The following is a 72,089-nucleotide window of genomic DNA, read 5'->3' on the forward strand; positions in this document are numbered from 1 at the left end:
AGCATCACTGAGTTGATTAGCAACTATCACTACATTACTGTTAACATCATTTTGAGTTCATTAGCAATTCTTCCGACATCACTGTCGCAATGTTTTGAGGTTCGTAGCAACTCTTACTACATTATTGTTGCATTATTTTAACGTTCGTAGCAACTCTTACTACATTACTGTCAGTTTCACTTTGAGTTTATTAGCAACTATCACTACATTACTGTTAGCATCATTTTGAGTTTTTGAGCAATTCTCACGACATCACTGTAGCATGAAATTGAGTTCATTAGCAACTCTTCCTAAATGACCTTCAGCATCACTTTGAGGTTGTTCGAAACTCTTTCTACATTACTTTAAGCATCACTGAGTTTCTTAGCAATTATCACTACATTATTTTTAGCATCATCTTGAGTTCATTAGCAATACTTCCGACATCACTGTCGCAATATTTTGATGTGCGTCGCAACTTTTACTACATTACTGTCGCATTATTTTCAGGTTCGTAGCAACTCTTAGTCCATGACTGTCAGCATCACTTTGAGGTTATTCGAAACGTTCACTCCATTACTGTTAGCATCATTTTGAGTTCATTAGCAATTCTTACTAAATCACTGTCGCATCATCTTGAGTTCATTAGCAATTCTTCTGACATCACTGTCACATTATTTTGAGGTTCGTCGCAACTCTTACGACATTATTGTTGCATTATTTTAAGGTTCGTAGCAACTCTTACTACATTACTGTCAGCATCACTTTGAATTTATTAGCAACTATCACTACATTACTGTTAGCATCATTTTGAGTTGTTGAGCAATTCTCACGACATCACTGTAGCATTGAATTGAGTTCATTAGCAACTCTTTCTTAATTACTGTCAGCATCACTTTGAGGTTGTTCGAAAGTTTCACTCCATTACTGTTAGCATCATTTTAAGTTCATTAGCAAGTCTCCCGACATCACTGTCGCAATATTTTGAGGTTCGTTGCAGCTCTTCCTACATTATTGTTGCATTATTTTAAGGTTCGTAGCAACTCTTACTACATTACTGTCAGCATCACTTTGAATTTATTAGCAACTATCACTACATTACTGTTAGCATCATTTTGAGTTGTTGAGCAATTCTCACGACATCACTGTAGCATTGAATTGAGTTCATTAGCAACTCTTTCTTAATTACTGTCAGCATCACTTTGAGGTTGTTCGAAACTCTTACATTACTGTAAGCATCACAGAGTTTCTTACCAAGTATCACTACATTACTGTTAGCATCATCTTGAGTTCATTAGCAATTCTTCCGACATCACTGTCGCAATATTTTGAGGTACGTAGCAACTTTTACTACATTACTGTCGCATTATTTTGAGATTCTTAGCAACTCTTAGGACATGACTGTCAGCATCACTTTGAGGTTGTTCGAAACACTGACTACATTACTGTAAGCATCACTGACTTGATTAGCAACTACCACTACATTACTGTTAGCATCATTTTACGTTCATTAGCAATTCTTCTGACATCACTGTCGCAATATTTTGAGGTTCGTAGCAACTTTTACTACATTACTGTCGCATTATTTTTAGGGTCGTAGCAACACTTACTGCATGACTGTCAGCTTCACTTTGAGGTTATTCGAAAGTTTCACTCCATTACTGTTAGCATCATTTTGAGTTCATTAGCAATTCTTACTACATCACTGTAGCATCATTTTGAGATCATGAGCAATTCTTCCGACATCACTGTCGCAATATTTTGAGGTTCGTAGCAACTCTTACTACATTATTGCTGCATTATTTTAAGGTTCGTAGCAACTCTTACTACATTACTGTCAGCATCACTTTGAGTTTATTAGCAACTATCACGACATTACTGTTAGCATCATTTGGAGTTGTTGAGCAATTCTCACGACATCACTGTAGCATTAAATTGAGTTCATTAGCAACTCTTCCTAAATGACTGTCAGCATCACCTTGAGGTTGTTCGAAACTCCTTCTACATTACTTTAAGCATCACTGAGTTTCTTAGCAACTATCACTACATTACTGTTAGCATCATCTTGAGTTCATTAGCAATACTTCCGACATCACTGTCGCAATATTTTGAGGTTCGTAGCAACTTTTACTACATTACTGTCGCATTATTTTGAGGTTCGTAGCAACTCTTAGTACATGACTGTCAGCATCACTTTGAGGTTATTCGAAACACTTACTACATTACTGGAAGCATCACTGAATTGATGAGGAACTATCACTCCATTACTGTTAGCATCATTTTGAGTTCATTAGCAATTCTTCCTAAATCACTGTCGCATCTTTTTTAGATCATTAGCAATTCTTCTGACATCACTGTCACATTATTTTGAGGTTCGTAGCAACTCTTACTACATTATTGTTGCATTATTTTAAGGTTCGTAGCAACTCTTAGTACATGACTGTCAGCATCACTTTGAGGTTATTCGAAACACTTACTACATTACTGTAAGCATAACTGAGTTGATTAGCAACTATCACTACATTACTGTAAGCATCATTTTGAGTTTATTAGCAATTCTTCCGACATCACTGTCGCAATATTTTGAGGTTCGTAGCAATTTTTGCTACATTACTGTCGCATTATTTTGAAGGTCGTAGCAACATTTACTACATGACTGTAAGCATCACTTTGAGGTTATTCGAAAGTTTCACTCCATTACTGTTAGCATCATTTTAAGTTCATTAGCAAGTCTTCCGACATCACTGTCGCAATATTTTGAGGTTCGTTGCAGCTCTTCCTACATTATTGTTGCATTATTTTAAGGTTCGTAGCAACTCTTACTACATTACTGTTAGCATCACTTTGAATTTATTAGCAACTATCACTACATTACTGTTAGCATCATTTTGAGTTTTTGAGCAATTCTCACGACATCACTGTAGCATTAAATTGAGTTCATTAGCAACTCTTACTAAATGACCGTCAGCATCACTTTGAGGTTGTTCGAAACTCTTACATTACTGTAAGCATCACAGAGTTTCTTACCAAGTATCACTACATTACTGTTAGCATCATCTTGAGTTCATTAGCAATTCTTCCGACATCACTGTCGCAATATTTTGAGGTACGTAGAAACTTTTACTACATTACTGTCGCATTATTTTGAGATTCTTAGCAACTCTTAGTACATGACTGTCAACATCACTTTGAGGTTGTTCGAAACACTTACTACATTACTGTAAGCATCACTGACTTGATTAGCAACTACCACTACATTACTGTTAGCATGATTTTAAGTTCATTAGCAATTCTTCCGACATCACTGTCGCAATATTTTGATGTTCGTAGCAACTTTTACTACATTACTGTCGCATTATTTTGAGGTTCGTAGCAACACTTACTACATGACTGTAAGCATCACTTTGAGGTTATTCGAAAGTTTCACTCCATTACTGTTAGCATCATTTTGAGTTCATTAGCAATTCTTACTACATCACTGTCGCATCATTATGAGATCATTAGCAATTCTTCTGACATCACTGTCACATTATTTTGAGGTTCGAAGCAACTCTTACTACATTATTTTTGCATTATTTTAAGGTTCGTAGCAACTCTTACTACATTACTGTCAGCATCACTTTGAGGTTATTCGAAAGTTTCACTCCATTACTGTTAGCATCATTTTGAGTTCATCAGCAATTCTTACTACATCACTGTCGCATCATTTTTAGATCATTAGCAATTCTTCCGACATCACTGTCGCAATATTTTGAGGTTCGTAGCAACTCTTACTACATTATTGTTGCATTACTTTAAGGTTCGTAGCAACTCTTACTACATTACTGTCAGCATCACTTCGAGTTTATTAGCAGCTGTCACTACATTACTGTTAGCATCATTTTGAGTTGTTGAGCAATTCTCACGACATCACTGTAGCACTAAATTGAGTTCATTAGCAACTCTTACTACATGACTGTCAGCATCACTTTGAGGTTGTTCGAAACTCTTACGACATTACTGTAAGCATCACTGAGTTTCTTAGCAACTATCACTACATTACTGTAAGCATTACTGAGTTTCTTAGCAACTATCACTACATTTCTGTTAGCATCATCTTGAGTTCATTAGCAATTCTTCCGACATCACTGTCGCAATATTTTGAGGTTCGTAGCAACTCGTACTACATTACTGTCAGCATCACTTTGAGTTTATTAGCAACTATCACTACATTACTCTTTGCATTATTTTGAGTTTATGAGCAATTCTCACGACATCACTGTAGCATTGAATTGAGTTCATTAGCAACTCTTACTAAATGACTGTCAGCATCACTTTTAGGTTGTTCGAAACTCTTACAACATTACTGTAAGCATCACTGAGTTTCTTAGCAACTCTTCCTACATGACTGTCACCATCACTTTTGAGGTTGTTCGAAACTCTTACTACATTACTGTAAGCATCACTGAGTTGATTAGCAACTATCACGACATTACTGTTAGCATCATTTTAAGTTCATTCGCAATTCTTCCGACATCACTGTCGCAATATTTTGAGGTTCGTAGCAACTTTTACTACATTACTGTCGCATTATTTTGAGGTTCGTAGCAACACTTACTACATGACTGTAAGCATCACTTTGAGGTTATTCGAAAGTTTCACTCCATTACTGTTAGCATCATTTTGAGTTCATTAGCAATTCTTACTACATCACTGTCGCATCATTTTGAGATCATTAGCAATTCTTCTGACATCACTGTCGCATTATTTTGAGGTTCATAGCAACTCTTAGTACATGACTGTCAGCATCACTTTGAGGTTATTCGAAACACTTACTACATTACTGTAAGCATGACTGAGTTGATTAGCAACTATCACTACATTACTGTTAGCATCATTTTGAGTTCATTAGCAATTCTTCCGACATCACTGTCGCAATGTTTTGAGGTTCGTAGCAACTCTTACTACATTATTGTTGCATTATTTTAACGTTCGTAGCAACTCTTACTACATTACTGTCAGTTTCACTTTGAGTTTATTAGCAACTATCACTACATTACTGTTAGCATCATTTTGAGTTTTTGAGCAATTCTCACGACATCACTGTAGCATGAAATTGAGTTCATTAGCAACTCTTCCTAAATGACCTTCAGCATCACTTTGAGGTTTTTCGAAACTCTTTCTACATTACTTTAAGCATCACTGAGTTTCTTAGCAATTATCACTACATTATTTTTTGCATCATCTTGAGTTCATTAGCAATACTTCCGACATCACTGTCGCAATATTTTGATGTTCGTCGCAACTTTTACTACATTACTGTCGCATTATTTTAAGGTTCGTAGCAACTCTTAGTCCATGACTGTCAGCATCACTTTGAGGTTATTCGAAACGTTCACTCCATTACTGTTAGCATCATTTTGAGTTCATTAGCAATTCTTACTAAATCACTGTCGCATCATCTTGAGTTCATTAGCAATTCTTCTGACATCACTGTCACATTATTTTGAGGTTCGTCGCAACTCTTACTACATTATTGTTGCATTATTTTAAGGTTCGTAGCAACTCTTACTACATTGCTGTCAGCATCACTTTGAGTTTATTAGCAACTATCACTACATTACTGTTAGCATCATTTTGAGTTGTTGAGCAATTCTCACGACATCACTGTAGCATTGAATTGAGTTCATTAGCAACTCTTTCTTAATTACTGTCAGCATCACTTTGAGGTTGTTCGAAACTCTTACATTACTGTAAGCATCACAGAGTTTCTTAACAAGTATCACTACATTACTGTTAGCATCATCTTGAGTTCATTAGCAATTCTTCCGACATCACTGTCGCAATATTTTGAGGTACGTAGCAACTTTTACTACATTACTGTCGCATTATTTTGAGATTCTTAGCAACTCTTAGTACATGACTGTCAGCATCACTTTGAGGTTGTTCGAAACACTTACTACATTACTGTAAGCATCACTGACTTGATTAGCAACTACCACTACATTACTGTTAGCATCATTTTAAGTTCATTAGCAATTCTTCCGACATCACTGTCGCAATATTTTGAGGTTCGTAGCAACTTTTACTACATTACTGTCGCATTATTTTTAGGGTCGTAGCAACACTTACTGCATGACTGTCAGCTTCACTTTGAGGTTATTCGAAAGTTTCACTCCATTACTGTTAGCATCATTTTGAGTTCATTAGCAATTCTTACTACATCACTGTAGCATCATTTTGAGATCATGAGCAATTCTTCCGACATCACTGTCGCAATATTTTGAGGTTCGTAGCAACTCTTACGACATTATTGCTGCATTATTTTAAGGTACGTAGCAACTCTTACTACATTACTGTCAGCATCACTTTGAGTTTATTAGCAACTATCACTACATTACTGTTAGCATCATCTTGAGTTCATTAGCAATACTTCCGACATCACTGTCGCAATATTTTGAGGTTCGTAGCAACTTTTACTACATTACTGTCGCATTATTTTGAGGTTCGTCGCAACTCTTAGTACATGACTGTCAGCATCACTTTGAGGTTATTCGAAACGTTCACTCCATTACTGTGAGCATCATTTTGAGATCATTATCAATTCTTCTGACATCACTGTCGCATTATATTGAGGTTCGTAGCAACTCTTCCTACATGACTGTCAGCATCACTTTGAGGTTATTCGAAACACTTACTACATTACTGTAAGCATCACTGAGTTGATTAGCAACTATCACTACATTACTGTTAGCATCATTTTAAGTTCATTAGCAATTCTTCTGACATCACTGTCGCAATATTTTGAGGTTCGTAGCGACTTTTACTACATTACTGTTGCATTATATTGAGGTCCGTAGCAACTATTACTCCATGACTGTCAGCATCACTTTGAGGTTATTCGAAACACTTACTACATTACTGGAAGCATCACTGAATTGATGAGGAACTATCACTCCATTACTGTTAGCATCATTTTGAGTTCATTAGCAATTCTTCCTAAATCACTGTCGCATCATTTTGAGATCATTAGCAATTCTTCTGACATCACTGTCACATTATTTTGAGGTTCGTAGCAACTCTTACTACATTATTGTTGCATTATTTTAAGGTTCGGAGCAACTCTTACTACATTACTGTAAGCATCACTGAGTTTCTTAGCAACTATCACTACATTACTGTTAGCATCATCTTGAGTTCATTTGCAATCCTTCCGACATCACTGTCGCAATATTTTGAGGTTCGTAGCAACTCTTACTACATTACTGTCAGCTTCACTTTGAGGTTATTCGAAAGTTTCACTCCATTACTGTTAGCATCATTTTGAGTTCATTAGCAATTCTTACTACATCACTGTCGCATCATTTTTAGATCATTAGCAATTCTTCCGACATCACTGTCACAATATTTTGAGGTTCGTAGCAACTCTTACTACATTATTGTTGCATTACTTTAAGGTTCGTAGCAACTCTTACTACATTACTGTCAGCATCACTTTGAGTTTATTAGCAACTACCACTACATTACTGTTAGCATGATTTTAAGTTCATTAGCAATTCTTCCGACATCACTGTCGCAATATTTTGAGGTTCGTAGCAACTTTTACTACATTACTGTCGCATTATTTTGAGGTTCGTAGCAACACTTACTACATGACTGTAAGCATCACTTTGAGGTTATTCGAAAGTTTCACTCCATTACTGTTAGCATCATTTTGAGTTCATTAGCAATTCTTACTACATCACTGTCGCATCATTTTGAGATCATTAGCAATTCTTCTGACATCACTGTCACATTATTTTGAGGTTCGAAGCAACTCTTGCTACATTATTTTTGCATTATTTTAAGGTTCGTAGCAACTCTTACTACATTACTGTCAGCATCACTTTGAGGTTATTCGAAAGTTTCACTCCATTACTGTTAGCATCATTTTGAGTTCATTAGCAATTCTTACTACATCACTGTCGCATCATTTTTAGATCATTAGCAATTCTTCCGACATCACTGTCACAATATTTTGAGGTTCGTAGCAACTCTTACTACATTATTGTTGCATTACTTTAAGGTTCGTAGCAACTCTTACTACATTACTGTCAGCATCACTTTGAGTTTATTAGCAGCTATCACTACATTACTGTTAGCATCATTTTGAGTTGTTGAGCAATTCTCACGACATCACTGTAGCATTGAACTGAGTTTATTCGCAACTCTTTCTTAATTACTGTCAGCATCACTTTGAGGTTGTTCGAAACTCTTACTCCATTACTGTAAGCATCACTGAGTTTCTTAGCAACTTTCACTACATTACTGTTGGCATCATCTTGAGTTCATTAGCGATTCTTCCGACATCACTGTCACAATATTTTGAGGTTCGTCGCAACTTTTACGACATTACTTTCGCATTATTTTGAGGTTTGTAGCAACACTTACTACATGACTGTCAGCATCACTTTGAGGTTATTCGAAAGTTTCACTCCATTACTGTTAGCATCATTTTGAGTTCATTAGCAATTCTTCCGAAATCACTGTCGCAATATTTTGAGGTTCGTAGCAACTTTTACTACATTACTGTCGCATTATTTTGAGGTTCGTAGCAAGTCTTACTACATGACTGTAAGCATCATTTTGAGGTTATTGGAAACTTTCACTCCATTACTGTTAGCATCATTTTGAGTTCATTAGCCATTCTTACTACATCACTGTCGCATCATTTTGAGATCATTAGCAATTCTTCTGACATCACTGTCACATTATTTTGAGGTTCGTAGTAATTCTTACTACATTATTGTTGCATTATTTTAAGGTTCCTAGCAACTCTTACTACATTACTGTCAGCATCACTTTGAGTTTATTAGCAACTATCACTACATTACTATAAGCATGACTGACTTGATTAGCAACTATCACTCCATTACTGTTAGCATCATTTTGAGTTCATTAGCAATTCATCCGACATCACTGTCGCATTATTTTGAGGTTCGTAGCAACTCTTACTACATGACTTTCAGCATCATTTTGAGGTTATTCGAAAGTTTCACTCCATTACTGTTAGCATCATCTTGAGTTCATTAGCAATTCTTCCGACATCACTGTCGGAATATTTTGAGGTTCGTAGCAACTCTTACTACATTATTGTTGCATTATTTTAAGGTTCGTAGCAACTCTTACTACATTACTGTCAGCATCACTTTGAGTTTTTTAGCAACTATCACTACATTACTGTTAGCATCATTTTGAGTTGTTGAGCAATTCTCACGACATCACTGTAGCATTAAATTGAGTTCATTAGCAACTCTTACTAAATGACTGTCAGCATCACTTTGAGGTTGTTCGAAACTCTTACTACATTACTTTAAGCATCACTGAGTTTCTTAGCAACTATCACTACATTACTGTTAGCATCATCTTGAGTTCATTAGCAATTCTTCCGACATCACTGTCGCAATATTTTGAGGTTCGTAGCAACTTTTACTACATTACTGTCGCATAATTTAAGGTTCGTAGCAACACTTACTACATGACTGTAAGCATCACTTTGAGGTTATTCGAAAGTTTCACTCCATTACTGTTAGCATCATTTTGAGTTCATTAGCAATTCTTACTACATCACTGTCGCATCATTTTGAGATCATTAGCAATTCTTCTGACATCACTGTCACATTATTTTGAGGTTCGTAGTAACTCTTACTACATTATTGTTACATTATTTTAAGGTTCCTAGCAACTCTTACTACATTACTGTCAGCATCACTTTGAGTTTATTAGCAACTATCACTACATTACTGTTAGCATCATTTTGAGTTGTTGAGCAATTCTCACGACATCACTGTAGCATTGAACTGAGTTTATTAGCAACTCTTACTAAATGACTGTCAGCATCACTTTGAGGTTGTTCGAAACTCTTACTACATTACTGTAAGCATCACTGAGTTGATTAGCAACTATCACTACATTACTGTTAGCATCATTTTGAGTTCATTTGCATTTCTTCCGACATCACTGTCGCAATATTTTGAGGTTCGTAGCAACTTTTACTACATTACTGTCGCATTATTTTGAGGTTCGTAGCAACTCTTACTAAATTACTGTAAGCATCACTGACTTGATTAGCAACTATCACTACATTACTGTTAGCATCATTTTGAGTTCATTAGAAATTCTTCCGACATCACTGTCGCAATGTTTTGTGGTTCGTAGCAACTCTTACTACATTACTGTCAGCATCACTTTGAGTTTATTAGCAACTATCACTACATTACTGTTAGCATCATTTTGAGTTTATGAGCAATTCTCACGACATCACTGTAGCATTAAATTGAGTTCATTCGCAACTCTTACTAAATGACTGTCAGCATCATTTTGAGGTTATTCGAAACATTCACTCCATTACTGTTAGCATCATTTTGAGTTCATGAGCAATTCTTACTAAATCACTGTCGCATCATTTTAAGATCTTTAGCAATTCTTCTGACATCACTGTCGCATTATTTTGAGGTTCGTAGCAATTCTTACTACATGACTGTCAGCATCACTTTGAGGTTATTCGAAACACTTCCTACATTACTTTAAGCATCACTGACTTGATTAGCAACTATCACTACATTACTGTTAGCATCATTTTGAGTTCATTTGCAATTCTTCTGACATCACTGTCGCAATATTTTGAGGTTCGTCGCAACTTTTACTACATTTCTGTCGCATTATTTTGAGGTTCGTAGCAACTCTTACTACATGACTGTCAGCATCACTTTGAGGTTATTCGAAACACTTTCTACATTACTGTAAGCATCACTGACTTGATTAGCAACTATCACTACATTACTGTTAGCATCATTTTGAGTTCATTAGCAATTCTTCCGACATCACTGTCGCATTATTTTGAGGTTCGTAGCAACTCTTAGTACATGACTGTCAGCATCACTTTGAGGTTATTCGAAAGTTTCACTCCATTACTGTTAGCATCATCTTGAGTTCATTAGCAATTCTTCCGACATCACTGTCACATTATTTTGAGGTTCGTAGCAACTCTTACTACATTATTGTTGCATTATTTTAAGGTTCGTAGCAACTCTTACTACATTATTGTTGCATTATTTTAAGGTTCGTAGCAACTCTTACTACATTACCGTCAGCATGACTTTGATTTTTATAGCAACTATCACTACATTACTGTTAGCATCATTTTGAGTTCATCAGCAATTCTCACGACATCACTGTAGCATTGAATTGAGTTCATTAGCAACTCTTCCTACATGACTGTCAGCATCACTTTGAGGTTATTCGAAACACTTACTACATTACTGTAAGCATTACTGAGTTGATTAGCAACTATCACTACATTACTGTTAGCATCATTTTAAGTTCATTAGCAATTCTTCCGACATCACTGTCGCAATATTTTGAGGTTCGTAGCGACTTTTACTACATTGCTGTTGCATTATTTTGAGGTCCGTAGCAACTATTACTCCATGACTGTCAGCATCACTTTGAGGTTATTCGAAACACTTACTACATTACTGGAAGCATCACTGAATTGATGAGGAACTATCACTCCATTACTGTTAGCATCATTTTGAGTTCATTAGCAATTCTTCTGACATCACTGTCACATTATTTTGAGGTTCGTAGCAACTCTTACTTCATTATTGTTGCATTATTTTAAGGTTCGTAGCAACTCTTACTACATGACTGTAAGCATCACTGAGTTTCTTAGCAACTATCACTACATTACTGTTAGCATCATCTTGAGTTCATTTGCAATCCTTCCGACATCACTGTCGCAATATTTTGAGGTTCGTAGCAACTTTTACTACATTACTGTCGCATTATTTTGAGGTTCGTAGCAACTGTTAGTACATGACTTTCAGCATCACTTTGAGGTTATTCGAAACACTTACTACATTACTGTAAGCATAACTGAGTTGATTAGCAACTATCACTACATTACTGTAAGCATCATTTTGAGTTCATTAGCAATTCTTCCGACATCACTGTCGCAATATTTTGAGGTTCGTAGCAATTTTTGCTACATTACTGTCGCATTATTTTGAAGGTCGTAGCAACATTTACTACATGACTGTAAGCATCACTTTGAGGTTATTCGAAAGTTTCACTCCATTACTGTTAGCATCATTTTAAGTTCATTAGCAAGTCTCCCGACATCACTGTCGCAATATTTTGAGGTTCGTTGCAGCTCTTCCTACATTATTGTTGCATTATTTTAAGGTTCGTAGCAACTCTTACTACATTACTGTCAGCATCACTTTGAATTTATTAGCAACTATCACTACATTACTGTTAGCATCATTTTGAGTTTTTGAGCAATTCTCACGACATCACTGTAGCATTAAATTGAGTTCATTAGCAACTCTTACTAAATGAACGTCAGCATCACTTTGAGGTTGTTCGAAACTCTTACATTACTGTAAGCATCACAGAGTTTCTTACCAAGTATCACTACATTACTGTTAGCATCATCTTGAGTTCATTAGCAATTCTTCCGACATCACTGTCGCAATATTTTGAGGTACGTAGAAACTTTTACTACATTACTGTCGCATTATTTTGAGATTCTTAGTAACTCTTAGTACATGACTGTCAACATCACTTTGAGGTTGTTCGAAACACTTACTACATTACTGTAATCATCACTGAGTTGATTAGCAACTACCACTACATTACTGTTAGCATGATTTTAAGTTCATTAGCAATTCTTCCGACATCACTGTCGCAATATTTTGAGGTTCGTAGCAACTTTTACTACATTACTGTCGCATTATTTTGAGGTTCGTAGCAACACTTACTACATGACTGTAAGCATCACTTTGAGGTTATTCGAAAGTTTCACTCCATTACTGTTAGCATCATTTTGAGTTCATTAGCAATTCTTACTACATCACTGTCGCATCATTTTGAGATCATTAGCAATTCTTCTGACATCACTGTCACATTATTTTGAGGTTCGAAGCAACTCTTGCTACATTATTTTTGCATTATTTTAAGGTTCGTAGCAACTCTTACTACATTACTGTCAGCATCACTTTGAGGTTATTCGAAAGTTTCACTCCATTACTGTTAGCATCATTTTGAGTTCATTAGCAATTCTTACTACATCACTGTCGCATCATTTTTAGATCATTAGCAATTCTTCCGACATCACTGTCGCAGTTTGAGGTTCGTAGCAACTCTTACTACATTATTGTTGCATTACTTTAAGGTTCGTAGCAACTCTTACTACAGTACTGTCAGCATCACTTTGAGTTTATTAGCAGCTATCACTACATTCCTGTTAGCATCATTTTGAGTTGTTGAGCAATTCTCACGACATCACTGTAGCACTAAATTGAGTTCATTAGCAACTCTTACTACATGACTGTCAGCATCACTTTGAGGTTGTTCGAAACTCTTACTACATTACTGTAAGCATTACTGAGTTTCTTAGCAACTATCACTACATTACTGTTAGCATCATCTTGAGTTCATTAGCAATTCTTCCGACATCACTGTCGCAATATTTTGAGGTTCGTAGCAACTCTTACTACATTATTGTTGCATTATTTTAAGGTTCGTAGCAACTCTTACTACATTACTGTAAGCATCACTGAGTTTCTTAGCAACTATCACTACATTACTGTTAGCATCATCTTGAGTTCATTTGCAATCCTTCCGACATCACTGTCGCAATATTTTGAGGTTCGTAGCAACTTTTACTACATTACTGTCGCATTATTTTGAGGTTCGTAGCAACTGTTAGTACATGACTTTCAGCATCACTTTGAGGTTATTCGAAACACTTACTACATTACTGTAAGCATAACTGAGTTGATTAGCAACTATCACTACATTACTGTAAGCATCATTTTGAGTTCATTAGCAATTCTTCCGACATCACTGTCGCAATATTTTGAGGTTCGTAGCAATTTTTGCTACATTACTGTCGCATTATTTTGAAGGTCGTAGCAACATTTACTACATGACTGTAAGCATCACTTTGAGGTTATTCGAAAGTTTCACTCCATTACTGTTAGCATTATTTTAAGTTCATTAGCAAGTCTCCCGACATCACTGTCGCAATATTTTGAGGTTCGTTGCAGCTCTTCCTACATTATTGTTGCATTATTTTAAGGTTCGTAGCAACTCTTACTACATTACTGTCAGCATCACTTTGAATTTATTAGCAACTATCACTACATTACTGTTAGCATCATTTTGAGTTTTTGAGCAATTCTCACGACATCACTGTAGCATTAAATTGAGTTCATTAGCAACTCTTACTAAATGAACGTCAGCATCACTTTGAGGTTGTTCGAAACTCTTACATTACTGTAAGCATCACAGAGTTTCTTACCAAGTATCACTACATTACTGTTAGCATCATCTTGAGTTCATTAGCAATTCTTCCGACATCACTGTCGCAATATTTTGAGGTACGTAGAAACTTTTACTACATTACTGTCGCATTATTTTGAGATTCTTAGCAACTCTTAGTACATGACTGTCAACATCACTTTGAGGTTGTTCGAAACACTTACTACATTACTGTAATCATCACTGAGTTGATTAGCAACTACCACTACATTACTGTTAGCATGATTTTAAGTTCATTAGCAATTCTTCCGACATCACTGTCGCAATATTTTGAGGTTCGTAGCAACTTTTACTACATTACTGTCGCATTATTTTGAGGTTCGTAGCAACACTTACTACATGACTGTAAGCATCACTTTGAGGTTATTCGAAAGTTTCACTCCATTACTGTTAGCATCATTTTGAGTTCATTAGCAATTCTTACTACATCACTGTCGCATCATTTTGAGATCATTAGCAATTCTTCTGACATCACTGTCACATTATTTTGAGGTTCGAAGCAACTCTTGCTACATTATTTTTGCATTATTTTAAGGTTCGTAGCAACTCTTACTACATTACTGTCAGCATCACTTTGAGGTTATTCGAAAGTTTCACTCCATTACTGTTAGCATCATTTTGAGTTCATTAGCAATTCTTACTACATCACTGTCGCATCATTTTTAGATCATTAGCAATTCTTCCGACATCACTGTCGCAATATTTTGAGGTTCGTAGCAACTCTTACTACATTATTGTTGCATTACTTTAAGGTTCGTAGCAACTCTTACTACATTACTGTCAGCATCACTTTGAGTTTATTAGCAGCTATCACTACATTACTGTTAGCATCATTTTGAGTTGTTGAGCAATTCTCACGACATCACTGTAGCACTAAATTGAGTTCATTAGCAACTCTTACTACATGACTGTCAGCATCACTTTGAGGTTGTTCGAAACTCTTACTACATTACTGTAAGCATTACTGAGTTTCTTAGCAACTATCACTACATTACTGTTAGCATCATCTTGAGTTCATTAGCAATTCTTCCGACATCACTGTCGCAATATTTTGAGGTTCGTAGCAACTCTTACTACATTATTGTTGCATTATTTTAAGGTTCGTAGCAACTCTTACTACATTACTGTCAGCATCACTTTGAGTTTATTAGCAACTATCACTACATTACTGTTAGCATCATTTTGAGTTGTTGAGCAATTCTCACGACATCACTGTAGCATTAAATTGAGTTCATGAGCAACTCTTACTAAATTACTGTCAGCATCACTTTGAGGTTGTTCGAAACTCTTACTACATTACTGTAAGCATCACTGAGTTTCTTAGCAACTTTCACTACATTACTGTTAGCATCATCTTGAGTTCATTAGCGATTCTTCCGACATCACTGTCACAATATTTTGAGGTTCGTAGCAACTTTTACGACATTACTTTCGCATTATTTTGAGGTTTGTAGCAACACTTACTACATGACTGTCAGCATCACTTTGAGGTTATTCGAAAGTTTCACTCCATTACTGTTAGCATCATTTTGAGTTCATTAGCAATTCTTCCGAAATCACTGTCGCAATATTTTGAGGTTCGTAGCAACTTTTACTACATTACTGTCGCATTATTTTGAGGTTCGTAGCAACTCTTACTACATGACTTTAAGCATCATTTTGAGGTTATTGGAAACTTTCACTCCATTACTGTTAGCATCATTTTGAGTTCATTAGCCATTCTTACTACATCACTGTCGCATCATTTTGAGATCATTAGCAATTCTTCTGACATCACTGTCACATTATTTTGAGGTTCATAGTAATTCTTACTACATTATTGTTGCATTATTTTAAGGTTCCTAGCAACTCTTACTACATTACTGTCAGCATCACTTTGAGTTTATTAGCAACTATCACTACATTACTGTAAGCATGACTGACTTGATTAGCAACTATCACTCCATTACTTTTAGCATCATTTTGAGTTCATTAGCAATTCATCCGACATCACTGTCGCATTATTTTGAGGTTCGTAGCAACTCTTACTACATGACTTTCAGCATCATTTTGAGGTTATTCGAAAGTTTCACTCCATTACTGTTAGCATCATCTTGAGTTCATTAGCAATTCTTCCGACATCACTGTCGGAATATTTTGAGGTTCGTAGCAACTCTTACTACATTATTGTTGCATTATTTTAAGGTTCGTAGCAACTCTTACTACATTACTGTCAGCATCACTTTGAGTTTTTTAGCAACTATCACTACATTACTGTTAGCATCATTTTGAGTTGTTGAGCAATTCTCACGACATCACTGTAGCATTAAATTGAGTTCATTAGCAACTCTTACTAAATGACTGTCAGCATCACTTTGAGGTTGTTCGAAACTCTTACTACATTACTTTAAGCATCACTGAGTTTCTTAGCAACTATCACTACATTACTGTTAGCATCATCTTGAGTTCATTAGCAATTCTTCCGACATCACTGTCGCAATATTTTGAGGTTCGTAGCAACTTTTACTACATTACTGTCGCATTATTTTGAGGTTCGTAGCAACACTTACTACATGACTGTAAGCATCACTTTGAGGTTATTCGAAAGTTTCACTCCATTACTGTTAGCATCATTTTGAGTTCATTAGCAATTCTTACCACATCACTGTCGCATCATTTTGAGATCATTAGCAATTCTTCTGACATCACTGTCACATTATTTTGAGGTTCGTAGTAACTCTTACTACATTATTGTTACATTATTTTAAGGTTCCTAGCAACTCTTACTACATTACTGTCAGCATCACTTTGAGTTTATTAGCAACTATCACTACATTACTGTTAGCATCATTTTGAGTTGTTGAGCAATTCTCACGACATCACTGTAGCATTGAACTGAGTTTATTAGCAACTCTTACTAAATGACTGTCAGCATCACTTTGAGGTTGTTCGAAACTCTTACTACATTACTGTAAGCATCACTGAGTTGATTAGCAACTATCACTACATTACTGTTAGCATCATTTTGAGTTCATTTGCATTTCTTCCGACATCACTGTCGCAATATTTTGAGGTTCGTAGCAACTTTTACTACATTACTGTCGCATTATTTTGAGGTTCGTAGCAACTCTTACTAAATTACTGTAAGCATCACTGACTTGATTAGCAACTATCACTACATTACTGTTAGCATCATTTTGAGTTCATTAGCAATTCTTCCGACATCACTGTCGCAATGTTTTGTGGTTCGTAGCAACTCTTACTACATTACTGTCAGCATCACTTTGAGTTTATTAGCAACTATCACTACATTACTGTTAGCATCATTTTGAGTTTATGAGCAATTCTCACGACATCACTGTAGCATTAAATTGAGTTCATTCGCAACTCTTACTAAATGACTGTCAGCATTACTTTGAGGTTGTTCGAAACTCTTACTACATTACTGTAAGCATCACTGAGTTTCTTAGCAACTATCACTACATTACTGTTAGCATCATCTTGAGTTCATTAGCAATTCTTCCGACATCACTGTCGCATTATTTTGAGGTTCGTAGCAACTCTTAGTACAAGACTGTCAGCATCATTTTGAGGTTATTCGAAACATTCACTCCATTACTGAAAGCATCATTTTGAGTTCATGAGCAATTCTTACTAAATCACTGTCGCATCATTTTAAGATCTTTAGCAATTCTTCTGACATCACTGTCGCATTATTTTGAGGTTCGTAGCAACTCTTACTACATGACTGTCAGCATCACTTTGAGGTTATTCGAAACACTTACTACATTACTTTAAGCATCACTGACTTGATTAGCAACTATCACTACATTACTGTTAGCATCATTTTGAGTTCATTAGCAATTCTTCCAACATCACTGTCGCATTATTTTGAGGTTCGTAGCAACTCTTAGTACATGACTGTCAGCATCACTTTGAGGTTATTCGAAAGTTTCACTCCATTACTGTTAGCATCATCTTGAGTTCATTAGCAATTCTTCCGACATCACTGTCACATTATTTTGAGGTTCATAGCAACTCTTACTACATTATTGTTGCATTATTTTAAGGTTCGTAGCAACTCTTACTACATTTTTGTTGCATTATTTTAAGGTTCGTAGCAACTCTTACTACATTACCGTCAGCATCACTTTGATTTTTATAGCAACTATCACTACATTACTGTTAGCATCATTTTGAGTTCATCAGCAATTCTCACGACATCACTGTAGCATTGAATTGAGTTCATTAGCAACTCTTACTAAATGACTGTCAGCATCACTTTCAGGTTGTTCGAAACTCTTCCTACATTACTGTAAGCATCACTGAGTTTCTTAGCAACTATCACTACATTACTGTTAGCATCATCTTGAGTTCATTAGCAATTCTTCCGACATCACTGTCGCAATATTTTGAGGTTCGTAGCAACTTTTACTACATTACTGTCGCATTATTTTGAGGTTCGAAGCAACTCTTAGTACATGACTGTCAGCATCACTTTGAGGTTATTCGAAACATTCACTCCATTACTGTTAGCATCATTTTGAGTTCATGACAATTCTTACTAATTCACTGTCGCATCATTTTGAGATCTTTCGCAATTCTTCTGACATCACTGTCGCATTATTTTGAGGTTCGTAGCAACTCTTCCTAATGACTGTCACCATCACTTTGAGGTTATGCAAAACACTTACTACATTACTGTAAGCCTCACTGAGTTGATTAGCAACTATCACTACAATACTGTTAGCATCATTTTAAGTTCATTAGCAATTCTTCCGACATCACTGTCGCATTATTTTGAGGTTCGTAGCAACTCTTACTACAAGACTGTCAGCATCACTTTGAGGTTATTCGAAACGTTCACTCCATTACTGTTAGCATCATTTTGAGTTCATGAGCAATTCTTACTTAATCACTGTCGCATCATTTTGAGATCATTAGCAATTCTTCTGACATCACTTTCACATTATTTTGAGGTTCGTAGAAACTCTTACTACATTATTGTTGCATTATTTTAAGGTTCGTAGCAACTCTTACTACATTACTGTAAGCATTACTGACTTGATGAGCAATTCTTACTACATCACTGTCGCATCATTTTGAGATCTTTAGCAATTCTTCTGACATCACTGTCGCATTATTTTGAGGTTCGTAGCAACTCTTACCACATGACTGTCAGCATCACTTTGAGGTTATTGGAAACTTTCACTCCATTACTATTAGCATCATTTTGAGTTCATTAGCAATTCTTACTACATCACTGTCGCATCATTTTGACATCTTTTGCAATTCTTCTGACATCACTGTCGCATTATTTTGAGGTTTGTAGCAACTCTTACTACATTACTGTAAGCATTACTGACTTGATTAGCAATTCTTACTACATCACTGTCGCATCATTTTGAGATCTTTAGCAATTCTTCTGACATCACTGTCGCATTATTTTGAGGTTCGTAGCAACTCTGACTACATTACTGTTGCATTATTTTAAGGTTCGTAGCAACTCTTACTACATTACTGTCAGCATCACTTTGAGTTTATTAGCAACTATCACTACATTACTTATAGCATCATTTTGAGTTGTTGAGCAATTCTCACGACATCACTGTAGCATTAAATTGAGTTCATTAGCAACTCTTACTACATGACTGTCAGCATCACTTTGAGGTTATTCGAAACTCTTACTACATTACTGTAAGCATCACTGAGTTTCTTAGCAACTATCACTACATTACTGTTAGCATCATTTTGAGTTCATTAGCAATTCTTCCGACATCACTGTCGCATTATTTTGAGGTTCGTAGCAACACTTACTACATGACTGTCAGCATCACTTTGAGGTTATTCGAAAGTTTCACTCCATTACTGTTAGCATCATCTTGAGTTCATTAGCAATTCTTCCGACATCACTGTCGCAATATTTTGAGGTTCGTAGCAACTTTTACTACATTACTGTCGCATTATTTTGAGATTCGTAGCAACTCTTAGTACATGACTGTCAGCATGACTTTGAGGTTATTCGAAATGTTCAGTCCATTACTGTTAGCATCATTTTGAGATCATTACCAATTCTTCTGAACTCACTGTCGCATCATTTTGAGATCTTTGGCAATTCTTCCGACATCACTGTCGCATTATTTTGAGGTTCGTAACAACTCTTACTACAAGACTGTCAGCATCACTTTGAGGTTATTCGAAACGTTCACTCCATTACTGTTAGCATCATTTTGAGTTCATTAGCAATTCTTACTAAATCACTGTCGCATCATTTTGAGATCATTAGCAATTCTTCTGACATCACTGTCACATTATTTTGAGGTTCGTAGCAACTCTTACTACATTATTGTTGCATTATTTTAAGGTTTTTAGCAACTCTTACTACATGACTGTCAGCATCACTTAGAGGTTATTCGAAACACTTACTACATTACTGTAAGCATCACTGACTTGATTCGCAACTATCACTACATTACTGTTAGCATCATTTTGAGTTCATTAGCAATTCTTACTCCATCACTGTCGCAACATTTTGAGATCATTAGCAATTCTTCCAACATCACTGTCGCATTATTTTGAGGTTCGAAGCAACTCTCACTACATGACTGTCAGCATCACTTTGAGATCATTAGCAACTATCACTACATTACTGTTCGCATCATTTTGAGTTCATTAGCAATTCTTACAACATCACTGTAGCAATATTTTGAGGGTAGTAGCAACTTTTACTACATTACTGTCAGCATCACTTTGAGTTTTTTAGCAACTATCACTACATTACTGTTAGCATCATTTTGAGTTGTTGAGCAATTCTCACGACATCACTGTAGCATTGAATTGAGTTCATTAGCAACTCTTACTACATGACGTTCAGCATCATTTGAAATTGTTCGAAACACTTACTACATTACTGTAAGCATCACTGAGTTTATTAGCAACTATCACTACATTACTGTTAGCATCATTTTGAGATCATTAGCAATTCTTCCGACATCACTGTCGCATTTTTTGGAGGTTCGTAGCAACTCTTACTACATTACAATTGCATTGTTTTGAGGTTAGTCACAACTCTTACTACATGATTGTCAGCATCACTTTGAGGTTGTTCGAAACTTTCACTACATTACTGTTAGCATCATTTTGAGTTCATTAGCAATTTTTACAACATCATTGTAGCATTATTTTGAGGTCATTAGCAACTCTTCCTCCATTACTGTCGCATCATTTTGAGATCATGAGTATTTCTTCCGACATCACTGTAGCATTATTTTGAGGTTTTGAAAAAACCAGTGTAAACAGGGGGCCCATGACACAGAATAATGGAGCAGAGCAAGCATGCATACCTTTTTTTTTAACCGATCTGCTGACCAGCGAGACGCCACCACGCACGGCTATCTTCTCTGAGATAGCATGAGTATGAAGTTGCACTTGCACCCGGTGGGAAAATTTCCTCTGCATTTGACTCTAACTATGTAGGAGCAGTGGTAGCAGTGTCCGCCTGGGGGCTTGGTCAAGATCAATGACAGGAGTAGCAGACAGGTAATATCCATAGCATGCTTGTTGTTTTAGAGGAGTAAGGGTACACTGTTGGTCTCTCACCTGATGCGCTGTCATCAGCACAAATGATCTGTTCCTAAACATCAAAATCTACCATCCCCCCTGATTGTTTTTACAACTGGAGTACTGGTTAACACTTTAGAAAGCCTTCATTCAGAGCTGTGAAGAACCTTGAACCTGATATCCCAGACATCAAAGTGGGCCACTAACTGGCCAGATGAAGCTATGCTAGGCTGCTGTACTCTGAAGAGCTAAAGTAGCAGCTTCTGAGAGGGATGCTAACCTGGATGTGTTCATCTCCTACTTTAATATCAGCCCCCAACTTGGAGCTCTGACAGCCTCCAGCTTTTTGTTCCTGTTTCTGCTTCAGTCAACAGGGAACGCCAACCTGCAGTAGAATCTTCAACAATGGAATAGAAAAGAGAGGAAGAAAAACTAGAATAAACTTACAAAGCTGAGAAATGTTCATGAAGAAGAAAGGCACACGTTATGATTGAGGCCAGAAACTAAAACTCCACACCAAATGTACTTTGACTTGTAGGATAATGAACTTGAATGTGTTGAAACAGCAGATCAATGAATCCACTACCACACAACAAGATGATGACCCCCTACCACAAGATGGCGTCACAGATCCTGACGCTCTGAGCAGGAAACACAGAGCAAAACATTACAACAAAGCTCCTGTTGTTCCCTCCAGGAAAAACTGTGGCTCTGATGAGAAGAAGGATCCCAGCCTCCTCTGAGGATCCATGGCCGCACCATTGGGTAGAAGGACGATGGGGTCGGCACCAGGAGGAACCCTGGTGTCTCCGATGCAGGGAAGATGGAGCAGTGAAGAGGCCACATTGTGGCGTCCTAAAGAGGACATTTGGTGGAGCCTGAGACAGCAAACATCACGCCCCCTTCATCAGAAGAACCACAGCACCAGAAGAAAGAATCCTGGCAGTGACGACAGGGAGGATCAGGGTGACCTCCTCACCTCCACCTTTGAACCTTCAAATGAACTTTAAAAAGCTTTAGAGTGGAGAAGGATTTTAAAACATTTTATTGTTTTTTCCTTTCATTCTCATTTGTGCGATTGTCTGATTTATTAGAAATAAACACTGTCTGCTGGGTTTCCATCGACTGTGATTCTCTTTTTGCATGCAAGTTGAAAGTTCTGCCAATAAAAACCACAAGTATTTGAAGACCAAAGGAAGAACCCCCAAAGTCAGGACCCTGAGATCAAAGTGAGCGCTCTGATCTCAGAGGTCTGGGATATTTCCCATCCCATGGCCCTTCAAATAAGAGCCCTGTGTCTCTGTCTCAAAGTTTTCAACCGTATTTGTTTGTTAAATTAAAACCAGACGACCACTGTGGTCCTTTTTACACGGTAAGTAAAGCACAGATGCCCTGGTGGACCTGTTGGCACCCTGGACTTTGAATCCAGTGACCTGAGTCCAAGTCTCCGTTCCAGCAGGTTTCCTGCAGCCTTCAGCAGAGCTGCCATGTTTCTCTGTAGAGAACTAAGTGATGCTCTCAGCAGGTTGAGGGCACCACCAACAAGTGAGGGATGAACCTCTGACTTCCTTCTTGTCAAACAGGAAACTCCTAATACCTCATTTGAGTAAAGTACCTCATATTCCTGACATCCAAGTAGTAGTGAAGTGGAGGAAGAAGGGAGGAGATCTCCAACAGGATCCTTCTTTCCTCTGTCCTCCTTGATCTCATGGATCACCACAGTCAAGGGGAGACCCAAGCTCCCGGATGGATCTGGCACTCAGGAACTGCTGAGTTTTCCAGTGGACTTTGTTCCATCCATGGTTCAGGAGCAGGACTCCTCCTGGTTAACCTGGTATCTTTCCACCCAACTGTGGGTTCTTGGAGAATTTTTCATGTCATGTCAAGAAATCAGGCTGGTGGGTTTTTCAATGAGAGAAATTCTGGTAACTTAATTAAGTGGCATGTTTGTTGAAGCAGTAATTAACTGATAAATTAAGGAAGGCCTGGCCAGTCTTTGCTCCCAGGTCATACGATGGAGTTAGAAAGTCCTGAATCAATCTGGAGTTCCTTGATTTCCTTGTGGTTCATGATCCTTTTGCCAGTGTAGTCTGGAACAAGAGCAAGATGAACCTCCAAATATCAACATGTTGATTGCAGGTGATGTCAAGTGGTATTTAGAGGAACCTCCTCTTTGTGTTTGGTTCCAGGGTGGAAGGGTGAGAACTCTGCACTCTGGATCAGTGATCAGAGTTCAAGTCTCAGAAGGACTTTCCTGTCTGGAATGTGTCCCATGTAACAAACTGATCAAGAGATGCAATGTGGTTCTAATGTTCTGGTTCATTTCTTCCTGCCATGAACTCAGACTGTGTGTTTAATGTTAACAATAAATGCAACAACTAAGGAGCCAGTAGCTCCTGTGGAAAAAATTCTACTTTGTCAGTGAATTAATTGATTTCATATTGAAGTCTGCAACTTTCAGTGTCTGTCAGGATGGCCGAGCGGTCTAAGGCGCTGCGTTCAGGTCGCAGTCTCTCCTGGAGGCGTGGGTTCAAATCCCACTTCTGACAAAGGACATTTTCTCCACATTCCTATGCATCCACAATGGTACATTCCAAACCCAGTTGAAGCTGCTCTCCACTGATGGGAGTGAGTGGTTGAACTGGCAGCAAAGGAGGCAAAGGAGCTTCCCTGTGACGGTCCAACATCGCCTGGTTTCCTCCAACATGGAGCAGCCACCAAAACTGATCTTCAAATGTTGGATCAAAGTCTACTGATCCACCTGTCTCATGTTGATGAGGTCATCCAGCCTGATGATCTCTAGGTTCTCCTTTGAGTGGTTCCCTCTGGGAGAGTTCTCCCTCTGTAACTTGTGTGTGTGTTTGCTCGTATCCTGTTTCTCCTTGACAGCACTTTAGTGTTTTTACCACTGGTGTGTCATCTGTGGTTCACCTTTTATTTGACTTCTTTGTCAAAGATGAAGGTGTTTGTGGTCATCCATCAATCATGTGATGGCTCATGTGACTGTGAGTCTGATGGAGAGCTTGTAGCGTCTCTCAATCTGATCACTTCAGGCTATTGAAGCTACTCTGATGTAGCCTGACTAGCTCAGTCGGTAGAGCATGAGACTCTTAATCTCAGGGTCGTGGGTTCAAGCCCCACGTTGGGCGTTCATCTTGAACATCCCTGCTTGTCCTCTCACTTTCTGCAGCTGTGATTGGGAATTGTAAGAAAAATCATTGAATGATCAACACAACCACAGACTGTGTCTGAAGTTCCACACCTGCACCCGACTCAGAATGTAAAACCAGTGTGGACTCAATTGTATCCACTGTCAATCCTGATTCTGCAGAAATGTCTTTGTGTGTTTTGATGGACGCGAGCCAAGCAGAAATTTCCCACAATGCAATAGGGTGGCGTTTGGTCAGTGTTGAGCAGGCGTCAGTCTGACAATGATGTCATATTATTGTGTCATCACTTGACCAGACCCAAAAGTAGGCTCAGGTATCAGTTTCTTCTCAATGCTAATGTCTGCTAGCTTAGTCTGCTACTTTGATGGCTCTGCCTGCTCAAAGGTCCAGACCCAAAAGTAGGCTCAGGTATCAGTTTCTTCTCAATGCTAATGTCTGCTAGCTTAGTCTGCTACTTTGATGGCTCTGCCTGCTCAAAGGTCCAGACCCAAAAGTAGGCTCAGGTATCAGTTTCTTCTCAATGCTAATGTCTGCTAGCTTAGTCTGCTACTTTGATGGCTCTGCCTGCTCAAAGGTCCAGACCCCTGGATGTGGTGGTTCCTACCTGAACGTAGATTCTGTCAGCTCATGTTGTTAAATCAACTCACCAGGAACACCAGTAGATTTCAATGGACTGACAATGAGTCTCATTGAATGGGTGTCTCGTCCAACGAGAAACAATCAGTCTCAGGTTGAAGCTCATCAATGAGGTCTTGTGGATCAGTGGCTTGCATGAATGAATGAGTTGGAAGACTTCTTGGAAATTAAAGAGGATTTAATACAATGAAGAAAACCCTTAAGACAGAGTGATAATTCCAGCAGAGTAATTAAGGCCCATATTGAGTAGCAAGTGTGAATTAGCCTGGATTTATCTGAGCTTCAAGTAGACGGCAAAGAGGCAGGTGGAAAGGTGTGTAGGATGAACGATGGTGACCTCCAACCAAATGAAGAGGACTGAGTGGAGGCTGACCAGCTCTACGGAGTCAGGCGGAGTTTGGCAGCGAGACAGGAGTCCAGGCCTGAATCGGTGAAAACCAACGTAACCGGCTGACGTTCTCAGCTGGATTCTCCCATCGATGTACGACGCCTCTCCAACGAACTGGTGGGAGGACGGCCTCCAAAGCCTCCACCTCGTCGACCGTGGCTCCCGCTGAGATTCGCTCGATGAAGAAGGGAAGCGCGTTGATGGGCTACCCTCTGGTCTCAGGCTGCTGGCTGCTTGGACTAAGCTGCTCTTCTCCAACACAAAGGTGGCTTCTCTCTCTTCAAGGCTCACAGGAGGTCAAGAGTGTAGCGACCGTGAGCCGAGATCGATGATGAATTACAAAAATAGAAAATCAAAAAATAAATTAGAGGAATAGAAAAGAAAAGGGGAGGAGCCGGACCAGCTGCTCTAGGAGCTCACACACAAAGGGCAGAAACAAGAAGCACTGAAGAGAGCGCCAGCAGTGGATGGTGCCACCACTGTTACAGTAAACTGGTCCGCCTCAGAGCAGTGACCTTTGACCTGTGAGGGGTTGTTGGCCAATCAGCACACTTTGCTGTCTTCAGTCCTTCTCAGATATCAACAAATGAAGCTGGTTGAACAGACAGCAATCATCATCACTCAGAGACATCACCTGGAGAGGAAGACTGCTCCGAGTTCTGACAATGACAGTGAAGAGGCAAGGAGAGCTGGACAACCACAGACAGTGAAACATTCGGAACATCATGTTGATACACGTGTGTGTGTGTGTGTGTGTGTGTGTGTGTGTCAGAATCGGAATCAGAATCTTTTATTTTCGTTGTACGGGGGGGGGGGGGGTACACTGACAATAGTTAGAGCGCTCTTCCAGAGCCACTGTGCACCACAGAATGCAGATACAAAGAAAAGATAGAAAAGATAAAAGCAAGATAAAAGACACTGTTAGAACAGAAAGATCCATCAACCCACCAACCAGAGGTGTGTCTGGTACAGATGTGGAATTATTGGCTCACACAATGTTGAGGACACTGGAAGAAGACAAACAAAAAAGGCTGGTGTGATCCAGACCTTCATCAAAAATGGTCCTGGAGAACTGTTCAATGTGTCAGGACTTCAGAAGCTCCAATCCTCTCTAAGGTCCAGTGAGAGTGGAAGAGATTATAAATGAGAGAAGCAGGGCCCTCACTCAGAACTGAACCAGCTCAGTTGGGAGAGCCTTAGACTGAAGATCTAAAGGTCCCTGGTCCGATCCCAGGTTTCAGCAGAGGAGCAGCATTGACTTTACTTTCCAGTGGAGGAACTTCAGACATGAAGGAAACTAACATCTTGTCCTGTGCATTCTTGTGACATTCAGGACATTTTTGGAGCCTCTTGTTGGATTTTGCCACAGAGAATCAGAGCCAATCAAAAGCATGGTGGACTTTAACATGGAGGACTGAACAAGTCAAGAAAGCATCAGTTTGACCTTCACAGGTGTTTCTGTTCCTGTCTCAATGCTGTAGAAAGAGCCTGAGGAGCTCAGACGGTAGAGCATCAGACTTTTAATCTGAGGGTCCAGGGTTCAAGTCCCTGTTCAGGTGCTGTGGAGGTTCCAGTGTTTGACAACATGGTACTGGATGAAGCTTAGTGTTGAACAAACTGTCAACATCAAAAGTAGAAGTGTTCTTGTCTTGCCACTATGAGACAGTCGCTAGAAAACTGACCAACAATAATTTCATGTGGCATGAAATTATTGTTGGTCAGTTCACTCACTTCAGGTGTGAAAGCTTTTGTTTATGAAGTTTGAACTGAGCTGGCCAGGAGTTGAACCTAGAATCTTCTGATCCGAAGTCAGACGCGTTATCCATTGCGCCACCAGCCCTACAGAGGGGAGGGGCTTCAACAAACTCCTCATCATTTCCACCCCCAGGAGTGAAGCCTCCCGGGACCCAAGAGGCTCCAGCTGGCAGAGCTCTCACTCATTTCTCCACCACCTCGCTAACCTGAGCTGGAGCATCTGAGAACCAAACAGTGTCCCCCTTCATTCCAGAGCCCCCACCACTTTAACCACAGCCGGCCGGCCTCCTCCACACTGCTACTAAAATTGAAGACTGAAGCGTCTCATCAAGAGATCTGTGACAGGCGTCTGCTGTGGAGGGTCAATCTGTCCGTCCACATTCAGATCATCGATGCAGCGACTCTGCTAGGATCAAACTACTCAGGATGAAACAGACCAATGTTGACATCAAGTAGCAACTCAGCAGCTGATCAACAGAGTCCTCAGCACCAGTAGAGCCTGGTCCTGGTCCCTGGGGGGCTCCAACCACCAGCCTCTCTGTTAACAGCCGAGCGCCACAGAGACTCACATTCACACTCACATTCATACCTACAGTCAATTTAGAGTATCAATCAGCCTCGTCCCAAATTACATGTCTTTGGACGGTGGGAAGAAGCCGGAGTACCAGAGAGAACCCACACATGGACGGGGAGGCAAGGCAATTTTCTTTGTAGAGCCCGTTTTCACCAACAGTTTGTCTCAAAGGGCTTCACATGGCATCATAACAACATCCTCTGCCCTTAGACCCTCACATCGACTGAGGAAAAACTCCATAGAAACCCTTTTAACAGGGAAAAATCTGAGAAACCTCAGGGTGAGCAACAGAGGAGGATCCCTCACCAGGAAGGACAGACGTGCAGGAGATGTTGTTACAGACAAGAAAACAGTTTACAATGCAGAATGTGAGAAACAAGGAAATGTTAATAACAGCTGAAGAAGGAAGCTTCTGGTAGGGGAGGCAGGGAGAGTAAGCCAGCTTGATGGGGGACTGGATGGTAGACTGGATGGTAGACTGGTTCATGGAAGGGGAGGCAGGGAGAGCAAGCCAGCTTGATGGGGGGACTGGATGGTAGACTGGTTCATGGAAGGGGAGCGCAGGCCAGTGTGACAGTAGGGAATAAGAGGGGGGGGGGGGCGATGCAGGCGGCGGTTGGGGTTCTGGTGGATCTGTGGAAACACAGAGAGACTGCGAGACACCAAGGCCAAACTACAAAGTGCAACAAGTAATGGTAGCGACAGTTCCAAAAATGTGCAGGGAGGAGAGGAGGAGAGAGGGGGAGAGGAGAGGAGGGAAGGGCTCCATGTAACCTGATGTGTCCCCCAGCAGTCTAAGCCTGTAGCAGCATAGAGGAGGGGAGAACATGCAGACTCTACACAGAAAGATTCTGCACCCGAGCCTGGACTCAAATCCAGAACCTTCTTGCTGTGAGGCCACAGTGCTGACCCCTAAACCATCATGCTGCCGTGGTCTCATATACTTTTCTAAATTGTGTTTCTTTCATGTCCTCCTGAGATCAAAGACAGAATTCTAGCTACTGTCAAAGCCCTGATGACATCATCAGGAATTCTGACTTTGATCTGGAGACTCTTGCTTTAATCTGAATTTGATCTGACTAATGTTTTAGTTTAGGTTGCATGATACCGACCACCTCATTTCTCCTGATGGACTGGTGACCTGTCCAGGGTGAACCCTGCCTCTTGAACAACGTCACCTGGGATCGCCCCCCCCCCCCCCCCCCCCCATGACCCCATACCCCCTTCCCTCATGTGACTCTTTCATGCGGGCCTCTCAAAACAAAAACATGGCCGCCGCTCCTGTCATTTTCGGAGGAAAGTGCCTTCTTCCAAGATAGTTTTGATTTAATAAAGCATTCTGATGACATTTCTAGAGAGAAATATGCATTTTGTTTTCATAATCTTTGCTCAGTTCTTGTGTTTAATCTTTGGTTTGTTTGTTTGTTTGGTTTGTCTTCTGTGAGAAAATCCGGTAGTTGTCGCTCACTCTGAGGAAAAAAAACAAATATTTTTAATACTTCATCTTTTGATTAATAAGACAATCTACAAATTCATTTAATTTCTGGATGTTTATTCTACCTACAAAGTCCATTTGTCACCATTATAGATCGACCAATCAGCATTAAGAATATAAACAATGACTCAAACTAATGGCGGTCTGCTGACGTCACATCCGTCACAGAGGCTCACTCCTGCACTCAGAGGTGGCCTTTTAGTTCCATCACTTCACGCTGTATTTACAGATTTATGATTGAGGGGAACAAACCACTCTGATGTCTGGGTTCATCAAGGATATCATTAAAGAAATCCTAACTATCTGACCAGTTAAATTGATCCTAACTGTTCTTCAGATGTTGTGCTGGTAATGTCATGTAGTTTCTTTTCAAATGTAACTTTGTCGTTCTGATGTGTGTATTTTTACTGCTCCAACAAAGCTGTTCCTCTTCTGGGGAAATCAATCATTCAGGCAATCAATAACTGAGTGTCTCTGATGCTGTACTGTAGTATTGCAGTACAACAACACTCTGATCCTTCCTTTTCAAATGTTTTTATTGTGTTTCTCTCATCAGGTGTTCAAAATGATGACAATAAAAATCAATAATTGATATTCAGCTTTGTTTCAACAATAATAATTGATCAGGAAATGAGGCCTGATGGCTGCAATAGCAGCTTTGTGCTGTTCAGTGACTCCTGCTATAAAAAGGAGTCAAGGCCGTCTTAAAGATGTGAAAATGTTCCAAAGATCCTTCTTCATGTTGGTCCTGAACAAGATTGGTGTCAGGCCTTTTTTCAAAGGAGCTCCAAAAGGCTCACTTAACCCTTTGAGGCCTGGCTGAGACACAAGGCCTGTTGACCTTTGACCCTGTTGCTCTTTTGCTCTCATTGGCCTCTCCAGTGGATACAGACCTGAAACTTTATGAAATCCTAATCTGGTGGAATAATTCTAGAACCCCCTCCCAAACAGGAAGTAGCTTCAGGAAGGAGGTGGGGCTTCAAAGTTTTAAATATTGGTTTCTGGCAGAGGTGTGAGCTCCTCCCAGAAAGCTCATCTCATTTGGAGCAACTTTGACCAGTTATGATGCTTCATTGAAAGACTTTACTGGACTTTGCCACGCCCTTTACAGACAGCAGAAAGGACTTAGGGGGGTCAAACCAGCACAGATGCGATCCTTCGAGAACAGAACAACACACTCAAATTTCAACTTCCTAGGTTCAAAGAGAAAAAACTATCCCCTTGTGAAACTGGGCAAAATCAGGGTCTGGGACTTCTGCACTCCGAGAGCCTTTTGGAGCAGAATTGAGGATCAAATCTGGGTTCTGGTGTTTCTACTTGGGCTACATCCACCAAACTTTACACACATAGTGTGATGCCCCAGAGTAGCATGTGCTGGGAATTTCAGCCATCTAGGTGCTAAGGGGCCCAAGCACGGTCCCGGGGCATCCACTAACCCTAAGGGGCTCCTCAAAGTCTGGCCCCTCTTCCCTGGTTTCATTTGAGCTGAAGCCACCAAAAGTCACACCAATGGTTGATGTCAGTGAGAGGACTGATTCTGACATTTTCAGCCATCCAGAAGTTACAGAGCTGAAACACAAGACCCCAAAGCCCCTTCCATGTTTGTTGCCAGAGATATCGTAGTCATGACTGTGCACCTCCTTTATGAAGAAAAACAAAACAACTACTGCTTTGGGGCTTGTGTTCAGCGTTATTATATTATATTATTATATTATATTATGTGTGTAAAGTTTGGTGGATGTAGCCGGATGGGCCGGTGTGAGCAGGCATTTCAAAATATATATTTCTGGTAAAAATGCAGAAACAGCGGTTAGTTTGTTTTTGTGTTAAAATGAGAAACAGACCCATCCAGTTGTAGTGCCACCACTCAGCGGCCGCCTTGCAGTCAGAAGCCATGAAGAATGTTGCCCAGTAAGAGGAAGGAGAAAGGAGGAGCCGAAAAAGAGAGACTCCGCAAAAGAAAAGCAGCCGAATTTCCAAAACTCGACGCGTTCTTCCAGGGCTGGACTGGGAAGAAGAGACGTCAGGTGTTGGAACGTGTAGTGGAAGAAGAAGGCCTCTGTGAGTAGTGAAAGGGTATCACTCTTTTAACATGGTTACTGTCTTCCATGTAGAATACTGCACTTTATTTTAATTTTTGAAACTTCAAAATGTGCGCATACATCCTCTGGTATGGCGTGTGCTTACACATATCGTGTAAATAACCATGGAGGGCTGCCAGGGATAAGAAATGCCAGGGCCATTTTTTGGTCCCAGTCCAGCCCTGCTTCTTAACCTGCTCACGGTGTCCTGTCAGCTGTCTTCCCTCAAGGAGGTGGCCAGTCTTGCTCTGGAGCAGTTTCAAAAATAGGCCTCAGCACACTGCCTCTGTGCCATGCCTCTCTCATGCTCCTCTACTCTTTGGTGCACATGCCTCCAGTCTGTCAGGCCTCTAATGAAGACACTTGGATCACTGGGCTTGCTAAAAGCAGGGCAAACAAAACAAAACAAAGCATGACGTTGACCACAATAAGTCAGCCATTTCCACGTCGTGCCGTCCGTTCTAACGAAGAGCCTCTGGACGACAGGGTTCATGGAATCTTGTTGAGGATGAAACTTTAAAAAATCAGTCCTCTGTGTGGAAGAAGGGCGACTAAAATAGTCTCCAACTGTCTGATCTGACTCCTCCACTTCCATTGCAACAGCATGGCTTGACTAAGAGAAAGAGAGAGAGCTGAGAGATTTCATTGGACGAGCCCAATGTCCTTCAAGAAAATCAACCAATGGGCCGCGTTTCGCGTCTCCGATACCGTTACGGTCGATTAAAAACTATACACTTTTGAAAAACAAATTATGACAGTTATGGGCCGGCCCAAAGATGTGCATCGGCCAGATGGCCAGTCCAGCCCTGGGTTCACCCTTGATGGGTCACCAGTCCATCCCAGGACCAACACACACAGACAGACAACCATTCACACTCACAGTCATTTAGAGTGTCCAGGTAACCACTACCCTCTTGATGTCTTTGGACTGTGGGAGGAAGCTGGAGTACCAGAGAGAACCCACACAGAGACAGGGAGAACCTGCAGGATGGGTGGAGATCGATGAGTCCTGGAGACGTTCAATAATGTCCACAACTTTGGCACCAGGAAGACAGCAGGTGATGGCACCTGGGAGTTCAACAGACCTGATGATTGAACCACCAATCACAAGGATTTCAGCCTCCATTGTAAACAGAGAGTTTAGATGAGAGAGAACCTGCTGTCAGCCTCACCAGTCAGGGCAGTGGCAGAGGCAGCAGAGTTGAATGAAGCAGGATCACCTGGCACGTCTCAGCTGGAGGTGATGACATCACTGGCCTCAGTCCTCACCAGTGCTCTGCCTAGCAACAGGGACGATGGGGAGAAACCAGTAGAAGCACTCTGAGAGTTGGAGACAGCAGGAGAGAGATCACGACAGAGTCACCCATGGGAAACTGTTGGATCCACTCAGGACAGGCTGGACAGACACAGATCAAAGACAGAATTGATGATGATGTCATCAGGAGGCTTTGATAGTGTCTTTATTTGTACCTAGAATTCTGTCTTTGATCTCAGGAGGACATGAAAGAAACCCAATTGAGGAAAGTAGAGGAGAACATTCAGCTTCATTAGAAACACTTGAACTGTTGAACAGTAGAATTTGTTTGAAACAGTTTACAACACTGAGTGACAGGATTGAAGAAGGAAGAGTTTTCTACTTAAAATTTAATTCTAACTTTAAACTGGGGATGAACATTTTTAGTCATTCATATTCTAACATACAGAGGAAGTCATGACATTCCCTTTTTTTTAACCTGTCCTGTTCAGGAAATGGAAATGGAAATTTAGCTGCTATGTTGAATCAGAAAAACCTTTTGAAGTCTACTTTTGCTTCAGTCAGAAAGTGGACTGTTGTTAACTCTCACAATGGTTGGTGATTGTGGAGGAAGACAAAATCCTCATGAACCTCTTTTTAACAGACACACATTTCTAAAGACACTAGATCATTTTATTTTTCTTCTTTTAGCAGAGGATGGTTTCAATCCATCGACCTCTGGGTTCTGGGCCCAGCACGCTTCCTCTGCGCCACTCTGCTCTACCATTGATGGTGCCAGGAGGCCTAAAAACACACAAACACCAATTCAATCCAGGACCTTGGAGCCTGAACTGAAACTCCATCACACGGTGGCTCTGCTGGGGCTCCCACAGGTGAGTGAGGCTGAGCTCCAGTCTGCTCTGAGGAGGCAGCAGACATCTGCACCACTCAGAGGTTTGGTTGGTGGCTTTGACAAAATCCCAACAAACTAAAATCCTGTTGAATCAGGAAGTTCTAGTTGAACTCTCATCCACGTCACATGACCAAGAAAACCTCCTCTTTCATTCAGACCAGAACAGACAAACATAGAAACATTGTTTCAGCTTCTGATCAAACAATAACATGTTCTTGTTTGTTTGTCATGTTCTATTAATCAGACTGATGATCTCTGGATGTTCTAGGAGGGGGGTCTGTTTCTGATGAAGCCTGTTTGGTCTGGGGGGGTTAAGATGGTGGGGCTGTTTCAGTTCTAGTGCTGAAGGCTTTCACCATGACAGTCAGACTCTCCTCTGTCCTTTATGGTCCCTCAAATGTGCAGTGTGGACCTCACACACTGAATTTAGCCTGAAAACTCTTCATGAAAAGCAGGTGACTCAGAGTCTCTGTGGCGCAATCGGTCAGCGCGCTCGGCTGTTAACCGAGAGGCTGGTGGTTCGAGCCCACCCAGGGACGATGAACAGGCTCTACTGGTGCTTAGGAGTCGCTGTGTTAATGATCTGAATGTGGATGGACAGATTGACCCTCCACAGCAGACTCATGTGACAGATCTCTAGATGAGAAGTCTTAAATTTAGTCGTCGTGTGTCATGCAGTGTTGAGGAGGCCTGCTGGCTGTGGGTAAAGTGGGGGCTCAGAGTTTATGGAGTCGGCTCTGGAGTGAAGGGGGTCACTGTTTGGTTCTCAGATGCTCCAGCTCAGGTTAGCGAGGTGGTGGAGAAACCAGTGAGAGCTCTGCCAGCTGGAGCCTCTTGGGTCCTGGGAGGCTTCATTCCTGGAGGTGGAAATGATGAGGAGTTTTAAAATCTGCTCCTCTTTCACGCTGACTTGTTTTCTTGGGTTCCCTCTTTTATTCATGTGTGATTTTAGTCTCAGCTCTCTAAACCTGAATGGAGCCAGAACCCATTTTAAAAGAGCTGCTCTTTTAAACTCCTGGAGATCAAGAGGATCCTGCCATGTTTGTCCAGGAGACCCACAGCACAACAGTCAGTGAATGGGGATGCAGGCAGGCTTTTAATGGGGGTCATTTGAAGTCCCAAGTCCAGTTGGAGCAGAGGGTGGAGTTTTGTTGTTGTTTTTTTACAAGTTTCTTTTGGTTTGGAGGAAATCATTCCAGGTGTTTGAAAGACGGTGAGAGCAACTTTGGAAAATGTTCAACTGGTGTTTTCAAATGTCTTTGCACCAACAAATGGTGGACAGGACAGCTTTGGAAACATTTTAATGCCACCGTTCAACAGTGAATCTGCTGGTTTCCTGTTTTTAGGAGCTGATGGGAGCTGCACAGAGAAGCTCTTTGAGACAGGAACCATTCAGAGCTCCACCCTGCTTCTTCCAGCAGGATCCACAGATCCACCAACACACCAGCTGTTTGATGAGTGGAGGCTTTTGACCAGGATTCCTGGACAGCACAGCTGGACTCACGCAACAGCTAACTTGTTAGCACCGACTAGACAGGAGCGCTTCTATGGTTTTACTCAGTGGTTCAATGTTTTTAAGAGATGTCCCATTCAGCCTGTGGGTTTGAGTGATCACTCTTCAGTCTCCTGTTCTGTTTTATTAAAATATTCATTTAAAAGCTCCTGAGAGAGAGAGAGAGAGAGAGACAGAGAGAGACAGAGAGAGGCGGGAGAGAGAGATAGAGGGAGGGAGAGAGAGAGAGGGAGGGAGGGGGGGGGTGATAGAGGGAGGGGGGGAGACAGAGAGAGAGAGGGAGAGGGGGGTAGACAGAGAGAGGGGGAGAGAGGGGGGAGACAGAGAGAGAGGGAGAGAGGGGGAGACAGAGGGAGAGAGAGAGAGAGAGAGAGGATCAAACTGATGTCAAACTTGACTTCAAAATTCTCAGATTCTAATCATTTTTACTCCTTGATAGATTCATCACTACAGTGTCATAGAGGGTCCATTACTATTGCAGTATATTAAAGAATATAAGAACGAGGTTACCATTCATGTAAATATAATATTTCATGTATTGCAGTATATTTTCAAAGATATAACACTTTAATTTTTTTAATAAGAGAGACTTTAATGTGAGACTTTAATGTCTGTCTTTGATCTCTAACTCTGACTCTGATGTCATTGGTGGTGACTGAATTCTACCCCCTGACAGACTGGGAAGGCTCCTATTGGTGATGTCATCATAAATACATGAAGGTCTTTTTTCAATGGTATAACATTAAAGCTCATCTTAGTAAAACAATCAAGTTACTAAATTCTTGAAAAAATGACTGTGACTGACTTAAATAAATCAAATCTACTTCAAAGTTCCTTCTGTTGTCATAAGTCAGCCATTTTAAGTGTACTTGTAGTTCCAGAACATTCCAAGAGGAGATGATATGAATCATGTTGTTAGATGAACTCTGTTCCTCTGCTTTGATGTTGGTGGACCGAGGGGAGTTTGCCTGAACCTGCTTGGACCTGCTGGCTCCTGCTCAGTCCCTCACTCAGCCTCACTCAGCCTCAGCAGCACCGCTCCACTGAGGCCTGATTCACGTTCCTAGCAACCAAATAGGAGGAGAGCTGAACCTTCTTGCTGGGAGGCCACAGTGCTGACCACTGCACCATTGTGTCCCCTGAAAATGCCACCACCTTGTTGGGATTTTCTGTAAAAGCAAGCACACATGAACACAGCAGCTTCTTCACAGGGCTGGTGGTGCAATGGATAACGCGTCTGACTTCGGATCAGAAGATTCTAGGTTCAACTCCTGGCCAGCTCGCTTTGAACTTTATACTGAGAAGATGAAGTGAGAACCAGTGATCAAAGTCACTGAAGTCCTCCCAGGTTTCCTCCTTGTCTGCTGGAAACATGAACACATGAATGATCCTGCTACCTCTCATGTTAAGCTGCACTTGACAGTGACAGCAGGAGAACAAAACTCCCAGTGTGTCATCAACATTTCCTGTCAAATCAATGATAGAAGCTGTTGAGTTTCTGTATCAGAACAAGGAGAAAGGAGCCCCAATGAAAGAGTGATGGTTCTTGATTCTGATTTTGTTCTTCACTCCTACACCAGAGAGTGAAAGTGAGGGCTGGCTGGGACCAACTGCCTGCTTCAGAGTGGGAGGAGCCTCAGGACTTTCCAGTGAGAGCTGCAAACTTCCACCAGCGCCCAGTGCCAGCAGGTCTTCATGATGGAGCTGAGAAGAACACAACAACACCAGAGCACTGGAGAGGAGCACAACACTTCTTTGCTTCCTGGCCACTCTCATGTCTGTCTGTCCATCTGGAGCTGGGGGGAGGAGCTTCACATGTTTTTTCTTTTTTAAAAAAGGGAATGTCATGACTTCCTCTGTATGTTAGAATATGAACTACTAAAAATGTTCATCCCCAGTTTAAAGTTAGAATTAAATTTAAAGTAGAAAAACCTTCCCTCTTCAATCCTGTCACTCAGTGTTGTAAACTGTTTCAAACAAATTCTACTGTTCAACAGTTCAAGTGTTTCTAATGAAGCTGAATGTTCGCCTCTACTTTCCTCAATTGTGTTTCTTTCATGTCCTCCTGAGATCAAAGACAGAATTCTAGTTACTGTCAAAGCCCTGATGACATCATCAGGAATTCTGACCTGTCCAGGGTGAACCCTGCCTCTTGAACAATGTCACCTGGGATCGCCCCCCCCCCCCCCATGACCCTTAAAGGACAAGAACAGAAAGTGGATGGAGGGATGGACTCAACACTGAAATCAGCTGATCTGATCCACATTCTAATGTTTCCTGTCCCTCTTTAGGAGTCAGGAGAATAGTAGTGTATATAATAATGTATATCCAACCTTGTAGTATCTTTCCAAAGCTTTTAGTATTTCTTCTTGTTTCTACTTGTAGTTTTAGTGTCTGGATCTTTTCTTTTGATGTCCTGCTGTCTGCTCTTTGCTTTTGGAGCTTCCTTCAACAACTACCAGGCCTCCTGGGTACTGTAGGAAACATGGTCAAGTTCTTCTGACTTCTCCAGGAACGTCCTGCTCACATTGGTCTGTCTTCATTTTGACTCCTCCCACTGCCACAATGACCAGCTTTTATACTCTTGGTGACTGGGGCCCTGGTTGCTGCAGGCCTCAACACCAGCCTGTGGTTGTGAGCAGGGCAGAACAGAACTGACAGTATCTCCCATGCAGGACCTGGGTCAGCGCCTGGTGCCAGCTGGGGCACCGCTTTAACCTGGACCCCTAGAAGATCTTCTCCAGGAACTGGCCTTTTTTAATCGAAACAGCGTGAAACTTCAAGTAAAGAATTAAAATTATTTCATTCACAATGAGGCCTCTGTCATAAAACAAAGGAACAACTGACCACCATGACTTCACCCTGATAACCAGGAGGTAACCTGGTAGTCAGAGCAGCAATGCTCAGGTCTGTGGACTCAGAGGAGGATTCTTCTTTTGGTCACAGGTTTGAAGACCTCAGTGGAAGACAGAGGAGAGGCAGTAAGAGACCTGCCACACCTCTCCAGTGACCTGGGACATGATGGCAGTGGTGGGATTTGAACCCACGCCTCCTCAGAGACTGGAACCTTAATCCAGCACCTTAGACCGCTCGGCCACACTACCTCACTGTGCTGCTCTCTGAGTTGGTCTGCTAAAGGCATGTTGAAGAGGAAGTAACATCATGATATCAAACTTATTCTGAAGGGGGACCCCTTCCCTCCACGGTCACAGGAAGTGACGACAGCGCTGCTCGAAGCAGGAAAGAAATGGTAAAAGGACTCAGTTTGTACAGAGCCTTTCTACCTCAGCAGCACTCAAGGAGCTGAACAATGTCCTCTCATTCACACACACTCACACACTGATGCTGAAGGCTGCCATGCAAGGAGCCAACCTACTCATCAGAAGTATTTAGGGGTTCAGTATCTTACTCAAGGACACTTTGACATGGTCACTGGAGAAAGTGAGGATCAAACCAGCCACCCTTTGGTTGCCAGACGGCCACGCTACTCCTGAGTCATGTGACCTGGATAAGATGGTGAACTACAGCTGATCGCCATGCTAGCAAACCCCTTTTGTTTGGTTTGGTTGTTGTTTAGTGACTGTGGATGAATACACAGGAGAAGTTGAGCATAAATTTGTGCTCCCTGTTCACTTGAATATCTGCAGGAGTGTGAGGTGGAAATAATACTTGGAGGAGAATGAGAGTTCAGTCTCAGCGCTATGACCTGTGCTGACACTAAAACATGTCAGCCCACAGAACAAAGATGGCAGTCCTCTGGGAGAGCAGGTACACCACACATACATGAAGAAACCCTACAGGAAACAAATATGTTGCCAGAGACTTTTACTCTGTTTTTGTTGTTTACCCAAGAACAGGATTGGAGGGAGACTGATGGTCGCTGTTTGGGTTTTTGGAAAACAAGGAGGCTGTGGCTTCAAGCTGGATTCTCAGAGACTATTTCCCCAACCTCTACATTGGCATCTACACTGTCATCCAGTCACGTGACTGAAGTCATCCAGTCACGTGACTGAAGTCATCCAGTCACGTGACTGAAGTCATCCAGTCACGTGACTGAAGTCATCCATTCATGTCAGTGATGTCACTTGGCAGGACTCTCATTGCCGTCTCATTCTAGAAAAGAATCCAGACTCCACCTGTGGCTCCATGATAACTGAGGGACCTCTGGTTGGAGGCTGGACGATGATGTTTGGACTGGAAGGAAAACTCCTTGTCCAAATTCCATGGTGTTCAAATTTAAAGTCCCACAATCAGAAGTAGCTGAATCTGACAGGTGGAGGTTTGGAACTACAAGATGGTGATGTTTTCTTGACTTGATGCTCTGACTGTCAGGGTGGATGACAGCTTCTTCTGCTGCTGCATCTGAGTGGCTAGGATTGGAGCTTTTACCCTCCAAGGTTGTTTGGTTCCAGGGGACATTTTAAAATTCCAGTCCCCAACCTGGGCTGTTCTGAAACTCTTCTCCTGAATCACTCCTGAGCTGCAGCAAGAACAAATACCAGTGCCAACCAGATCAACTTCATGGCTGCTAACAGCCTCAGACACTTGACTTCCATCAATCTGGAGCCAAGAAGGCCCTCACCTGCGATTCTCCTCCAGGAGGGTCCAGGTTCTGCCATTGGGGCTCCTGGTGCCACTGCCAGAGAGCCTCAGCTGCACACTGCAACATTTCAACAGGAGATTGACATTCCTTCAAATGTCCTGACATCTGATTCCAATGGTTCTGTTCCATATTTATATTTTAAAATGAATCACACAATGAAAGCTGCCTCAGCTGCTTTAAGAGAGAGAACAAGCTAAGAGATCTGAAACCAGTAAAATATGCTTTTCTGTGTGCAAACTAGTGAGGGGCATGGAAGGATATTTTACCACCAATACAGAACCAGACTTTAGTCATGTGATGAGATGGCGACTCTGATTATGAAGTTAATGGACAAAATGTGAATTGAAAGAAAACACATTTCTTCAGCAGACTTTGATCCAACATTGAAGTTAGATTTTGGTGGCTGCTCCATGTTGGAGGAAACCAGGCAATGTTGGACCGTCACAGGGAAGCTCCTTTGCCTCCTCTGCTGCCAGTTCAACCACTCACTCCCCTCAGTGGAGAGCAGCTTCAACTGGGTTTGGAATGTACCATTGTGGATGCATAGGAATGTGGAGAAAATGTCCTTTGTCAGAAGTGGGATTCGAACCCACGCCTCCAGGAGAGACTGCGACCTGAACGCAGCGCCTTAGACCGCTCGGCCATCCTGACAGACACTGACAGTTGCAGACTTCAATATCAAATGAATTCATTCACTGACAAAGTAGAATTTTTTTTTCCACAGGAGCTACTGGCTCCTTAGTTGTTGCATTTATTGTTAACATTAAACACAAAGTCTGAGTTCATGGCAGTAAGAAATGAACCAGAACATTTGAACCACGTAACATCTCTTGATCAGTTTGTTACATGGGACACATTCCAGACAGGAAGGTCCTTCTGAGACTTGAACTCTGATCACTGGATCCAGAGTCCAGAGGGCTCACCCTTCCACCATGGAACCAAACACAAGGAGGACGTTCCTCAAAATACCACTTGACATCACCTGCAATCAACCTGTTGATATTTGGAGGTTCATCTTGCTCTTGTTCCAGACTACATTGGCAAAAGGATCATGAACCACAAGGAAATCAAGGAACTCCAGATTTATTCAGGACTTTCTAACTCCATCGTATGACCTGGGAGCAAAGACTGGCCAGGCCTTCCTTAATTTATCAGTTAATTACTGCTTCAACAAACATGCCACTTAATTAAGTTACCAGAATTTCTCTCATTGAAAAACCCACCAGCCTGATTTCTTGACATGACATGAAAAATTCTCCAAAAACCCACAGTTGGGGTGGAAAGATACCAGGTTAACCAGGAGGAGTCCTGCTCCTGAACCATGGATGGAACAAAGTCCACTGGAAAACTCAGCAGTTCCTGAGTGCCAGATCCATCCGGGAGCTTGGGTCTCCCCTTGACTGTGGTGATCCATGAGATCAAGGAGGACAGAGGAAAGAAGGATCCTGTTGGAGATCTCCTACCTTCTTCCTCCACTTCACTACTACTTGGATGTCAGGAATATGAGGTACTTTACTCAAATGACGTATTAGGAGTTTCCTGTTTGACAAGAAGGAAGTCAGAGGTTCATACCTCACTTGTTGGTGGTGCCCTCAACCTGCTGAGAGCATCACTTAGTTCTCTACAGAGAAACATGGCAGCTCTGCTGAAGGCTGCAGGAAACCTGCTGGAACGGAGACTTGGACTCAGGTCACTGGATTCAAAGTCCAGGGTGCCAACAGGTCCACCAGGGCATCTGTGCTTTACTTACCGTGTAAAAAGGACCACAGTGGTCGTCTGGTTTTAATTTAACAAACAAATACGGTTGAAAACTTTGAGACAGAGACACAGGGCTCTTATTTGAAGGGCCATGGGATGGGAAATATCCCAGACCTCTGAGATCAGAGCGTTCACTTTGATCTCAGGATCCTGACTTGATCCTGAAGGTTCAAAGGTGGAGGTGAGGAGGTCACCCTGATCCTCCCTGTCGTCACTGCCGGGATTCTTTCTTCTGGTGCTGTGGTTCTTCTGATGAAGGGGGCGTGATGTTTGCTGTCTCAGGCTCCACCAAATGTCCTCTTTAGGACGCCACAATGTGGCCTCTTCAGTGCTCCATCTTCCCTGCATCGGAGACACCAGGGTTCCTCCTGGTGCCGACCCCATCGTCCTTCTACCCAATGGTGCGGCCATGGATCCTCAGAGGAGGATGGGATCCTTCTTCTCATCGGAGCCACAGTTTTTCCTGGAGGGAACAACAGGAGCTTTGTTGTAATGTTTTGCTCGGTGTTTCCTGCTCAGAGCGTCAGGATCTGTGACGCCATCTTGTGGTAGGGGGTCATCATCTTGTTGTGTGGTAGTGGATTCATTGATCTACTGTTTCAACACATTCAAGTTCATTACCCTACAAGTCAAAGTACATTTGGTGTGGAGTTTTAGTTTCTGGCCTCAATCATAACGTGTGCCTTTCTTCTTCATGAACATTTCTCAGCTTTGTAAGTTTATTCTAGTTTTTCTTCCTCACTTTTCTATTCCATTGTTGTTGAAGATTCTACTGCAGGTTGGAGTTCCCTGTTGACTGAAGCAGAAACAGGAACAAAAAGCTGGAGGCTGTCAGACCTTCAAGTTGGGGGCTGATATTAAAGTAGGAGATGAACACATCCAGGTTAGCATCCCTCTCAGAAGCTGCTACTTTAGCTCTTCAGAGTACAGCAGCCTAGCATAGCTTCATCTGGCCAGTTAGTGGCCCACTTTGATGTCTGGGATATCAGGTTCAAGGTTCTTCACAGCTCTGAATGAAGGCTTTCTAAAGTGTTAACCAGTACTCCAGTTGTAAAAAACAATCAGGGGGATGGTAGATTTTGATGTTTAGGAACAGATCATTTGTGCTGATGACAGCGCATCAGGTGAGAGACCAACAGTGTACCCTTACTCCTCTAAAACAACATGCATGCTATGGATATTACCTGTCTGCTACTCCTGTCATTGATCTTGACCAAGCCCCCAGGCTGACACTGCTACCACTGCTCCTACATAGTTAGAGTCAAATGCAGAGGACATTTTCCCACCGGGTGCAAGTGCAACTTCATACTCATGCTACCTATGAATCTGGGAATTCATCTATATTTTGAAACAAAACATTCTCAAGTCAAGTCCATTTTAATTAAAGTGCAAGAGCAAAAGAATGAAACAAATGTACTGTGGCAGGATGGCGTTACACTCCCCACCATGAGGGGCAGTGTGGCAGACGATAGTGAGTGGTCACCTAGCAGTAGACCTGGTCCGACCCTTCTCCGTCCTTTCCACTTCCTCTCCCTCCTTTACGGAGCCGACAGCCGTGCGTGGTGGCGTCTCGCTGGTCAGCAGATCGGTTACAAACAAAGGTACCTCAAAACCTCAAAATAATGCTACAGTGATGTCGGAAGAATTGCGAATGAACTCAAAATGATGCAAACAGTAATGGAGGAAGAGTTGCTAACAACCTCAAAATAATGCTACAATGATGTTGTAAAAATTGCTAATGAACTCAAGATGATGCGAACAGAAATGTAGTGAAAGTTTCGAATAACCTCAAAGTGATGCTGACAGTCATGTACTAAGAGTTGCTACGAACCTCAAAATAATGCTACAGTGATGTCAGAAGAATTGCTAAAGATCTCAAACTGATGCGACAGTGATGGAGTAAGAATTGCTAATGAACTCAAAATGATGCGACAGTGATGGAGTAAGAATTGCTAATGAACTCAAAATGATGCTAACAGTAATGTAGTGAAAGTTTCGAATAACCTCAAAGTGATGCTGACAGTCATGTCGAAAGAGTTGCTAGTAACCTCAAAATAATGCGACAGTGATGTTGGAAGCATTGCTAATGAACTCAAAATGATGCTAAGAGAAATGTAGTGATAGTTGCTAATGACCTCAAAGTGATGCCGACAGTCATGTAGTAAGAGTTGCTTCGAACCTCAAAATAATGCGACAGTGATTTCAGAAGAATTGCTAATGATCTCAAACTGATGCGACAGTGATGTAGTGATAGTTGCTTATAAACTCAGTGATGCTTACAGTAATGTAGTAAGAGTTTCGAACAACCTCAAAGTGATGCTGACAGTCATGTAGCAAGAGTTGGTACAAACCTCAAAATAATGCTACAGTGATGTCGGAAGAATTGCTAATGATCTCAAAATGATGTGACAGTGATGTCATAAGAATTGCTAATGAACTCAAAATGATGCTAACAGTAATATAGTGATAGTTGCTAATAAACTCAAAGTGATGCTGACAGTCATGCAGTAAGTGTTTCGAACAACCTCAAAGTGATGCTGACAGTCATGTAGTAAGAGTTGCTACGAACTTCAAAATAATGCGACAGTGATGTCAGAAGAATTGCTAAAGATCTCAAACTGATGCGACAGTGATGGAGTAAGAATTGCTAATGAACTCAAAATGATGCTAAGAGAAATGTAGTGATAGTTGCTAATGACCTCAAAGTGATGCCGACAGTCATGTAGTAAGAGTTGCTTCGAACCTCAAAACAATGCGACAGTGATTTCAGAAGAATTGCTAATGATCTCAAACTGATGCGACAGTGATGGAGTAAGAATTGCTAATGAACTCAAAATGATGCCAACAGTAATGTAGTGATAGTTGCTAATAAACTCTGTGATGCTTACAGTAATGTAGTAAGAGTTTCGAACAACCTCAAAGTGATGCTGACAGTCATGTAGCAAGAGTTGGTACGAACCTCAATTTAATGCTACAGTGATGTCGTAAGAATTGCTAATAAACTCAAAATGATGCTAGCAGTAATGTAGTGATAGTTGCTAATAAACTCAAAGTGATGCTGACAGTAATGTAGTAAGAGTTGCTACAATCCTCAAAATAATGCGACAGTGATGTCAGAAGAATTGCTAAAGATCTCAAATTGATGGTGATGTCCTCAGAATTGCTAATGAACTCAAAATGATGCTAACAGTAATGTAGTGATAGTTGCTAATAAACTCAGTGATGCTTACAGTAATGTAGTAAGAGTTGCTACAAACATTTAAATAATGCAACAGTAATGTAGTAAGAGTTGCTCCGAACGTCAAAATAATGCGACAGTGATGTCAGAAGAATTGCTAATGATCTCAAAATGATGCGACAGTGATGTCGGAAGAATTGCTAATGAACTCAAAATGATGCTAACAGGAATGTACTGATAGTTGGTAAAAAACTCAGTGATGTTTCCAGTAATGTAGTGATAGTTGCTAATAAACTCAAAGTGATGCTGACAGTCATGCAGTAAATGTTTCGAACAACCTCAAAGTAATGCTGACAGTCATGTAGTAGGAGTTGCTACGAACCTTAAAATAATGCAACAGTGATGTTGGAAGCATTGCTAATGATCTCAAAATGATGCGACAGTGATGGAGTAAGAATTGCTAATAAACTCAAAATGATGCTAACAGTAATGTAGTGATAGTTGCTAATAAACTCAGTGATGCTTGCAGTCATGTAGTAAGAGTTGCTTCGAACCTCAAAATAATGCGACAGTGATTTCAGAAGAATTGCTAATGATCTCAAAATGATGCTAACAGTAACGTAGTGATGGATGCTAATAAACTCAGTGATGTTTACAGTAATGTAGTAAGAGTTGCTACTAACCTCAAAATGATGCTAATAGTAATGTAGTGATAGTTGCTAATAAAGTTAAAGTGATGCTGACAGTCATGTAGTAAGGGTTGCTACGAAACTTAAAATAATGCAACAGTAAAGTAGTAAGAGTTGCTACGAACCTCAAAATAATGCAACAGTGATGTCGGAAGAATTGCTAATGATCTCAAAATGATGCGACAGTGATGTAGTAAGAATTGCTAATGAAGTCAAAATGACGCTAACAGTGATGTACTTAAAGTTGCTAATCAACTCAGTGATGCTTACAGTAATGCAGTACGTGTTTCGAACAACCTCAAAGTGATGCTTACAGTCATGTAAAAAGAGTTGCTACGAACCTCAAATAATGCGACAGTGATGTCAGAAGAATTTCTAAAGATCTCAAAATGATGCGACAGTGATGTCGTAAGAATAGCTAATGAACTCAAAATGATGCTAACAGTAATGGAGTGAAAGTTTTGAATAACCTCAAAGTGATGCTGACAATCATGTAGTAAGTGTTGCTACGAACCTCAAAATATTGAGACAGTGATGTCGGAAGAATTGCTAATGAACTCAAGATGATGCTAACAGTAATGTAGTGATAGTTGCTAAGAAACTCAGTGATGCTTACAGTAATGTAGTAAGAGTTTCGAACAACCTCAAAGAGATTCTGACAGTCATTTAGTAAGACTTGCTAATGAACTCAATTTAATGCTACAGTGATGTCATGAGAATTGCTCAACAACTCAAAATGATGCTAACAGTAATGTAGTGATAGTTGCTAAGAAGCTCAGTGATGCTGACAGTAATGTAGTCAGAGTTGCTACGAACCTTAAAATAATGCAACAATAATGTAGTAAGAGTTGCTACGAAACTCAATATAATGCGACAGTAATGTCGTAAAAGTTGCTACGAACCTCAAAATATTGCGACAGTGATGTTGGAAGAATTGCTAATGAACTTAAAATGATGCTAACAGTAATGGAGTGAAAGCATCGAATAACCTCAAAGTGATGCTGACAGTCATTTAGTAAGAGTTGCTAATGAACTCAATTTAAAGCTACAGTGATGTCGTGAGAATTGCTCATGAACTCAAAATGATGCTAACAGTAATGTAGTGATCGTTGCTAATAAACTCAAAAAGATGCTGACAGTAATGTAGTAAGAGTTGCTACGAATCTTAAAATAATGCAACAATAATGTAGTAAGAGTTGCTACGAACCTCAAAATATTGCGACAGTGATGTCGGAAGAACTGCTTATGATCTCAAAATGATGCGACAGTGATGTAGTAAGAATTGCTAATGAACTCAAAATGATGCTAACAGTAATGGAGTGAAACTTTCGAATAACCTCAAAGTGATCCTGACAGTCATGTAGTAATTTTGCTACGAACCTCAAAATAATGCGACAGTAATGTAGTAAAAGTTGCTACAAACCTCAAAATACTGCAACAGTGATGTCGGAAGAATTGCTCATGAACTCAAGATGATGCTCACAGTAATGTAGTGATAGTTGCTAAGAAACTCAGTGATGCTTACAGTAATGTAGGAAGAGTTTCGAACAACCTCAAAGTGATGCTGACAGTCATTTAGTAAGAGTTGCTCATGAACTCAATTTAATGCTACAGTAATGTCGTGAGAATTGCTAATGAACTCAAAATGATGCGACAGTGATGTCGGAAGAATTGCTCATGAACTCAAAATGATGCTACAGTGATGTCGTGAGAATTGCTCATAAACTCAAAATAATGCAAACAGTAATGTAGTGATAGTTGCTAAAAAAACCTCAAAGTGATGCTGACAGTAATGTAGTGAGAGTTGCTACGAACCTCAAAATAATGCGACAGTAATGGAGTAAAAGATGCTACGAACCTCAAAATATTGCGACAGTGATGTCAGAAGAATTGCTAATGATCTCAAACTGATGCTAACAGTAATGTAGTGATAGTTGCTAAGAAACTCAGTGATGCTTACAGTAATGTAGTAAGTGTTTCGAACAACCTCAAAGTGATGCTGACAGTCATTTAGTAAGAGTTAGTAATGAACTCAATTTAATGCTACAGTGATGTCGTGAGAATTGCTCAACAACTCAAAATGATGCTAACAGTAATGTAGTGATAGTTGCTAATGAACTCAAAGTGATGCTGACAGTCATGTAGTAAGACTTGCTACGAACCTTAAAATAATGCAACAATAATGTAGTAAGAGTTGCTACAAACCTCAAAATATTGCGACAGTGATGTTGTTAGAATTGCTAATGATCTCAAAATGATGCGACAGTGATGTAGTAAGAATTGCTAATGAACTCAAAATGATGCTAACAGTAATGGAGTGAAACTTTCAAATAACCTCAAAGTGATGCTGACAGTCATGTACTAAGAGTTGCTACGAACCTCAAAATAATGAGACAGTAATGTAGTAAGAGTTGCTACGAACCTCAAAATAATGTGACAGTAATGTAGTAAAAGTTGCTACTAACCTTTAAATATTGCGACAGTGATGTCGGAAGAATTGCTAATGAACTCAAGATGATGCTCAAAGTAATGTAGTGATAGTTGCTAAGAAAGTCAGTGATGCTTACAGTAATGTAGTAAGAGTTTCGAAAAAACCTCAAAGTGATGCTGACAGTCATTTAGTAAGAGTTGCTAATGAACTCAATTCAATGCTACAGTGATGTCGTGAGAATTGCTCATAAACTCAAAATGATGCTAACAGTAATGTAGTGATAGTTGCTAATCAACTCAGTGATGCTTACAGTATTGTAGTAAGTGTTTCGAATAACCTCAAAGTGATGCTGACAGTCATGGAGTAAGAGTTGCTACGAATCTCAAAATAATGCGACAATGATGTCAGAAGAATTGGTAATGATCTCAAAATGATGCTAACAGTAATGGAGTGAACGTTTCGAATAACCTCAAAGTGATGCTGACAGTCATGTACTAAGAGTTAGTACAAACCTCAAAATAATGCGACAGTAATGTAGTAAGAGTTGCTACGAACCTCAAAATAATGCTACAGTGATGTAGTAAAAGTTGCTACGAACCTTTAAATATTGCGACAGTGATGTCGGAAGAATTGCTAATGAAGTCAAGATGATGCTAACAGTAATGGAGTGAAAGTTTCAAATAACCTCAAAGTGATGCTGACAGTGATGCAGTAAGAGTTGCTACGAACCTTAAAATAATGCAACAATAATGTAGTAATAGTTGCTACGAACCTAAAAATAATGTGACAGTGATATCAGAAGAATTGCTAATGATCTCAAAATGATGCGACAGTGATGTAGTAAGAATTGCTAATGAACTCAAAATGATGCTAACAGTAATGGAGTGACACTTTTGAATAACCTCAAAGTGATGCTGACAGTCATGTAGTAAGAGTTGCTACGAACCTCAAAATAATGCGACAGTAATGTCGGAAGAATTGCTAATGAACTCAAAATGATGCTAACAGTAATGGAGTGAACATTTCGAATAACCTCAAAGTGATGCTGACAGTCATGTAGTAAGTGTTGCTAAAAACCTCAAAATAATGCGAAAGTAATGTAGTAAAAGTTGCTACGAACCTCAAAATATTGCGACAGTGATGTCGGAAGAATTGCTAATGAACTCAAGATGATGCTAACAGTAATGTCGTGATAGTTGCTAAGAAACTCAGTGATGCTTACAGTAATGTAGTAAGAGTTTCGAACAACCTCAAAGTGATGCTGACAGTCATTTAGTAAGAGTTGCTACGAACCTCAAAATAATGTGACAGTGATGTCAGAAGAATTGCTAATGATCTGAAAATGATGCGACAGTGATGTCGTAAGAATTGCTAATGAACTCAAAAAGATGCTAAAAGTAATGGAGTGAAATTTCGAATAACCTCAAAGTGATGCTGACAGTCATGTAGTAATAGTTGCTGCAACCTCAAAATATTGCGACAGTGATGTCGGAAGAATTGCTAATGAACTCAAAATGATGCTGACAGTAATGTAGTGATAGTTGCTAATCAAGTCAGTGATGCTTACAGTGATGTAGTAAGTGTTTCGAACAACCTCAAAGTGATGCTGACAGTCATGTAGTAACAGTTGCTTCGAACCTCAAAATGATGCTAAAAGTAATGTAGTGATAGTTGCTAATCAACTCAGTGATGCTGACAGTGATGTAGTAAGTGTTTCGAACAACCTCAAAGTGATGCTGACAGTCATGTAGTAAGAGTTGCTATTAACCTCAAAATATTGCGACAGTGATGTCAGAAGAATTGGGAATGATCTCAAAATGATGCTAACAGTAACGTAGTGATAGATGCTAATAAACTCAGTGATGCTTACAGTAATGTAGTAAAAGTTGCTACTAACCTCAAAATGATGCTAATAGTAATGTAGTGATAGTTGCTAATAAAGTTAAAGTGATGCTGACAGTAATGTAGTAAGTGTTTCGAACAAACTCAAAGTGATGCTGACAGTCATGTAGTAAGGGTTGCTACGAAACTTAAAATAATGCAACAGAAGTAGTAAGAGTTGCTTTGAACCTCAAAATAATGCGACAGTGATGTCAGAAGAATTGGTAATGATCTCAAACTGATGGGACAGTGATGTCGTAAGAATTGCTAATGAACTCAAGATGATGCTAACAGTAATGTAGTGATAGTTGCTAATGAACTCAAAGTGATGCTGACAGTAATGTAGTAAGAGTTTCGAACAACCTCACAGTGATGCTGACAGTCATTTAGTAAGAGTTGCTAATGAACTCAATTTAATGCTACAGTGATGTCGTGAGAATTGCTCAACAACTCAAAATGATGCTAACAGTAATGTAGTGATAGTTGCTAATAAACTCAAAGTGATGCTGAAAGTCATGTAGTAAGAGTTGCTACGAACCTTAAAATAATGCAACAAAAATGTAATAAGAGTTGCCACGAAACTCAATATAATGCGACAGTCATGTAGTAACAGTTGCTACGAACCTCAAAATAATGCGACAGTGATGTCAGAAGAATTGCTAAAGATCTCAAAATGATGCGAAAGTGATTTAGTAAGAATTGCTAATGAACTCAAAATGATGCTAACAGTAATGTAGTGATAGTTGCTAATAAACTCAAAGTGATGCTGGCAGTAATGTAGGAAGAGTTGCTACGAACCTTAAAATAATGCAACAATAATGTAGTAAGAGTTACTACGAACCTTAAAATAATGTGACCGTGATGTCAGAAGAAATGCTAATGATCTCAAAATGATGCGACAGTGATGTAGTAAGAATTGCTAATGATCTCAAAATGATGCGACAGTGATGTCGTAAGAACTGCTAATGAACTCAAAATGATGCTAACAGTAATGGAGTGAAACTTTCGAATAACCTCAAAGTGATGCTGACAGTCATGTAGTAAATGTTGCTACGAACCTCAGAATAATGCGACAGTAATGTAGTAAAAGTTGCTACGAACCTCAAAATATTGCGACAGTGATGTCGGAAGAATTGCGAATGAACTCAAGATGATGCTCACAGTAATGTAGAGACAGTTGCTAAGAAACTCAGTGATGCTTACAGTAATGTAGTAAGTGTTTCGAATAACCTCAAAGTGATGCTGACAGTCATTTAGTAAGAGTTGCTAATGAACTCAATTTAATGCTACAGTGATGTCGTGAGAATTGCTCAACAACTCAAAATGATGCTAACAGGAATGTAGTGATAGTTGCTAATAAACTCAAAGTGATGCTGACAGTCATGTAGTGAGAGTTGCGACGAACCTTAAAATAATGCAACAGAAGTAGTAAGAGTTGCCACGAAACTCAATATAATGCAACAGTAATGGAGTAAAAGTTGCTACGAACTTCAAAATATTGCGACAGTGATGTCGGAAGAATTGCGAATGAACTCAAGATGATGCTAACAGTAATGTAGTGATAGTTGCTAAGAAACTCAGTGATGCTTACAGTAATGTAGTAAGATTTTCGAACAACCTCAAACAGTCATTTAGTAAGAGTTGGTAATGAACTCAATTCAATGCTACAGTGATGTCTTGAGAATTGCTCATAAACTCAAAATGATGCTAACAGTAATGTAGTGATAGTTGCTAATAAACTCAAAGTGATGCTGACAGTAATGTAGTAAGAGTTGCTACGAACCTCAAAATAATGCGAAAGTGATGTCAGAAGAATTGCTAAAGATCTCAAAATGATGCGACAGTGATGTCAGAAGAATTGGTAATGATCTCAAAATGATGCTAACAGTAACGTAGTGATAGATGCTAATAAACTCAGTGATGCTTACAGTAATGTAGTAAGAGTTGCTACTAACCTCAAAATGATGCTAATAGTAATGTAGTGATAGTTGCTAATAAAGTTAAAGTGATGCTAACAGTAATGTAGTACGTGTTTCGAACAAACTCAAAGTGATGCTGACAGTCATGTAGTAAGGTTTGCTACGAAACTTAAAATAATGCAACAGAAGTAGTAAGAGTTGCTTTGAACCTCAAAATAATGCGACAGTGATGTCAGAAGAATTGGTAATGATCTCAAACTGATGGGACAGTGATGTCGTAAGAATTGCTAATGAACTCAATATGATGCTAACAGTAATGTAGTGATAGTTGCTAATAAACTCAAAGTGATGCTGACAGTAATGTAGTAAGAGTTTCGAACAACCTCACAGTGATGCTGACAGTCATTTAGTAAGAGTTGCTAATGAACTCAATTTAATGCTAAAGTGATGTCGTAAGAATTGCTAATAAACTCAAAATGATGCTAACAGTAATGTTGTGATAGTTGCTAATAAACTCAAAGTGATGCTGGCAGTAATGTAGGAAGAGTTGCTACGAACCTTAAAATAATGCAACAATGATGTAGAAAGAGTTGCCACGAAACTCAATATAATGCGAATGTAATGTAGTAAAAGTTGCTACGAACCTCAAAATATTGCGACAGTGATGTCGGAAGAATTGCTAATGAACTTAAAATGATGCTAACAGTAATGTAGTAAGTGTTTCGAATAACCTCAAAGTGATGGTGACAGTCATGTTGTAAGAGTTGCTCAGAACCTCAAAATAATGCGACAGTGATGTCAGAAGAATTGCTAAAGAGCTCAAAACGATGCGACAGTGATTTAGTAAGAATTGCTAATGAACTCAAAATGATGCTAACAATAATGGAGTGAAACTTTCGAATAACCTCAAAGTGATGCTGACAGTCATGTAGTAAGTGTTGCTACAAACCTCAAAATAATGCGAAAGTAATGTAGCAAAAGTTGCTACGAACCTCAAAATATTGCGACAGTGATGTCGGAAGAATTGCTAATGAACTCAAGATGATGCTAAAAGTAATGTAGTGATAGTTGCTAAGAAACTCAGTGATGCTTACAGTAATGTAGTAAGAGTTTCGAACAACCTCAAAGTGATGCTGACAGTCATTAAGTAAGAGTTGCTAATGAACTCAATTCAATGCTACAGTGATGTCGTGAGAATTGGTCATGAACTCATAATGATGCTAACAGTAATGTTGTGATAGTTGCTAATAACCTCAAAGTGATGCTGACAGTAATTTAGTCAGAGTTGCTAATGAACTCAATTCAATGCTACAGTGATGTTGTGAGAATTGCTCATGAACTCAAAATGATGCTCACAGTAATGTAGTGATAGTTGCTAATAAACTCAAAGTGATGCTGACAGTCATGTAGTAAGAGTTGCTACGAACCTCAAAATAATGTGACAGTGATGTCAGAAGAATTGCTAATGAACTCAAAATGATGCTAACAGTAATGGAGTGAAAGTTTCGAATAACCTCAAAGAGATGCTGACAGTCATGTAGTAAGAGTTGCTGCGAACCTCAAAATATTGCGACAGTGATGTCGGAAGAATTTGTAATGATCTCAAAATGATGCTAAAAGTAACGTAGTGATAGATGCTAATAAACTCAGTGATGCTTACAGTAATGTAGTAAGAGTTGCTTTGAACCTCAAAATAATGCGACAGTGATGTCAGAAGAATTGGTAATGATCTCAAACTGATGGGACAGTGATGTCGTAAGAATTGCTAATGAACTCAACATGATGCTAACAGTAATGTAGTAAGTGTTTCGAACAACCTCAAAGTGATGCTGACAGTAATGGAGTGAAAGTTTCGAATAACGTCAAAGTGATGCTGACAGTCATGTAGTAAGAGTTGCTACGAACCTCAAAATAATACGACAGTAATGTAATAAAAGTTTCTACGAACCTCAAAATATTGCGACAGTGATGTCAGAGAATTGCGAATGAACTTAAAATGATGCTAACAGTAATGTAGTGATAGTTGCGAAGAAACTCAGTGATGCTGACAGTAATGTAGTAAGTGTTTCGAATAACCTCAAAGTGATGCTGACAGTCATGTAGTAACAGTTGCTACGAACCTCAAAATAATGCGACAGTGATGTCGGAAGAATTGCTAATGATCTCAAAATGATGCGACAGTGATGTAGTAAGAATTGCTAATGAACTCAAAATGATGCTAACAGTAATGGAGTGAAAGTTTCGAAATAACCTCAAAGTGATGCTGACAGTCATGTAGTAAGTGTTGCTATGAACCTCAAAATATTGCGACAGTAATGTCGGAAGAATTGCTAATGAACTCAAAATGATGCTAACAGTAATGTAGTGATAGTTGCTAATCAACTCAGTGATGCTGACAGTGATGTACTAAGTGTTTCGAACAACCTCAAAGTGATGCTGACAGTCTTGTACTAAGAGTTGGTACAAACCTCAAAGTAATGCGACAGTAATGTCGTAAAAGTTGCTACGAACCTCAAAATATTGCGACAGTGATGTCGGAAGAATTGCTAATGAACTTAAAATGATGCTAAAAGTAATGTAGTGACAGTTGCTAATCAACTCAATGATGCTTGCAGTAATGTAGTAAGTGTTTCGAATAACATCAAAGTGATGCTGACAGTCATGTAGCAAGAGTTGCTACGAACCTCAAAATAATGCGACAGTGATGTCGGAAGAATTGCTAATGATCTCAAAATGATGCGACAGTGATGTAGTAAGAATCGCTAATGAACTCAAAATGATGCGAACAGTAATGGAGTGAAACTTTCGAATAACCTCAAAGTGATGCTGACAGTCATGTCGTAAGTGTTGCTACAAACCTCAAAGTGATGCTGACAGTCATGTAGTAAGAGTTGCTCCGAACGTCAAAATAATGCGACAGTGATGTCAGAAGAATTGCTAATGATCTCAAAATGATGCGACAGTGATGTCGGAAGAATTGCTAATGAACTCAAAATGATGCTAACAGGAATGTACTGATAGTTGGTAAAAAACTCAGTGATGTTTCCAGTAATGTAGTGATAGTTGCTAATAAACTCAAAGTGATGCTGACAGTCATGCAGTAAATGTTTCGAACAACCTCAAAGTAATGCTGACAGTCATGTAGTAGGAGTTGCTACGAACCTTAAAATAATGCAACAGTGATGTTGGAAGCATTGCTAATGATCTCAAAATGATGCGACAGTGATGGAGTAAGAATTGCTAATAAACTCAAAATGATGCTAACAGTAATGTAGTGATAGTTGCTAATAAACTCAGTGATGCTTGCAGTCATGTAGTAAGAGTTGCTTCGAACCTCAAAATAATGCGACAGTGATTTCAGAAGAATTGCTAATGATCTCAAAATGATGCTAACAGTAACGTAGTGATGGATGCTAATAAACTCAGTGATGTTTACAGTAATGTAGTAAGAGTTGCTACTAACCTCAAAATGATGCTAATAGTAATGTAGTGATAGTTGCTAATAAAGTTAAAGTGATGCTGACAGTCATGTAGTAAGGGTTGCTACGAAACTTAAAATAATGCAACAGTAAAGTAGTAAGAGTTGCTACGAACCTCAAAATAATGCAACAGTGATGTCGGAAGAATTGCTAATGATCTCAAAATGATGCGACAGTGATGTAGTAAGAATTGCTAATGAAGTCAAAATGACGCTAACAGTGATGTACTTAAAGTTGCTAATCAACTCAGTGATGCTTACAGTAATGCAGTACGTGTTTCGAACAACCTCAAAGTGATGCTTACAGTCATGTAAAAAGAGTTGCTACGAACCTCAAATAATGCGACAGTGATGTCAGAAGAATTTCTAAAGATCTCAAAATGATGCGACAGTGATGTCGTAAGAATAGCTAATGAACTCAAAATGATGCTAACAGTAATGGAGTGAAAGTTTTGAATAACCTCAAAGTGATGCTGACAATCATGTAGTAAGTGTTGCTACGAACCTCAAAATATTGAGACAGTGATGTCGGAAGAATTGCTAATGAACTCAAGATGATGCTAACAGTAATGTAGTGATAGTTGCTAAGAAACTCAGTGATGCTTACAGTAATGTAGTAAGAGTTTCGAACAACCTCAAAGAGATTCTGACAGTCATTTAGTAAGACTTGCTAATGAACTCAATTTAATGCTACAGTGATGTCATGAGAATTGCTCAACAACTCAAAATGATGCTAACAGTAATGTAGTGATAGTTGCTAAGAAGCTCAGTGATGCTGACAGTAATGTAGTCAGAGTTGCTACGAACCTTAAAATAATGCAACAATAATGTAGTAAGAGTTGCTACGAAACTCAATATAATGCGACAGTAATGTCGTAAAAGTTGCTACGAACCTCAAAATATTGCGACAGTGATGTTGGAAGAATTGCTAATGAACTTAAAATGATGCTAACAGTAATGGAGTGAAAGCATCGAATAACCTCAAAGTGATGCTGACAGTCATTTAGTAAGAGTTGCTAATGAACTCAATTTAAAGCTACAGTGATGTCGTGAGAATTGCTCATGAACTCAAAATGATGCTAACAGTAATGTAGTGATCGTTGCTAATAAACTCAAAAAGATGCTGACAGTAATGTAGTAAGAGTTGCTACGAATCTTAAAATAATGCAACAATAATGTAGTAAGAGTTGCTACGAACCTCAAAATATTGCGACAGTGATGTCGGAAGAACTGCTTATGATCTCAAAATGATGCGACAGTGATGTAGTAAGAATTGCTAATGAACTCAAAATGATGCTAACAGTAATGGAGTGAAACTTTCGAATAACCTCAAAGTGATCCTGACAGTCATGTAGTAATTTTGCTACGAACCTCAAAATAATGCGACAGTAATGTAGTAAAAGTTGCTACAAACCTCAAAATACTGCAACAGTGATGTCGGAAGAATTGCTCATGAACTCAAGATGATGCTCACAGTAATGTAGTGATAGTTGCTAAGAAACTCAGTGATGCTTACAGTAATGTAGGAAGAGTTTCGAACAACCTCAAAGTGATGCTGACAGTCATTTAGTAAGAGTTGCTCATGAACTCAATTTAATGCTACAGTAATGTCGTGAGAATTGCTAATGAACTCAAAATGATGCGACAGTGATGTCGGAAGAATTGCTCATGAACTCAAAATGATGCTACAGTGATGTCGTGAGAATTGCTCATAAACTCAAAATAATGCAAACAGTAATGTAGTGATAGTTGCTAAAAAAACCTCAAAGTGATGCTGACAGTAATGTAGTGAGAGTTGCTACGAACCTCAAAATAATGCGACAGTAATGGAGTAAAAGATGCTACGAACCTCAAAATATTGCGACAGTGATGTCAGAAGAATTGCTAATGATCTCAAACTGATGCTAACAGTAATGTAGTGATAGTTGCTAAGAAACTCAGTGATGCTTACAGTAATGTAGTAAGTGTTTCGAACAACCTCAAAGTGATGCTGACAGTCATTTAGTAAGAGTTAGTAATGAACTCAATTTAATGCTACAGTGATGTCGTGAGAATTGCTCAACAACTCAAAATGATGCTAACAGTAATGTAGTGATAGTTGCTAATGAACTCAAAGTGATGCTGACAGTCATGTAGTAAGACTTGCTACGAACCTTAAAATAATGCAACAATAATGTAGTAAGAGTTGCTACAAACCTCAAAATATTGCGACAGTGATGTTGTTAGAATTGCTAATGATCTCAAAATGATGCGACAGTGATGTAGTAAGAATTGCTAATGAACTCAAAATGATGCTAACAGTAATGGAGTGAAACTTTCAAATAACCTCAAAGTGATGCTGACAGTCATGTACTAAGAGTTGCTACGAACCTCAAAATAATGAGACAGTAATGTAGTAAGAGTTGCTACGAACCTCAAAATAATGTGACAGTAATGTAGTAAAAGTTGCTACTAACCTTTAAATATTGCGACAGTGATGTCGGAAGAATTGCTAATGAACTCAAGATGATGCTCAAAGTAATGTAGTGATAGTTGCTAAGAAAGTCAGTGATGCTTACAGTAATGTAGTAAGAGTTTCGAAAAAACCTCAAAGTGATGCTGACAGTCATTTAGTAAGAGTTGCTAATGAACTCAATTCAATGCTACAGTGATGTCGTGAGAATTGCTCATAAACTCAAAATGATGCTAACAGTAATGTAGTGATAGTTGCTAATCAACTCAGTGATGCTTACAGTATTGTAGTAAGTGTTTCGAATAACCTCAAAGTGATGCTGACAGTCATGGAGTAAGAGTTGCTACGAATCTCAAAATAATGCGACAATGATGTCAGAAGAATTGGTAATGATCTCAAAATGATGCTAACAGTAATGGAGTGAACGTTTCGAATAACCTCAAAGTGATGCTGACAGTCATGTACTAAGAGTTAGTACAAACCTCAAAATAATGCGACAGTAATGTAGTAAGAGTTGCTACGAACCTCAAAATAATGCTACAGTGATGTAGTAAAAGTTGCTACGAACCTTTAAATATTGCGACAGTGATGTCGGAAGAATTGCTAATGAAGTCAAGATGATGCTAACAGTAATGGAGTGAAAGTTTCAAATAACCTCAAAGTGATGCTGACAGTGATGCAGTAAGAGTTGCTACGAACCTTAAAATAATGCAACAATAATGTAGTAATAGTTGCTACGAACCTAAAAATAATGTGACAGTGATATCAGAAGAATTGCTAATGATCTCAAAATGATGCGACAGTGATGTAGTAAGAATTGCTAATGAACTCAAAATGATGCTAACAGTAATGGAGTGACACTTTTGAATAACCTCAAAGTGATGCTGACAGTCATGTAGTAAGAGTTGCTACGAACCTCAAAATAATGCGACAGTAATGTAGTAAACGATGCTACGAACCTCAAAATATTGCGACAGTGATGTCGGAAGAATTGCTAATGAACTCAAAATGATGCTAACAGTAATGGAGTGAACATTTCGAATAACCTCAAAGTGATGCTGACAGTCATGTAGTTAGTGTTGCTACGAACCTCAAAATAATGCGACAGTAATGTTATAAAAGTTGCTACGAACCTATAAATATTGCGACAGTGATGTCGGAAGAATTGGTAATGATCTCAAAATGATGCTAACAGTAATGGAGTGAACGTTTCGAATAACCTCAAAGTGATGCTGACAGTCATGTACTAAGAGTTACTACGAACCTCAAAAATAATGCGACAGTAATGTAGTAAGAGTTGCTACGAACCTCAAAATAATGCTACAGTGATGTAGTAAAAGTTGCTACGAACCTTTAAATATTGCGACAGTGATGTCGGAAGAATTGCTAATGAACTCAAGATGATGCTAACAGTAATGCAGTGAAAGTTTCGAATAACCTCAAAGTGATGCTGACAGTGATGTAGTAAAAGTTGCTACGAACCTCAAAATATTGCAACAGTGATGTCGGAAGAATTGCTAATGAACTCAAGATAATGCTCAAAGTAATGTAGTGATAATTGCTAAGAAACTCAGTGATGCTTACAGTAATGTAGTAAGAGTTTCGAACAACCTAAAAGTGATGCTTACAGTCATGTGGTAAATGTTGCTACGAACCTCAAAATAATGCGACAGTAATGTCGTAAAAGTTGCTACGAACGTCAAAATATTGCGACAGTGATGTCGGAAGAATTGCTAATGAACTCAAGATGATGCTAACAGTAATGTAGTGATAGTTTCTAAGAAACTCAAAATGATAATAACAGTAATGGAGTGAAACTTTCGAATAACCTCAAAGTGATGCTGACAGTCATGTAGTAAGAGTTGCTCCGAACCTCAATATAATGCGACAGTAATGTCGTAAAAGTCGCTACGAACCTCAAAATACTGCGACAGTGATGTCGGAAGAATTGCTAATGATCTCAAAATGATGCGACAGTGATGTAGTAAGAATTGCTAATGAACTCAAAATGATGCTAACAGTAATGGAGTGAAACGTTCAAACAACCTCAAAGTGATGCTGACAGTCATTTAGTAAGAGTTGCTAATGAACTCAATTTAATGCTACAGTGATGTCGTGAGAATTGCTCAAAAACTCAAAATGATGCTAACAGTAATGGAGTGATAGTTGCTAATAAACTCAAAGTGATGCTGACAGTAATGTAGTAAGAGTTGCTACGAACCTTAAAATAATGCAACAGTAATGTAGCAAGAGTTGCTACGAACCTCAAAATAATGTGACAGTGATGTCAGAAGAATTGCCAATGATCTCAAAATGATGTGACAGTGATGTAGTAAGAATTGCTAATGAACTCAAAATGATGCTAACAGTAATGGAGTGAAACTTTTGAATAACCTCAAAGTGATGCTGACAGTCATGTAGTAAGAGTTGCCACGAACCTCAAAATAATGCGACAGTAATGTAGTAAAAGTTGCTACGAACCTCAAAATATTGCGACAGTGATGTCGGACTAATTGCTAATGAACTCAAAATGATGCTAACAGTAATGTAGTGATAGTTGCTAATTAAGTCAGTGATGCTTACAGTAATGTAGTAAGAGTTGCTACGAACCTCAAAATAATGCGACAGTAATGTAGTAAGAGTTGCTACGAACCTCAAAATAATGTGACAGTAATGTAGTAAAAGTTGCTACGAACCTTTAAATATTGCGACAGTGATGTCGGAAGAATTGCTAATGAACTAAAGATGATGCTAACAGTAATGGAGTGAAAGTTTCGAATAACCTCAAAGTGATGCTGACAGTGATGTAGTAAAAGTTGCTACGAACCTCAAAATATTGCGACAGTGATGTCGGAAGAATTGCTAATGAACTCAAAATGATGCTAACAGTAATGTAGTGAACATTTCGAATAACCTCAAAGTGATGCTGACAGTCATGTAGTTAGTGTTGCTATGAACCTCAAAATAATGCGACAGTAATGTAATAAAAGTTGCTACGAACCTATAAATATTGCGACAGTGATGTCGGAAGAATTGCTAATGAACTCAAAATGATGCTAACAGTAATGTAGTGATAGTTGCTAATCAACTCAGTGATGCTTACAGTATTGTAGTAAGTGTTTCGAATAACCTCAAAGTGATGCTGACAGTCATGTACTAAGAGTTGCTACGAACCTCAAAATAATGCGACAGTAATGTAGTAAAAGTTGCTACGAACCTCAAAATATTGCGACAGTGATGTCGGAAGAATTGGTAATGATCTCAAAATGATGCTAACAGTAATGGAGTGAACGTTTCGAATAACCTCAAAGTGATGCTGACAGTCATGTACTAAGAGTTACTACGAACCTCAAAATAATGCGACAGTAATGTAGAAAGAGTTGCTACGAACCTCAAAATAATGCTACAGTGATGTAGTAAAAGTTGCTACGAACCTTTAAATATTGCGACAGTGATGTCGGAAGAATTGCTAATGAACTCAAGATGATGCTAACAGTAATGTAGTGATAGTTTCTAAGAAACTCAAAATGATAATAACAGTAATGGAGTGAAAATTTCGAATAACCTCAAAGTGATGCTTACAGTCATGTCGTAAATGTTGCTACGAACCTCAAAATAATGCGACAGTAATGTAGTAAAAGTTGCTCCGAACGTCAAAATATTGCGACAGTGATGTAGTAAGAATTGCTAATGAACTCAAAATGATGCTAACAGTAATGGAGTGAAACGTTCGAACAACCTCAAAGTGATGCTGACAGTCATTTAGTAAGAGTTGCTAATGAACTCAATTTAATGCTACTGTGATGTCGTGAGAATTGCTCAAAAACTCAAAATGATGCTAACAGTAATGGAGTGGTAGTTGCTAATAAACTCAAAGTGATGCTGACAATAATGTAGTAAAAGTTGCTAATGAACTTAAAATGATGCTAACAGTAATGTAGTGATAGTTGCTAATCAAGTCAGTGATGCTTACAGTAATGTAGTAAGTGTTCCGAATAACCTCAAAGTGATGCTGACAGTCATGTAGTAAGAGTTGCTACGAACCTCAAAATAATGCGACAGTAATGTAGTAAAAGTTGCTACGAATGTCAAAATATTGCGACAGTGATGTCGGAAGAATTGCAAATGAACTCAAAATGATGCTAACAGTAATGTAGTGATAGTTGCTAATTAAGTCAGTGATGCTTACAGTAATGTAGTAAGAGTTGCTACGAACCTCAAAATAATGCGACAGTAATGTAGTAAGAGTTGCTACGAACCTCAAAATAATGTGACAGTAATGTAGTAAAAGTTGCTACGAACCTTTAAATATTGCGACAGTGATGTCGTAAGAATTGCTAATGAACTCAAGATGATGCTAACAGTAATGTAGTGATAGTTGCTAATAACCTCAAAGTGATGCTGACAGTGATGTCGTAAAAGTTGCTACGAACCTCAAAATATTGCGACAGTGATGTCGGAAGAATTGTGAATGAACTCAAGATGATGCTCAAAGTAATGTAGTGATAGTTGCTAAGAAACTCAGTGATGCTTACAGTAATGTAGGAAGAGTTTCGAACAACCTCAAAGTGATGGTGACAGTCATTTAGTAAGAGTTGCTAATGAACTCAATTTAAAGCTACAGTGATGTCGTGAGAATTGCTCAACACCTCAAAATGATGCTAACAGTAATGTAGTGATAGTTGCGAAAAAACTCAAAGTGATGCTGACAGTCATGTAGAAAGTGTTGCTACGAACCTCAAAAAAATGCGAAAGAAATGTAGTAAAAGTTGCTACGAACCTCAAAGTATTGCGACAGTGATGTCGGAAGAATTGCTAACAAACTCAAGAAGATGCTAACAGTAATGTAGTGATAGTTGCTGATCAAATCAGTGATACTTACAGGAATGTCGTAAGTGTTTCGAACAACCTCAAAGTGATGCTGACAGTCATTTAGTAAGAGTTGGTAATGAACTCAATTCAATGCTATAGTGATGTCGTGAGAATCGCTCATAAACTCAAAATGATGCCAACAGTAATGTAGTGATAGTTGCTAATCAACTCAGTGATGCTTACAGTAATGTAGGAAGAGTTTCGAACAACCTCAAAGTGATGGTGACAGTCATGTAGTAAGAGTTGCTACAAACCTCAAAATAATGCGACAGTGATGTCAGAAGAATTGCTAAAGATCTCAAAATGATGCGACAGTGATTTAGTAAGAATTGCTAATGAACTCAAAATGATTCTAACAGTAATGGAGTGAACGTTTCGAATAACCTTAAAGTGATACTGACAGTCATGTACTAAGAGTTGCTACGAACCTCAAAATAATTCGACAGTGATGTCGGAAGAATTGCTAATGATCTGAACATGATGCGACAGTGATGTAGTAAGAATTGCTAATGAACTCAAAATGATGCTAACAGTAATGGAGTGAAACTTTCGAATAACCTCAAAGTGATGCTGATAGTCATGTAGGAAGAGTTGCTAAAAACCTCAAAATAATGCGAAAGTAATGTAGTAAAAGTTGCTACGAACCTCAAAATATTGCGACAGTGATGTAGTAAGAATTGCTAATGAACTCAAAATGATGCTAACAGTAATGGAGTGAAACTTTCGAATAACCTCAAAGTGATGCTGATAGTCATGTAGTAAGTGTTGCTAAAAACCTCAAAATAATGCGAAAGTAATGTAGTAAAAGTTGCTACGAACCTCAAAATATTGCGACAGTGATGTCGGAAGAATTGCTAATGAACTCAAGATGATGCTAACAGTAATGTCGTGATAGTTGCTAAGAAACTCAGTGATGCTTACAGTAATGTAGTAAGAGTTTCGAACAACCTCAAAGTGATGCTGACAGTCATTTAGTAAGAGTTGCTACGAACCTCAAAATAATGTGACAGTGATGTCAGAAGAATTGCTAATGATCTGAAAATGATGCGACAGTGATGTCGTAAGAATTGCTAATGAACTCAAAAAGATGCTAAAAGTAATGGAGTGAAATTTCGAATAACCTCAAAGTGATGCTGACAGTCATGTAGTAATAGTTGCTGCAACCTCAAAATATTGCGACAGTGATGTCGGAAGAATTGCTAATGAACTCAAAATGATGCTGACAGTAATGTAGTGATAGTTGCTAATCAAGTCAGTGATGCTTACAGTGATGTAGTAAGTGTTTCGAACAACCTCAAAGTGATGCTGACAGTCATGTAGTAACAGTTGCTTCGAACCTCAAAATGATGCTAAAAGTAATGTAGTGATAGTTGCTAATCAACTCAGTGATGCTGACAGTGATGTAGTAAGTGTTTCGAACAACCTCAAAGTGATGCTGACAGTCATGTAGTAAGAGTTGCTATTAACCTCAAAATATTGCGACAGTGATGTCAGAAGAATTGGTAATGATCTCAAAATGATGCTAACAGTAACGTAGTGATAGATGCTAATAAACTCAGTGATGCTTACAGTAATTTAGTAAAAGTTGCTACTAACCTCAAAATGATGCTAATAGTAATGTAGTGATAGTTGCTAATAAAGTTAAAGTGATGCTGACAGTAATGTAGTAAGTGTTTCGAACAAACTCAAAGTGATGCTGACAGTCATGTAGTAAGGGTTGCTACGAAACTTAAAATAATGCAACAGAAGTAGTAAGAGTTGCTTTGAACCTCAAAATAATGCGACAGTGATGTCAGAAGAATTGGTAATGATCTCAAACTGATGGGACAGTGATGTCGTAAGAATTGCTAATGAACTCAAGATGATGCTAACAGTAATGTAGTGATAGTTGCTAATGAACTCAAAGTGATGCTGACAGTAATGTAGTAAGAGTTTCGAACAACCTCACAGTGATGCTGACAGTCATTTAGTAAGAGTTGCTAATGAACTCAATTTAATGCTACAGTGATGTCGTGAGAATTGCTCAACAACTCAAAATGATGCTAACAGTAATGTAGTGATAGTTGCTAATAAACTCAAAGTGATGCTGAAAGTCATGTAGTAAGAGTTGCTACGAACCTTAAAATAATGCAACAAAAATGTAATAAGAGTTGCCACGAAACTCAATATAATGCGACAGTCATGTAGTAACAGTTGCTACGAACCTCAAAATAATGCGACAGTGATGTCAGAAGAATTGCTAAAGATCTCAAAATGATGCGAAAGTGATTTAGTAAGAATTGCTAATGAACTCAAAATGATGCTAACAGTAATGTAGTGATAGTTGCTAATAAACTCAAAGTGATGCTGGCAGTAATGTAGGAAGAGTTGCTACGAACCTTAAAATAATGCAACAATAATGTAGTAAGAGTTACTACGAACCTTAAAATAATGTGACCGTGATGTCAGAAGAAATGCTAATGATCTCAAAATGATGCGACAGTGATGTAGTAAGAATTGCTAATGATCTCAAAATGATGCGACAGTGATGTCGTAAGAACTGCTAATGAACTCAAAATGATGCTAACAGTAATGGAGTGAAACTTTCGAATAACCTCAAAGTGATGCTGACAGTCATGTAGTAAATGTTGCTACGAACCTCAGAATAATGCGACAGTAATGTAGTAAAAGTTGCTACGAACCTCAAAATATTGCGACAGTGATGTCGGAAGAATTGCGAATGAACTCAAGATGATGCTCACAGTAATGTAGAGACAGTTGCTAAGAAACTCAGTGATGCTTACAGTAATGTAGTAAGTGTTTCGAATAACCTCAAAGTGATGCTGACAGTCATTTAGTAAGAGTTGCTAATGAACTCAATTTAATGCTACAGTGATGTCGTGAGAATTGCTCAACAACTCAAAATGATGCTAACAGGAATGTAGTGATAGTTGCTAATAAACTCAAAGTGATGCTGACAGTCATGTAGTGAGAGTTGCGACGAACCTTAAAATAATGCAACAGAAGTAGTAAGAGTTGCCACGAAACTCAATATAATGCAACAGTAATGGAGTAAAAGTTGCTACGAACTTCAAAATATTGCGACAGTGATGTCGGAAGAATTGCGAATGAACTCAAGATGATGCTAACAGTAATGTAGTGATAGTTGCTAAGAAACTCAGTGATGCTTACAGTAATGTAGTAAGATTTTCGAACAACCTCAAACAGTCATTTAGTAAGAGTTGGTAATGAACTCAATTCAATGCTACAGTGATGTCTTGAGAATTGCTCATAAACTCAAAATGATGCTAACAGTAATGTAGTGATAGTTGCTAATAAACTCAAAGTGATGCTGACAGTAATGTAGTAAGAGTTGCTACGAACCTCAAAATAATGCGAAAGTGATGTCAGAAGAATTGCTAAAGATCTCAAAATGATGCGACAGTGATGTCAGAAGAATTGGTAATGATCTCAAAATGATGCTAACAGTAACGTAGTGATAGATGCTAATAAACTCAGTGATGCTTACAGTAATGTAGTAAGAGTTGCTACTAACCTCAAAATGATGCTAATAGTAATGTAGTGATAGTTGCTAATAAAGTTAAAGTGATGCTAACAGTAATGTAGTACGTGTTTCGAACAAACTCAAAGTGATGCTGACAGTCATGTAGTAAGGTTTGCTACGAAACTTAAAATAATGCAACAGAAGTAGTAAGAGTTGCTTTGAACCTCAAAATAATGCGACAGTGATGTCAGAAGAATTGGTAATGATCTCAAACTGATGGGACAGTGATGTCGTAAGAATTGCTAATGAACTCAATATGATGCTAACAGTAATGTAGTGATAGTTGCTAATAAACTCAAAGTGATGCTGACAGTAATGTAGTAAGAGTTTCGAACAACCTCACAGTGATGCTGACAGTCATTTAGTAAGAGTTGCTAATGAACTCAATTTAATGCTAAAGTGATGTCGTAAGAATTGCTAATAAACTCAAAATGATGCTAACAGTAATGTTGTGATAGTTGCTAATAAACTCAAAGTGATGCTGGCAGTAATGTAGGAAGAGTTGCTACGAACCTTAAAATAATGCAACAATGATGTAGAAAGAGTTGCCACGAAACTCAATATAATGCGAATGTAATGTAGTAAAAGTTGCTACGAACCTCAAAATATTGCGACAGTGATGTCGGAAGAATTGCTAATGAACTTAAAATGATGCTAACAGTAATGTAGTAAGTGTTTCGAATAACCTCAAAGTGATGGTGACAGTCATGTTGTAAGAGTTGCTCAGAACCTCAAAATAATGCGACAGTGATGTCAGAAGAATTGCTAAAGAGCTCAAAACGATGCGACAGTGATTTAGTAAGAATTGCTAATGAACTCAAAATGATGCTAACAATAATGGAGTGAAACTTTCGAATAACCTCAAAGTGATGCTGACAGTCATGTAGTAAGTGTTGCTACAAACCTCAAAATAATGCGAAAGTAATGTAGCAAAAGTTGCTACGAACCTCAAAATATTGCGACAGTGATGTCGGAAGAATTGCTAATGAACTCAAGATGATGCTAAAAGTAATGTAGTGATAGTTGCTAAGAAACTCAGTGATGCTTACAGTAATGTAGTAAGAGTTTCGAACAACCTCAAAGTGATGCTGACAGTCATTAAGTAAGAGTTGCTAATGAACTCAATTCAATGCTACAGTGATGTCGTGAGAATTGGTCATGAACTCATAATGATGCTAACAGTAATGTTGTGATAGTTGCTAATAACCTCAAAGTGATGCTGACAGTAATTTAGTCAGAGTTGCTAATGAACTCAATTCAATGCTACAGTGATGTTGTGAGAATTGCTCATGAACTCAAAATGATGCTCACAGTAATGTAGTGATAGTTGCTAATAAACTCAAAGTGATGCTGACAGTCATGTAGTAAGAGTTGCTACGAACCTCAAAATAATGTGACAGTGATGTCAGAAGAATTGCTAATGAACTCAAAATGATGCTAACAGTAATGGAGTGAAAGTTTCGAATAACCTCAAAGAGATGCTGACAGTCATGTAGTAAGAGTTGCTGCGAACCTCAAAATATTGCGACAGTGATGTCGGAAGAATTTGTAATGATCTCAAAATGATGCTAAAAGTAACGTAGTGATAGATGCTAATAAACTCAGTGATGCTTACAGTAATGTAGTAAGAGTTGCTTTGAACCTCAAAATAATGCGACAGTGATGTCAGAAGAATTGGTAATGATCTCAAACTGATGGGACAGTGATGTCGTAAGAATTGCTAATGAACTCAACATGATGCTAACAGTAATGTAGTAAGTGTTTCGAACAACCTCAAAGTGATGCTGACAGTAATGGAGTGAAAGTTTCGAATAACGTCAAAGTGATGCTGACAGTCATGTAGTAAGAGTTGCTACGAACCTCAAAATAATACGACAGTAATGTAATAAAAGTTTCTACGAACCTCAAAATATTGCGACAGTGATGTCAGAGAATTGCGAATGAACTTAAAATGATGCTAACAGTAATGTAGTGATAGTTGCGAAGAAACTCAGTGATGCTGACAGTAATGTAGTAAGTGTTTCGAATAACCTCAAAGTGATGCTGACAGTCATGTAGTAACAGTTGCTACGAACCTCAAAATAATGCGACAGTGATGTCGGAAGAATTGCTAATGATCTCAAAATGATGCGACAGTGATGTAGTAAGAATTGCTAATGAACTCAAAATGATGCTAACAGTAATGGAGTGAAAGTTTCGAAATAACCTCAAAGTGATGCTGACAGTCATGTAGTAAGTGTTGCTATGAACCTCAAAATATTGCGACAGTAATGTCGGAAGAATTGCTAATGAACTCAAAATGATGCTAACAGTAATGTAGTGATAGTTGCTAATCAACTCAGTGATGCTGACAGTGATGTACTAAGTGTTTCGAACAACCTCAAAGTGATGCTGACAGTCTTGTACTAAGAGTTGGTACAAACCTCAAAGTAATGCGACAGTAATGTCGTAAAAGTTGCTACGAACCTCAAAATATTGCGACAGTGATGTCGGAAGAATTGCTAATGAACTTAAAATGATGCTAAAAGTAATGTAGTGACAGTTGCTAATCAACTCAATGATGCTTGCAGTAATGTAGTAAGTGTTTCGAATAACATCAAAGTGATGCTGACAGTCATGTAGCAAGAGTTGCTACGAACCTCAAAATAATGCGACAGTGATGTCGGAAGAATTGCTAATGATCTCAAAATGATGCGACAGTGATGTAGTAAGAATCGCTAATGAACTCAAAATGATGCGAACAGTAATGGAGTGAAACTTTCGAATAACCTCAAAGTGATGCTGACAGTCATGTCGTAAGTGTTGCTACAAACCTCAAAGTGATGCTGACAGTCATTTAGTAAGAGTTGCTACGAACCTCAAAATAATGCGACAGTAATGTAGTAAAAGTTGCTACAAACCTCAAAATATTGCGACAGTGATGTCAGAAGAATTGCTAATGATCTCAAAATGATGCGACAGTAATGTAGTGATAGTTGCTAATCAAGTCAGTGATGCTTACAGTAATGTAGTAAGTGTTTCAAACAACCTCAAAGTGATGCTGACAGTCATGTAGAAAGAGTTGCTACTAACCTCAATTTAATGCTACAGTGATGTCTATGAATTGCTAATAAACTCAAAATGAAGCTAACAGTAATGTAGTGATAGTTGCTAATCAACTCAGTCATGCTTACAGTAATGTAGTAAGTGTTTCGAACAACCTCAAATTGACGCTGACAGTCATGTAGTAAGAGTTGCTTCTAACCTCAAAATGATGCTAAAAGTAATGTAGTGATAGTTGCTAATGAACTCAAACTGATGCTAACAGTAATGTAGTAAGAGTTGCTAATGAACTCAGTGATGCTTACAGTAATGTAGTAAGTGTTTCGAAAAAACCAAAAAGTGATGCTGTCAGTCATGTAGTAACAGTTGCTTCTAACCTCAAAATGATGCTAACAGTAATGTAGTAATAGTTGCTAATCAACTCAGTGATGCTTACAGTAATGTAGTAAGAGTTGCTTCGAACCTCAAAATAATGTGAAAGTGATGTCAGAAGAATTGCTAAAGATCTCGAAATGATTCGACAGTCATTTAGTAAGAATTGCTAATGAACTCAAAATGATGCTCACAGTAATGGAGTGAAACTTTCGAATAACCTCAAAGTGATGCTGACAGTCATGTAGTAAGAGTTGCTACAAACCTCAAAATAATGCGACAGTAATGTAATAAAAGTTGCTACGAACCTCAAAATAATGCTACAGTGATGTCGGAAGAATTCCTAATGAACTCAAAATGATGCTAACAGTAATGTAGTGATAGTTGCTAATAAACTCAAAGTAATGCTGACAGTGATGTAGTAAGAGTTGCTTCGAACCTCAAAATAATGCGACAGTGATGTTGGAAACATTGCCAATGATCTCAAAATGATGCGACAGTGATGGAGTAAGAATTGCTAATGAACTCAAAATGATGCTAACAGTAATGGAGTGACAGTTGCTATAAACTCAGTGATGCTTTCAGTAAAGAAGTGAAAGTTTCGAATAACCTCAAAGTGATGCTGACAGTCATGTAGTCAGAGTTGCTACTAACCTCAAAATAATGCGACAGTGATGTTGGAAGCATTGCTAATGATCTCAAAATGATGCGACAGTGATGGAGTAAGAATTGCTAATGAACTCAAAATGATGCTAAGAGTAATGTACAGATAGTTGATAATAAACTCAAAGTGATGCTGACAGTAATGTAGTAAGAGTTGCTACGAACCTTTAAATAATGCAACAGTAATGTAGTAATAGTTGGTACGAACCTCAAAATAATGCGACAGTGATGTCAGAACAATTGCTAATGATCTAAAAATGATGCAACAGTGATGTAGTAAGAATTGCTAATGAACTCAAAATGATGCTAACAGTAATGGAGTGAAAGTTTCGAATAACCTCAAAGTGATGCTGACAGTCATGTAGTAAGTGTTGCTACGAACCTCAAAATAATGCAACAGTAATGTAGTAAAAGTTGATACTAACCTCAAAATAATGCGACAGTGATGTCAGAAGAATTGCTAATGATCTCAAAATGATGCGACAGTGATGTAGTAAGAATTGCTAATGAACTCAAAATGATGCTAACAGTAATGGAGTGAACGTTTCGAATAACCTCAAAGTGATGCCTACAATCATGGAGTAAGTGTTGCTACGAACCTCAAAATATTGCGACAGTGATGTCGGAAGAATTGCTAATGAACTCAAAATGATGCTAACAGTAATGTGGTGATAGTTGCTAATTAACTCAGTGATGCTTACGGTAATGTAGTAAGTGTTTGGAACAACCTCAAAGTGATGCTGACAGTAATTTAGTCAGAGTTGCTAATGAACTCAATTCAATGCTACAGTGATGTTGTGAGAATTGCTCATGAACTCAAAATGATGCTCACAGTAATGTAGTGATAGTTGCTAATAAACTCAAAGTGATGCTGACAGTCATGTAGTAAGAGTTGCTACGAACCTCAAAATAATGTGACAGTGATGTCAGAAGAATTGCTAATGAACTGAAAATGATGCGACAGTGATGTAGTAAGAATTGCTAATGAACTCAAAATGATGCTAACAGTAATGGAGTGAAAGTTTCGAATAACCTCAAAGAGATGCTGACAGTCATGTAGTAAGAGTTGCTGCGAACCTCAAAATATTGCGACAGTGATGTCGGAAGAATTTGTAATGATCTCAAAATGATGCTAAAAGTAACGTAGTGATAGATGCTAATAAACTCAGTGATGCTTACAGTAATGTAGTAAGAGTTGCTTTGAACCTCAAAATAATGCGACAGTGATGTCAGAAGAATTGGTAATGATCTCAAACTGATGGGACAGTGATGTCGTAAGAATTGCTAATGAACTCAACATGATGCTAACAGTAATGTAGTGATAGTTGCTAATCAAGTCAGTGATGCTGACAGTGATGTACTAAGTGTTTCGAACAACCTCAAAGTGATGCTGACAGTAATGGAGTGAAAGTTTCGAATAACGTCAAAGTGATGCTGACAGTCATGTAGTAAGAGTTGCTACGAACCTCAAAATAATACGACAGTAATGTAATAAAAGTTTCTACGAACCTCAAAATATTGCGACAGTGATGTCAGAGAATTGCGAATGAACTTAAAATGATGCTAACAGTAATGTAGTGATAG

General features: G+C 39.1%; 7 non-coding genes across 7 annotated transcripts; 4 read left to right on the forward strand and 3 right to left on the reverse strand.

Annotated features, from left to right (window-relative positions):
- Positions 1-24,330: 24,330 nt before the first annotated feature.
- trnal-cag (transfer RNA leucine (anticodon CAG)) lies at positions 24,331-24,413 on the forward strand. Its single transcript has one exon. It is a non-coding gene; the product is annotated as a tRNA-Leu (tRNA).
- A 527-nt stretch (positions 24,414-24,940) lies between these two features.
- On the forward strand, positions 24,941-25,013 carry trnak-cuu (transfer RNA lysine (anticodon CUU)). The gene has a single exon. It is a non-coding gene; the product is annotated as a tRNA-Lys (tRNA).
- Positions 25,014-27,825: 2,812 nt separating this feature from the next.
- trnar-ucg (transfer RNA arginine (anticodon UCG)) lies at positions 27,826-27,898 on the reverse strand. The gene has a single exon. It is a non-coding gene; the product is annotated as a tRNA-Arg (tRNA).
- Positions 27,899-34,575: 6,677 nt separating this feature from the next.
- trnan-guu (transfer RNA asparagine (anticodon GUU)) lies at positions 34,576-34,649 on the forward strand. The gene has a single exon. It is a non-coding gene; the product is annotated as a tRNA-Asn (tRNA).
- A 2,184-nt stretch (positions 34,650-36,833) lies between these two features.
- On the forward strand, positions 36,834-36,906 carry trnar-ucg (transfer RNA arginine (anticodon UCG)). Its single transcript has one exon. It is a non-coding gene; the product is annotated as a tRNA-Arg (tRNA).
- A 1,739-nt stretch (positions 36,907-38,645) lies between these two features.
- Positions 38,646-38,727, reverse strand: trnal-aag (transfer RNA leucine (anticodon AAG)). The gene has a single exon. It is a non-coding gene; the product is annotated as a tRNA-Leu (tRNA).
- A 2,067-nt stretch (positions 38,728-40,794) lies between these two features.
- Positions 40,795-40,877, reverse strand: trnal-cag (transfer RNA leucine (anticodon CAG)). The gene has a single exon. It is a non-coding gene; the product is annotated as a tRNA-Leu (tRNA).
- Positions 40,878-72,089: the final 31,212 nt, after the last annotated feature.

Source organism: Aulostomus chinensis, chromosome 1 (genome assembly GCF_037954235.1).
Source record: "Aulostomus chinensis isolate RoL2024-O1b breed Wild chromosome 1, RoL_Achi_v1.0, whole genome shotgun sequence".
In the NCBI taxonomy this organism is placed as follows: Eukaryota; Metazoa; Chordata; class Actinopteri; order Syngnathiformes; family Aulostomidae; genus Aulostomus; species Aulostomus chinensis.